The sequence below is a fragment of the Epinephelus moara genome, chromosome 11, assembly GCF_006386435.1.
Source record: "Epinephelus moara isolate mb chromosome 11, YSFRI_EMoa_1.0, whole genome shotgun sequence".
Classification (NCBI taxonomy): Eukaryota; Metazoa; Chordata; class Actinopteri; order Perciformes; family Serranidae; genus Epinephelus; species Epinephelus moara.
Window position 1 is genome coordinate 14,140,580 of NC_065516.1, and position 72,089 is coordinate 14,212,668.

The 72,089-nt window shown below is 39.7% G+C and overlaps 1 protein-coding gene across 1 annotated transcript; it reads right to left on the bottom strand.

Annotated features, from left to right (window-relative positions):
• Positions 1-6,729: 6,729 nt before the first annotated feature.
• cdh19 (cadherin 19, type 2) lies at positions 6,730-45,542 on the bottom strand. The gene is made up of 12 exons (XM_050057266.1): positions 45,415-45,542; positions 36,595-36,971; positions 36,153-36,447; positions 33,690-33,809; positions 27,767-27,934; positions 26,527-26,717; positions 21,611-21,864; positions 20,142-20,278; positions 18,671-18,792; positions 18,211-18,328; positions 13,902-14,153; positions 6,730-11,047 (listed from the first exon to the last, which is right to left on the bottom strand). The coding sequence occupies exons 2-12, from the start codon at positions 36,838-36,840 to the stop codon at positions 10,539-10,541; spliced, it is 2,412 nt and encodes an 803-aa protein (XP_049913223.1). The 5' UTR covers positions 36,841-36,971; positions 45,415-45,542; the 3' UTR covers positions 6,730-10,538.
• Positions 45,543-72,089: the final 26,547 nt, after the last annotated feature.

Below are 72,089 nucleotides of genomic sequence, written 5' to 3' on the forward strand. Positions count from 1 at the left end.
ATAGAACAGGTAAAAAACTTTGCATGTTTTTTTCTCTTGTTTGCCTCTGTCAAGAGCATTAGCATTTGTTTATCACACCAATTTACACTTTCTGATGATGAACAATTAACAGATAACAAATGATTAGACTGGTGGCTATGAACGCTTAATCCCTCCAAGATGGCGGGCCTTTTCCAGAACAGCCCACGATTCCGGCCCAATTCCAATCCGATCCCTTACAGACTCACTGACTTAGAGGCGTGTTCATGTGAAGTGCGTGAGTGTGTGAGGGCTGTCCCATTGTCAAATCGTCAAGTCAGTAAGTCAGTGAGTGAGCCCTTTATGCCCCCTTACCGAAGGTCAGCATCGATGCGGACTTACGGTAAGGAAATTACCCACAGTTCATAGCGTTGTGATGTCAAATACAGGGGTTGCCCTTGGAACACCGGAAGTGTTGTAAAAAAAAACACGAAAACACGGTCGGCAAATATGCAAACGGTAACATTATGGAAGGAGAGCAAAAAAAACCCAGATAGATAAACAATAAAACATTACATTAACAAGGATTTAAGATGGTACATAAACACACATGAAGTCAGAGGAATACCAGTGGTTATATTCCACACACAAAGAATATATATCTATATCTATCTATCTATCTATCTATCTATAGATATATATAGGTATATATTCTTTGTGTGTGGAATATATGCTGACAATAACTGATAAATGATCACGCCCAGAGCCGCCAGTGTCAACAACATTTTGTAGAGAGGGGGATAAGTGCTGTCCCATTCCTATTTGTAGCATCCGGAGCCCTTTCAGACTCTCACACTCAGTCACTTACAGCTGACGTCAGTTAAGTCAGTGAGGGTTCAGGGCTTGAGTCTTTAGGGGCCGGATTGGAATTGGGCCTCCCATTCCCTTTAAAGCAGACAACGTTAGCTAGCTAGCGCACTAGCAAGCTGAAAAGTTGTCTAATGTTACTTCCACATTAAATTGCATTATACAGGGACGTGTCCACAAGTATTCAACCATGAAAATTTTGCCAAACTCATGCTTGACAAATGTGAGTTTTCACAATTCCTCATAACAATTAATCATTTTCCACCGGGTAAATAAGTCAATTCATTTAAGCCTAACACACAGTCCTCTACTGAACGTCCAGCAGTGATTATAGCCTTAATATCCTATGTCTAGGCTTGGAAGTTACTACTTTAGGTACTAAGATAGTTAGCCTGACATGCTAACAATTACAGTTTAGATTAAACAACGTAAATACACTGTTTTAATCTAATCCTTACAGTTTTGCTCCTGTATTTTTGTTGTTGAAACAGGTAAAAAAAAAAAAAAGTCACTGTACTCAAAACTATGCAGAGTACTGCTCTCACTACAGCCCCACCCCACCACCTTGGCATGTGGAGAACAGACCTGCTGTACCCAGTTGCTATGCTACGACTGAGTTGCTGTTTGGAGGAGGGGGGTGTTAGCAAATGGTCAATTTGCAATGTAAAACAGTTTCTTCAGCCAGATCCATCAACCCATAACAAAATTCAGCTTGAGCACAAACAGTCTTGATAATAATCGAGTTGCCTCAGGCATGATATGAAACTATCAACTGTCTTGTAAACGAGGCCGCATATTACCCCCCAGAACAGCCACCAATTAGCCTCAGATGAGCAACAAAACAACTTTCCAAAGTTTCTGCACTGAATTATTACTCATCAATTTCTTTTCAAGCTTTGACAATCCCCAAGTCTCATCACAATGAGGGAAAGCTCATTAATCGAAGGCTCACATGAAATAACTTGCAGGAAATGTATTCTGTAAATCCCAAAAATATTAAAGTTTGCATAATCTTTTAACACATTTGCTGACAGATTTGACACCAGCACACATGCTGCGGTGATAACAGCCTGGTTATATCAGCTATACGGGCTCGCACATGGAAGTCATCTCTGCTGGTGTCACTTTGCTTAAATATTACAGTGTGGTGAGTGTGGTTTAATATTGATTATTGTGATGTTAAGGTTGAAGTCTCTGTCCTGATCCTGCTCAATTGCTTGCAATCTGACATTACTGGGATCAGTGATTAATCAATAAAGGACTTTAATGTATAAGCACACCAATTATTCACATATCCACCATATTCAACCAGTCATCGAGTTTTCATCTTCCCAAGCACTTTACTGCCGTAGCACAGATTAGATATAATATGTAGGGACCTGACTTATGGTGCTCTCTCATTTGGTTAAACGTACATCTTCCTTAAACTCCTTTGTATTGCACGCTTTTGTTTTGTTTTTTCTCTGCTCACTTATTTTCTTCTCCTTGTTCACTTTTGGTGTCATATCAATAATTAAAACTGCAAGCAATGTGTGAGATATGTCACATTCTATAACACTACATATAGAGTGCTGCTGGAATGAATCCTAAAACCTGGAAATTAATTTGCATCTTAGCACTTCCTGTTCCCTTGTCTCAAAGTCAGAAGTTTTTTTTTGAATGGGTTTTTGCTTAGATGCTATGGTTAACACAAGCTTAAAGGGGAACTAATGTTTTTTTCAACCTGGGCCCTATTTTCCGATCTACTTTTGTCTAAATGAGTGATAGGGTGTTCAATATTTGACATTTCTCCAGTACGAAGCTAGGGCTGACCTGCCTGCAGCCTTGAGTGCGCTCTATATTAAATAATAGGGCACTGAGACAGCGTCAAACAACGTCAAAATATGTCCACTAAAAGTGCATCCAGATCCAGTTGGTCAAAATCGGGTAAAAATTCAGCCATGACTACTCCAAACAGACTAACACCTCGCGTTTGTAAGGTCACTCCAGTGGGAACTTCCTGCAACAACTCAAATCTCGCAAGACCAACTGCCGTAAAACACCAAAGAAGAAGAAGAAGAATCTCGCGAGATGTGAGATTTCAGAGCCAGACTTTCCCTCTCTGAGTGAGTGTTTTGACTTGCCACAACAAACATGTCCAAATTTTCACCCGATTTTGAACAACTGGATCTGGATGAGCCATTTGAATTTGATGACCGCCCGTATTTATTTGAACACGGAGTCCAGCTAAAGGTAAACACAGACGTTCATTTCTCCTTTCCGTTATGTTGTCGGATAATTATACTAACAATCCGAGCCTATCTGTGTGGAAAAATACACTTTTAGTGGATGTATTTTGACGTTGTTTGACGCTGTCTGATTGCCCTATTACTTAATATAGCGCGCACTCACGGGCTGCAGGCAGGTCAGCCCTAGCTTCATACTGGAGAAATGTCAAATATTGAACACCCTATCACTCATTTAGACAAAAGTAGATCGGAAAATAGGACCCAGGTTGGAAAAAAACCATTAGTTTCCCTTTAAGACATCTTCCCGTTTTGTTCTACAACATTAAATACATCAGTCAACACCCCACTTGAGAATTTTGAAAGTTTTTTTGTGTCTTAAAAAAGGTGGTTGCTAACAAGTGGCTAAATGTGACTACAGAATGTCATCACGCCAAACACGGCTTAACAGCCTCGTTGTGGTGGCTACGTTGAAGTTATCTGACCATGGTGTAGTTTGACAACATATCCTAATACAACGGTTTGTATCATATTTTATGAAAATGCAGATATATGACGGCTTATATAATGAATAAACGCCCCACAAATGGTCTCGTAATGCTACATACTTAAAGGATAACTTCGGTATTTTTCAACCTGGGCTCTATTTCCCCATGTGTATGTGTGCGTATGATTCATAGGTACAACTCTTTTTAAAATTGGTTCAGTATTGAGAGAGGCGGATGCAGCTGGCAGCCGCGAAACGAGCTAAAACGGTAACAGGGGCAAATGCATCCCGTATAAGTTTGCGCATTAAAAGTGTTTTTTTTCGCCACTGACCGGTTCAGATCGCCAGTGCTATCTCTGTAAATAACATACTAAGCGTTTCCCTTACCTCTGGGCTGTGTGACGTCATCTTTGTGTACTTAACATAAAGTTAGGTAAGTTACAGTAGGTTTAGGCAAGTCAAGTTACTTAGGTTAGGTTTATGATAGTAAAGTTACTTGTCGTGGCAATTTTTAGCCGAACTGCTTGGGAGTCAGTAAACAAGACTGAATAGCTTCATGCAGGACAGTTTATTCTCTTTCGAGATGACGCAACCTCAGAGCTCAGAGTTTGTGCCCAGAACAGTGAATACAGGGTATCGCTATGCCTACACTCAGATGACAAGATGGTGAGAAATCAATTGTAGCTTTCTTGGGCTTTCTTCATTTAATTATGTTCTCTTGATTCCATCAGAGGAGCATACCTGTTGCAATCTCAGCCAAACAGTCAATGGACTGTCTTTGAAGGAGAGATTATAGTGAATGTAAATCTCTTGATGATGTCAAGTAGCGACAGATGTCTACAAAAGGGGAATGCAAAGTTCACACACTTCAAACAATATAAAATATAAACAATTTCCACCACATTACGTAGGTTAGGTTTAGGAAAGTAAGGTTAGTTAGGTTAGGTTTAGGAAAGTCAAGTTACGTAGGTTAGATTTAGGAAAGTAAAGTTACCTAGGTTAGGTTTAGGAAAGTGAAGACACGTAGGTTAGATTAAGGAAGGTAAATATACGTAGGTTAGCCTTAGGAAAGTAAAATAAAGTAGATTAGGTTTAGGAAAGTAAAGTCAAAGAAGGTTAGGTTTAGGAAAGTAAAGTTTAGTAGAGTAGGTATATGAAAGTAAAGATACGTAGGTTAGGTTTAGGAAAGTAAAGTCAAAGTTGGGTAGGTTTAGAAAAGTTAGTTTACATAGGTTAGGTTAAGGAAAAGTAAAGTTAGGTAGGTTATGTTTAGGAAAGTAAAGTTAAGTAGATTAGGTTTAGGTGAGTAAAGTTACGTAGGTTAGGTTTAGGAAAAGAAACATTGTGATGACATACCTTAAAGTTCATTTAATTTCCCACGGGACACAAACACCAGTCTCCTGGGGGAAAGACCTGTGTTTCCATCCACCACCCAAACCTTCCTCCTGATGCTGACTTTCTATCTTTACACTCTTTCCTTACTCTTGTAAGCACACTTGTCACATGATTGCAGGCTTCCAGATAATGTGGGTTATATACAGATTACTGGCTCATGATTATGTGGGTTATGACGAACAATGCGAGAGAACAGCCTGAGTTTGTTTATAGCCTAGCATTTGCTTTTCACTTCTGGTGATTCAATTTAAGCTTCAAATATAATAATTCTGGAATTGCTGATTTTCTGTAATAATCCAAAATCAAATGGAAAAATCCCATTCTTGTCGAGGGACTCAGAGCGATGTTAACTTCAAGGTTGGCCTACAAATATACATTGTCCCTGCACCACTCCACTGTCGACATGCACAGCATTCATTCCCCTGTCTATCAGTGAGTTTTGTTGGATAAAAACAATTAGGAACATACACTAACACTATTGTGACGCTCAGAATCACGTCCAAATCTTAATCTTCATGCTCTATAATTACGTTCACATTACCAGATTGCACATGAATGATTTGATCAGCCAAACCTTGAGGCATACATGTTGCTAATGATTTTTTTTTTTTTTTTTTTTTCAAATGGATCTCAAAATCCTTTCAGGCATCTTTTCAATCAACTCACTCTCTGCCAAATGAGAGCCCTCTCTCAAAGACCCTCCAGTGAGCATTGTGGTGCTTTGTGATGAGTTTGGCACTGGGTTTGAAAAGAAGAGCTGAATCTATAACCTGTGCAGAGGACAGAGACAGTTGACGGAGCGAAATCCTTCACATTGCTGTAATGGGTATAATTACACAAAGAAAAGGGCTGTTAGGTTAAATTACCCGTGATATTCACCATGGGTAATGACAGAAATTCAGAAGGTTAAATGACACCAGGAGCTGAATGACTTTTGACATTATGTTACTTTTTGAAAAGGGAATTATAACAGAGCCTTTATCGGACAAATCCAATAGCCTACATGTTGGACTGTGGAGATTGGTTTGAAAGGACTTTAAAAAGACCTTTTTTTTTATGAGCACCTGTGTCTTTAGAAACCATTGTGAGACAATGATATAGTCTAAAAAGCACTGGCTGGATAGATTGTTTCCAACAGTGGGAGCTATTTGAAGCTCACTTTGAGTTGCAGTGATTTTCCTGCTGAGTGGTGCACCTACTCATACAGTACAAGTAACCACGGCAGGAAAGGAAAAGCTGAAAAGATTCAAGCAATTAGTTGTTTCCCACATACTGTCTCTCACCTCGAGGCTTTTTCAACTACTTTTCAAATAGGTTTGTTTATGAAATTCTTCAGTTTTTCCTTTAGTGAGAACTATACTCTCTCTGGTCCAAACGCTGACCTTCGCAGACAGCAAACAGCCCAATTAGTGTACGAGGAGGTGAAGGGGGCTGGACCTGAGCCCCATGTAATTACCTCGAGTCACCCCGCCAGCAGCCACCCACACAACTAACACCATCACGTAGTGTTTGCCAATGATACTGTAAATGACCATGAAGAAAGGAGAGACTCTGTATATTATGTACTTTTTCACTGTGCTCCAGCTGTTATGTTTCTCAAGAGTTTCACTCTCTTTATACATTTCAAATCAAGCCTCTTTTCTCGTCTCTCAATCTTACTTTGCTGGAGTTTTGCTGCCAGTCACCCATGCCGCTCTGCTCTTCGCTGCCGGTTGCTTTTTGTCGAGTCACGAGAGAGCAGATCACACTACTCATGTAAGCCAGAGAGTCATATCATACAGCATAATACATGTTAAACAGTTCATATTTAATGGATACTCTTCTGTAAGTGAAATTCACTTCTGTGAGAAACAGGCTAACCAGGAAACAAAATCTCTATTTAGAAAATAATGTTGCCATACATAAACCCAAGGGAAGTATACATTAATTTATATGATTTCATAATGTAAAATACAAATACTGTACAGTGAAAACTGTTACATAAAACATGATAAGAAGTGAATAATATTACAAATACGGTAGTATCAGAAATGTAAATTTAACAGGTCAGTAATACTGTGGGTATTAAAGAATGAGGGTAATAATGTCACGCTGTAATAAAAAAAGCATGAATCACATTGGTGCCCTCTTTAAGAGACTCCCCTTGCATACTCTCACCCTGCACATTACATCAGTGCATTTATCTTTTAATGGTGTGCTTTACCTTTCTGATGTACCCATTCCCCCCCTCTCCCAAGATGCTTTTCTGCTTAAGATTGTGAGTTACAAACATCTGCCAAAGTGCACTGCTGTAAATAAAAGAAAGCAAGAGATCATACAGTCAAGAGACAGTCAAGGTTTGCATACAGTAACCTGTCTTATGGCTGGATCACATTATAGGCCACGCTTTACATTGTTGCACAGTACCTTAACAACAAAACAGGTTGTTTGTCAATGCCCATAAAAATCCACCCATGTGACAGATTCATAAATTAATCGTATAATTTCTGATCTGCCACCTTTTTGAATTAAAGTTTGGTTAAATTGAGGCACTTAACAGTAACAATGGATCAAATGACCATGTGCAATGTTGGATTGGGTCGCTTGTACTGATGAACCAACAGAGCTGTCACCAGATTTCCATTTCCCCTCATCTTTAAAGTCATTGTTTTGGTTTTCCAGCCAACAGACTGCCCTCAACAGCCTATTTTCCAGCTGCAGCAGGAAGCTGTTTTCAGCAAAAATTCTACTGGACCCAGTAGGCGATTTGAGAGGGAACGAGGAAGGCCAACACTCCCTCTTATTAGCAAAATGACCAAAATGCACCCGCCTTGTCAAATTGCCATCTCTCTCCATCCCTTGGGGTTCAGACCCAGCTGCCTGTTCTCATTCCCAGGTCCAATACCAACCCTTTGTCACACCCCTTAATGTGTGATATTGATGCTAAAGGCAGCCTTTAGCGTCTTAATGAGACACACCAGGCTATCAACTGACTCCAGTGTAAACCCATTTGCTACAATACTTGACGCTGAGAGCGACTAGAATAGTATTAGGAGCAAGAAAGTCCACATAGGGCAGTAGGAGGGTTACATGGAAGAGTCAAATAAAGCCAGACTTTCATCCAGGAGACAGCAGTTTGTGTCCCTCATGAAACCAAAAGTCACTGCTGTTCAAATGTAACATCATGTAATTTACTTAGGGTCGTGAAGCACTGAGGTCAGTCACACGATTTATTTTTATCTCATTACATTATTTAACAAATGTACTTATTTTAACCCAAAACATGATCTTTTCACCAAGCCTAACCAAGTAGTTCCATTGTCTAAACCTAGCCGTGACCGTTTCACAACATTAATCACATGTTACAATGTGTTTCAGCTGTGCATCACATAGATATGCTAAAGGGTGTCCTGTGCCTCGCAATGAGACGCCCAAGGGTGTGACAAAGCATTTGTATTTGACAATCTGGGAAAGGAAACAGATTGATGTGCAATGTTGAGGGGTTGCTTGTAGTGATGAACCAACAAAGACTTGTCATCAAATTTGCATTTCCCCTCATCTTAAAGCATTTGTTTTGGTTTTCCAGCCAGCAAAGACAACAGCTTATTTTCCAGCTGCAGCAGGCAGCTGTTTTCAGCAACAAAAAAACCCCCAGTAGAACGAGGGGAACGCTATCCCTTTGTTAGAGAAATGACCAAAATGCTTCCCCCTTATTAAACTGCCATCTTGCTCCATACTCCAGGTACGGACCCATATAACCAATAATTTATTGAGAATTATTGACGGAGTGTTCCCATTCTAAGGGCGTATTAAATCATCTCATGTGATGCTACCCAGCCAATCAAATGAACAAAACGAACCGGGTCAGTCCTCCCCTCTTAAAAATGAACAAATTACCTACTGAGTAAACCCATTGTGTGCTACCTGCCCAGCACAACACAACAGACAAAGCCTACAGCTAAATATAGCGCCACAGCTACCAGCTACGAAGCCATATAACTTTTTTCAGGGGTTGGTGGAAACAAGAATGGAGATAGAAGATGAGCGAATATTGGACTATGACTACATTCAATTCTTATGTCCACTGGATGTGTAAAAATGTTCACCAATGCGTTCGCCATAACAACTTTATTTTTCAGATAACAGTGTGTCTTCAGCTTGCTCCAATAAATGAATGCAGCTTCAAGGTTAGGGAGGGGCCACGGGTGAAGTTGAACCAAACAAACTTTGACTTTAAGTAGAAGAAAGGATTCAAACTGCAGTTTCTGGAGTTTGAGTCACATTCTTTGTACACGCAACATGTTTAAATGTTAATCTCACCTTTACTTCTCAAAAAGGAGCATCGTTATTTGCACAACCACAAGAGGCTGCTTGTCAGGAAAAACAGAAGTTTGTTTTTTAGCATTCATACAAATGGCCAATGGTTTAGATTTTTCTGGTCAGAGCAGCCTTATAAATATCTAACAGAAACCCTCTGCCCTTTGAGTTTAAGCCACTGAGACAAGGTCTAACATTTCCATTCGTGTTAGACACACACAGAGTCGTAACTGCTCTCAATGTCTTTGACGCTATAACATGAAGGTGATCCATGTTTGAAGAGTTATACACCAGCCCAGTCGCCAGAGGAAAATGTTGGCATTGTATGTTTCTGGAAGCCACGGGTGCATTATATTTCTATATTTCACACCAATAATATCAACATTTCTCAAGTAATGTAGTTTATGAGCTGACTTTGTCATCAGAGGTTAGAGGGAACTGTGGATGGCATGTCATCTAAGCAAGACACCTGCCCAGCTGCAGTGTAGATCACTGTTTGGGACCACCAAACAACAAAACAAGTTCTTTTTTAGGTGACCCACTGTTGTGTTTCAACTTGGATAGTGCCACACAGAGCGGATGTTTTTTACAGAGACGTCACTGCATTTGCAGGCGGTACTGTGCCCCTAAATTGGGTATTTTCTTTTTATTGAAACATAAAATTGCAATGTATCCGCTACATTGTTGTGTCAAAATGTGACGTATCCATGGTTTGCAGAAACATACCATGCCAACATTTTTTCTGGCGATTGGGTCACATACACAGAGAAAAAAAGAAAATACAGCAAACACAAATGAGCCCAGATATACCCAAGATGTGAAATTATAAAAGGGTTGATTTTAGTTTGACATGTTGTGAAATGATTTTTGCTTTCTCACGGATAGTAACATGAGAAAACTCACACCACTCTCATGTCTGTATGCTAAATATGAACCACGCGAGCTAGTTAGGGGAAACAGCTAGAAAGAAGGAAATAAGAAAATCGGCCTACTGGCACCTCTAAAGTGTCTAAAAAAAGAGTCAGGCTTGCTGTTGTACCCTGTTCCCAGTCTTTATGTCAAGCTCAACTAAGCTAACAGGCTGCTGTAGCTTTATGTTTTCTGTACAAGCATGAGAGTGCTATCAATCATCTCATCTAACTCTGGGCAGAAGGGGGATTAAGTGTATTTTCTAAATGTTGAACCTTTCCATAAACATTTGTTTTCCATCTTGATGTCATTGAGAAGTATCCACTGGAAATACACTGAACTGGTTCATCATGCAAACATTGGAAAAACAGCCATTTAAAAAGGAGAAGAAGAAGAGCCCCTCAGAAGGTGGTGTCTTCCTCTCCTCCCCCATACCAAGGGGTGAGTCTAACCACGTAAGGTCTGGGATTACAAACAGGTTGCTCCAAAGTGATTGACTCCAGTGAGCTCAGGGACCCTGTAGGAGACCCCGACCCCTCATATGCATAGGTTCTTAGGCAGTCAAATGGGGGAACGTAAGGATCCTCATCTGCCTCTGCCAGCCTGTCCAGAATAAACTGCCTAAAGACCTCATCATCCGGCCCGATGAGGTGGGACTCTCTGAGGGACATCCTTATACTGGCCCTGACGTCCTCCCTCCGCAGCTTCCTCTCCCTCCTCCTGGGGTGGTGGCGCAGTGGGACGGCAGGCTGGCAGAAGTCTAGGTCTGCTCTCCCACCCCCAGATTCTCCGTAATACAGCACCTTCTGCGACACCGTCTCAGGCAGCTCCAGCTCTTTTACCTCCACCTCCAGTCCCTCCTGCTGCTTCCGCCTGTGCCTCCTCAGCATCAGCATTAGAACTGACAGCACTGCAGACACAACACAACAGGAGATCATTAACGTTAAACACCAGAGCATGAGCTTAGTGGGAAAAAAAGCATCTAGGGTGCCTGATGGAGCATACACTGTACTTGTGCACCAAAAATAATAGCAGCCAGATTTGTTTTTCTGTAACTTACTGTGGATGCAAACGTTTAAAACGGGGGCAAATTAGGTGATAACTTATCTTTTTTAATTTCAGCTCACACATAAAGGAAGACGTTTTTTTATTTGCTCCATGCGGCACAGAATGCCAAAAGAGTGTTTATTTTATTCTGTCGTGTTTTCAGCGGGTATTGTGCTCATCCGACAGAATGTTAGCATAGCAGGTATTGTCATTAATCTTTCATGTGATGGGCACAGGGAGGACACAAAGCAGCCGAGGTCATAATAAAGCTCTTCACTATGCAAACCCATCAATGTCCCAGGGTGGCATTGCTACTGATGTATTGCAACCAATATGCTCATTACCTGACATCATTGCTCTGCAAGCTTTCAGCATTTTAAAAGTGTGTGTTAAAGGCACGCTGGTGAGTTTTAAAAAAGGGATTCAAATGAAAGTGCAAATTTGTTAATGAAAAATCCTGCTGTTTAACACACGTTTATATACTTGCCAAAATGATGTGAGTTGGAGCTGCTCTAGCTCAACAGATCCGCTGGAAAAAAAACAACTTTTAACAGCAAAATATCAGGGGGAATGTCGTTGTTTCACATGATGAGTAATTAAGGACTATACTGACTTTTTGGGAGTTCAAACCTTGGTCACCTTAATATCTAATGACTGCATTAAATAATCATAGATGTCATTATATAAATTGGCAATGTTTTCTGTCAGTCAACATCGTTACAGAAACCTTTTGTCAGGCAACAGTGCAAAACTAATCAGCTCTCTACTACACTCCACTCTTCCTGTGTAAACAAAACACACTACATTTGCACCATGCCACTCAAAGAGTAAATCTCGTTTGACATCTGTCTTGTCAATCTCACTGAGGTCTGGAGAATCTCTTGCCAAAAAAATTGGCAGAACAAGATCTTTTGCAATCCTGCAGTAGCCTTTTTATTGGCTGTTTGAAATATGTGTGAAGATGCCAAACTCCAAAACAGCACCTCTGGATGATTTCCTGTTAATACTTTGTAATTCTTTCTCCCCAGTGTAATTTTACTGGCTTGTATGTCATCAGCCTGCTGTGTTTCTTTTATGAATTGCTCCTGACATCACAGAGGTCTGAAGTATCTGGAGGATGGAGCTCTAGCTATGCAAAATTACACACAGAAGGATCCTCTCTTTTGAAAGCACATTAGTACTTATACATTTTGAGCCTATTTCAACATTCTGTATTTTAACAAACCTGTCAGGTTCAGGTTTGAAGAAGAAGAAGAAGAAAAATCAACTGATTGGAAGTCAAAGGAACAGTTCACCCTGAAAAAAAAAAGAAAAAAAAAGAAAAAGATTTTTCCTCTTACCTGCACTGCTATTCATCAATCTACACTGTTTTGGTGTTGGAGATATCAGCTGTAGAGATGTCTGCTTTCTCTCCAATATAATGGAACCAGATGGCACTCAGCTTGTGCTGCTAAAAGCGCCAAAAAATACATTTGAAAAACTCAACAGCAGTGTCTCTTTCCAGAAATGATGACTTAGTTACTCAAGATAATCCACAGACCTTGTTGTGAGCAGTTAAATGTGGGAACTATTTTCTTTCTACCAAACTACACCAACCAACGGTATTATTGCGCAGAAGGAAGTGTGCAGCTACTGCTAGCTCACCTAGCACCATTGAGCTAGCTAACGTTAAAGCTCAGCCGAGGGGGACGCCATGATATTTCAAGAGGTCCTCCAAACAATACGAACACTTAAGTCATATGTTCATACCTCTGAATACAACTCACAGGAGCATATCATGACCATTAACAGTCGCAGTTTTAAACACGTGGGTTAATGTTATGAAACTGTTGCAGTTGCACCAAAGCTATGTGGTTAGGTTTGCATAAAAATATAATGTTTTGGCTTAAAATAGGTACATTTGTGACTAGGGTTGCATAAAATATCTCTTTTGACACGTCACATAAACATACATCATCATACCATAGTTTGTCATTAAAATAACTAACACTGAATGTTGGTTCCACATGAGACACAAACACAGATCTCCTGGATGAAAGTCTGGTGCTTGTTTGAACCATCCACCTTCCCTCCCTCCGACCCTTAGAGGACTTTCTCTTTACAACAGCCAACAGGGGTCACAGCCTAACCAAGAAACCTAATTATGGGTCATAATTTCTGCTTGTAAAAACGCCCCTTGTGGTCATGTTTTGAAGGAGGATAGTCTTGCATGTTTACATCTCATGCTGTGTGCGATTTAGTTCCATTTTACTCGAAAGAAGGCAGACATCTCTACAGCAGATATCTCCAACATTTGGCAGCTCACAACAAAGCAGTGTAGTCTGATAAACAGCAGTGCAGGTAAACGGATAAATATGTGTTTTTGATTTTGGGGTGATTTAAGGGAAAACTGGAAAGCTTTTTATTTCTTTTACACCGTGTTTTTACATATTTAACAACACTACAACATTACAGCACTCTTTACTGATGTATTCAATTATATTTTTACTTCATATTTAGACAGTTTTCATTTAAAAGAACTAATCTTTCAGCCTTCATTTTTTTGTTATTTTCTTATGTTGAAAACAGACAGAGATGATTTTGATGCCAGATGGCTAAGCCACCCAACCAAAGGAAGTCAGTCCAAACTCCAAAAAAGTATGTCTTTATATCCATCATAGTTGAATAATCTGGACTGAGACGAGGTTTGAATACAAGGTAGGACTTTGCTTTCTTACCTGTGAGCGTTACAAGGCAGACCAGAAACCCTAACAAGGTTTGCAGGCTGACCCCTATAGACAGGGCGAGGGCCTCCACCCCTCCTGTGGGACAATGTCCGGCAGGCTTGCAGCTGCACACACTGATGGTCAGAGTGCTGGTGCTGGAGAGAGCTGGAGAGCCGCTGTCTGTCACCACAACAGGCAGGAAGTACTGGGTTCGATCCTTGCGGGTAAACGTACTCCTACGTGCCACTATGCCGGCTGTATTGTCTAAAAAATGAAGCAAGGAGAGGTGCACTTTTCAATATTCTTTACAAAAACATGACTGCTGCTTCCACTGTGAGTGCTGATATTTTTGGGGTAATTCAACTGACACACGTAATGTGATTTAAAATACAATCCAAGTTCTCTGAAAGGCCCGAGCACCCTGTCAAATCTAATTTACAGTGTGTACAAAAGCAAATTTGGAAAATCTGTTTCAGATTCACCTGCGAGGCTTCATCGAGGCACCTAACAATAACTTTTTTGGGGAGTCAAATATGCCTTGTGGCATTTGGAAATGTGTTTTATTAAATGGGTAATTCATTATTCATTTCCTGGTTGCTGACTGGATGGCTGTGCCTGCGTGGCTGACCACCCATACACTACACCTGCATACATTTCATCCTAACTTAATCGACACACTCACACATCCCTGTGCTGCGTACTTTAACAAAGCTGTTTGTTTGAGTTGGGCTGCTCATTTTCATTACAAACTCTGAGAAAAGGTTGACCGCCCACTGACTACAAGGCAAACACTCTTTCAATTTACTTACTTGAGAGGCTGTCAGCCACAAAAATAACAACCTACTGAAGAATTTCATTCCAAAATGTGGCAAAAACACTTAGGGGTACATAGTGTTCATTTAAATTCAAATTCTTGTAATCATAAAAATATGCCTTCTTCCTGCGTTTGTCACGCAGTTACACCACTGCTCATACAGGTTGTGGTTTAGCCACAGCTCACCATCATTATTCCAGCCACCAAATGGGACTTTAAGTACGGCCTCATCTCGTTTCATGTATTCACTTTTGCCCCACAGCTTAAAAGCCACCAAACAGAAAATGTCAGTAATTTGCAGGATGAAATTTCCTGGTGCAAAAAGTGTTATAATACAAATTTAGTTCATGCTGAGGGTCTCACAGCAATGTTACCAAGTCATTCAGCAACTGGTTCACTGCACTTAAAGGGAAAGTCTACAAAAGTAAAATTTAATTTCTGCTATTTCATTGAATTTAGACAATAAAGCAGCTGCTACCTTTTAGAGCTGGTCCACTAACAAATCTGTGAGTCTGTTCTTGTATCAATATTGCGCCTTTCTGGCAGTTGTTTTATCATTTACTGTCAATGAGGCATCTGCAAGATTTGTTACCGCCATAACCAACTCGGAGTGAGTTCTACAATATCATATAAAGAAGGCATGAATTTTATTTCAAGATGCATTGTCCCTTTGAAGAAATAGTTTGACAAGTGTAATGGTGTTATAAAACAATCTTAAAGCAATAATTCAACATTTTGGGAAATACGCTACATGCTGTCTTGCCGAGAGCTAGATGAGAAGATTAATATCACTCTCATGACTGTATGCTAAATATGAAGTTTGCAGCTTAACTTAACACAAAGACTAGACTGAACAGTGGGAAAAAGCATAGCCCCATCTTATCAGCTCAGGCTCCTCTAATGCACTGTTTTTAAGTGAGAGGTCCACATAAGGCGGTACAATGGGGTGATTGATGGGTCAAACAAACACAGGACTTTCCCCCAGGAGACTGGTGTTCCAAACCAAGTGAACTTTGAGTTATCTTAAGGTATGTTGTCACTTTGTGATGCCCAACCATGTTTCTTTTGCTAAACCTAACATACGTAACTTTTAGGTTAAGTACGTAAGGCGACGACACCCAACCGTGAATGTTTTTCTAAACCTAACCTACATAATTTTACTTGCCTAAACCTTACATATGTGTGTTGGGGAGTAACTAGTCACATGTAACAGAGTTACGTGATTAAGTTAAAAAATAAATATAATTGTAATCAGTTACAGTTACTGAGAAAAAAATATGTAGTTATATTAGAGTTACGCAACAAAATAATGGTGATTACAAAGGGGTTACATCCAAATATTTTTTCAGTAGTGTAGAATAAAACATTAATTCTGTTGCACTGCATCTTTTTGTTGTGAAGGAATGCCTTCTTTTGGCATGTTTCCAGACAATGTGAGTCAGCAGAGCTGTTGGGAAAAATTTGTGTGCAACATTTATGCACCTATGTTTTCTGGACTTTAAGGCTTCATTGCCCAGTTTCAAACATTTGTCAGAAAAGTAAAAAAGTAATCAAATTGAATAAGTTGCAGTATTTTGATGAAGTAATTAAAGTACTTATTACAATTTCAAAAGGGTAACTAGTAATCTGTAACCTATAACATTTCAAAAGTAACCTTCGAAACACTATATGTAACTTAATTTGCCTAAACCTAATATTTGGAACTTTATATTAAGTATGTGACATGATGATGCACGATTGTCTAGACCCAACCTACGTAACTTTATAGACACTACATCAAGTGGGCCACTTCAAAAAATGACTGAACCCAAATGAAAGGAGGCTGGAGCACTCGATAAAATTGACAGACTGACGTTTCGACGCTACTACGTCTTCTTTAGGTTTTTGACTCTGAAGAAGACGCAGTAGTGTCGAAACGTCAGTCTGTTTGCACCTTATTAAAAGCTCTGCAATTTTATCAAGTGCTCCAGCCTCCTTTCATTTGGGTTCAGTCATTTTTTGAAGTGGCGCACTTGATGTAGTGTCTACTATTTTGTCCTGTGCTGTGAGCACCGATCCAGTTTTTTTGGCTGAAGCGCAAGAGTGCCTTTTTTTTTCTACGTAACTTTATGTTAAGCACATAACATGATGAGGCTCAACGACTGTTTGTCTAAACCCAACCTACGTAACTTTACTTACCTAACCTATTATTAGCAACTTTACGTTAAGTACGTAACATGATGACACCCAAAGATTGTTTGTCTAAACCGAACTGAAACTCCATAACTTTACTTGCCTGAACCCAACCAAAGCAACTATACATTAAGTACATAGCATGATGACGCTCAACGATTGTTTGTCTAAGCCCAACTGAACCTATGTAACTTAACTTGCCTAAACCTAATCTATGCAACTTTACTTACTTTACTACGTAACACGATGACGCCCAATGATTGTTTGTCTAAACCCAACCTACATAACTTTACTTGCCTACACCTAAAATTCATAACTTTACATAAAGTACATAACATGATGATGCCCAATGATTGTTTGTATGAAGCCAACCTACGTAACTTTACGTTTAGTACATAACATGATGACGCCCAATGATTGTTTGTCTTAACTCAACCTAGATAACTTTACTTGCCTACACCTAAAATTCGTAACTTTACATTAAGTACGTAACATGATGATGCCCAATGATTGTTTGTCTAAATCCAACCCAACCTACATGACTTTACCTGCCTAAACCTAACCTATATAACTTTATGTTAAGTACATAACGCGATGACGTCCAATGATTGTTTGTCTTAACCCAATCTACATAACTTTACCTGCCGCACCTAATATTTGTAACTTTACATTAAGTACGTAACATGATGATACCCAAAGATTGTTTGTCTAAACCCAACCTAACTTACGTAACTTTACGTTAAGTACATAACATGACGACGCCATTCTTGGGGTGCTAATTAGAGATTTCATACGAACCATTGTACAAGGATAAGTTGACTAGCTGCCACATAATGATGCTTACAAAAGAATGCATCAACAATTGCAATCCAATAAAACTCTGAATATACTCTGAACTGTAAAGCTTCTCACTCTAAAACAGCTATATTGTACATATTTGTTATGTTGTAATACTTTTTATAGTATCTTTTTCATATCATTATTGATTTTTTCATTTTCTTTATGTATATTCTTGATGATTTATTTCATTTCCTCTTAAAATGCTTATTGTATGTTTATTGTATGCACCAAAAACCATGACAAGTTATTGGTAAGTGAAGACCTATATGGTATTTAACCTTGTTCTGACTTTGCAATGGGCCATTTTGCATAATGAGTATGTTTGCTTTTAGTAATTTAAGTATAATTTGATACTAATATTTCTGTATATTTACGTAAGAAAAATAAATAGTAGTATTTTGCAGTATTTCTTCAGTATCTCTACACTGTGGTTATTGCAGCTTTTGCTCTATTATATGTTCTGAATGCTTATTCCACCATTGTTTTAAATATAACCTTGATTGTCTCTGATAGTGAAGTTTGGATTGATGTGCTTCTCGGAGACCATAGAGAAATAGAAGTGGTGTCCCTCCATGGGGTCGTCTGGATCAACAGCACTGAGCAGCTGAATGAGCTGAGAGACACAAAGGACACACTTCTGAGAAAATATAAGCAACACAAGCATCACATTCACTCAACAGATTTCCTTGGAAGCCTAAATATTCATGTAGCTTTTGTATTTCCTTTTTCAGAAAGACAGAAAGTCCGAATCTAATTCAGCAGCTGACAATGTAATGGATGTAATATGGTATAGTGTACTGCACAATATTCTAATGGGTCCTTGTGAGTCATTTAATGAATAAAAATAGTACATTGATGTAATACAATATGCTGCAATAACAGAACTTTTACTGTCCACTTTTCATTGCCACACTGCTGATAAATCATGAACATCAGTGCATCATAATATACATACTTCTCCCGCCTGTGTTCCCTCACAGATATATGGCTGGTAATCTCTTGCAAGCCTTGGCACATTGTCGTTTATGTCCAGCACTTTGATGAACACCACCACAGAGGAGGATAAATGGGTCTGTGCTGCAGTAGTGAAGATAGACATTTTCTGGAGTCCACTGGGTGCATGTATCATAAATGCTTTGTAAAAGCTCTGTCAAAATAATACTTAAGACTGATAAATGTTTCTTCTTCTTGAAACACGACTGTGGAGCAAAAAAAAAACATGGGCATCGACATTTCACTGCTTTCTCCAAACCAAGAAACACTAAACAGTAAAAAAGCATTGAAAAACTAAACCTTATATGAAAATTTTAGCTTTTTGCATGACCCTAGGCCAGCGGTTCCCAACCGTTTGAAGTACCTCTTCATCCACATCACCTGCCATGTTGCATTATTTTTAAATGGATATTATGGAGCACTTTTACTTACACAATGTGGTTGTCTCACAATGATGATATCATACAATCGAACTGTCATTGTTAAGCAGATTTTTCAAGTTTGCATTTGCACAATGGCGCTGCGTCGGTGCGGCAAGTTACGTGATGTGTGTGAAGTGTGGCCCCTAGCACACACTGGATGCGTCGAGCTGCAACTCGTCAACACATGACCATGCATATACTACTATATATTACTACTTTTACTAAAACATCTGTACTTCTTCCACCTATGCACTAGTTTAAAATCATATCTGAATCAGCCCCTAATTAAACTTGATTTCTCATCTGACTTGCCAGGCAGTATCTTTTTGGCCATTGTTTTTATAATGACGGGATGTGGGTGGTTAAGCTTGGGATATTTCTCAACCTCAACAACGAGTCTCTCCTCGTCCATTCTTTGTCACACACGAGACACAGCAACAGCTACAGAGTTCTCTTTATGCATCAATTGTAAGGAGAGGAGTCGAGCTGCCATAGGAGCAGAGAAAAAGAGCTGCTACAGGAGCTGCTATGTACAAGCAGAGAGAAAGTCGGGGAAAATGCATTTAATTCTGGGAGCGGTGAGGCTGGAAATAGGCAGTGGCGTGAAGTGTCCTGGGGCGTTGCGTCCAGGAGTGTTGACGTGGGTCTAGCAGCCACTGGTGTAGGGTTGAACACTGAAAATCATAGGGGGGGTATTTTTTTGACGCACAGCATTCACCACCTGTGTGTTCTGGCCGTAAGGCTGTAAGCATATTTGTAAGTATTATTACCATTTATCCATTACTTTAAGCTATTTCAATCATTTACCTTTGTTTTAACCAACTTGTTAGTAGTTTTCATAAACTCTCAATTGCAACAGGTGTTGTTCAGGTACAGCTAACTCAAATCACCCCTGTGATATCTCTGGTTGGGAATCACTGCTCTAGACAAATATTTGTAATCAACACATTGCTGTGAATATATTCTAGTTTGAAATAAGTTTAAATGCGTCATGGTTGGCTTCATCCTTACTTGTTTCCCTGGCTTCAACAGTCACATTGTGCCAGTTTGCAGTCTCTCGATCCAAAGCTCTAGCGACAGTCATAGTTCCATTGTTTGGGTCTATTTTGAAAGCTTTTGAGTTATCACTCCTTTTGTCAATTGAATATCTGGAAGAAAAATCACGGAGACACACATTTAGCAGGCAAGGTTGTTTCCTGGGCAAACAAAACATTGTGATACCACAGGGAGATTAATTAGGCAAACTGCTCATTTTTTTTTTTTTTTAAATCTATTGACAGATATCCAACAAGCTGGTGTGACACAGAGACAGCAACACTGAAAACAAAGCATCTCACACAGACAGCATAAAAACAATTTTGTGTATTTTCCTGTTATTTTAATTGAATATTATTTCAAACCTGACCGCGAACCTGTTTTTTATTTGTCTTCAGTGAGGAAATATCATTTAAAAACAGCGAGACAGGGAATCTTGTAAACATAGAGAAACTTTGTTCAGTCTTTTTTGGAACTGAATTACAGTCTGTATCCACAAAGTTGAAGGTGGTGCAGCTGCGGTGACAAAATACACATCCTTGTGTCTTGTTTTCTGATAGAGGGTGACAAGTTAAGGCCTGCAATTTTTTAATGTACAAATAAACTATAAAAAACATAAATTTATCATCCACAGACAAAGCAAGCAGAAGTGTTTATTAAGGAGATATTGTTGTTACTACACAGGTCTTTCACACTACTATACCTTTAACACTAATTAATATAAGTGATTATAACACCATGGTGAATTAGGGTAACAGGGAGAGAGAACACACTGAGTAATGACTCATTTCTGTGAGCCACTTTGCTGATAATAACATGGAAAATAAGCCAATTTGACCAAAGCAAACTTAATCATGTTTAGTAGAACTGTGGAAACCCCTAAAATGCCTGCCTGAATTTATTAATCAATGAGGCACTGTCTCTAAAGGGACAGTAATAGACGCTTGGCTGAGGATGATATGCAGCACCTGCCACTCTTAAGCTCTGCTGAGATGGACTACAGGCACCAGTACTGCTGCTGTCTCCTCTGCAACGTGCCCCACTTGCAAATGACTGCAAATCTCAATTCCATATGCCACCTCGTATGGTGCTTTATTACATTCCCACGTCCTAGCCACGTTGCTTTGTGATAATACCACGGCAATAGATAGAAAAGCCTGTGAGGTATAAAAAAAATCGTCATGATTTATTCAGCAGGGCTCATTTCCTACTAAAGTAATATGAGATAAATATGACCATGTACAGGGTATCCAGAGATCAAGGGTAAAAATGGATGCGCCGAGCCAGTAACACTATTTGAAATGGAATGATTTTTCACCCTGTGGAGGAAGCTGTCTAGGGACGTTCCGCCCCCACCAGCTTGGGTATCTACCTTGTCATTATCATACTTGCAGTTGGGTGGCAGATGCCATTCTTCCTAGTTTAGACTGTTCGCATTACTGTACCTGATGGGACTGTTGACTGTGTCAGTGTCTCTGGCACTAACGCTGCCAACCACGGTTCCCACAGCTGCATTTTCAGGAACTTTCCACTCGTAGAGCGCTGAGAGGAAGACAGGTGGCTCATCCACGTCCTTCACAACAATCTTGAGTGTCGTCCTGTCCCTGAACTCATCCAGAGTCAGAAAACGAAGGTCCACCTGATCGTTGACTGCCTCTGCGGCCATGACAAAACGTCTTTTAGTTTCAAAGTCCAAAGGCTGTGAAGGAAAGAAATACCTCTTAACAATTCATATCAATACAGATAACACCTTGTTCATCACTAAAACATCAAAGAGTAACAACTTTTCAAATCTGCTTTGCCAACTTGTACTTAAGACAGATGATTATTCCCGTGGGAGCAGGACACAACTCAGACTAGATGTTAAAATTGTTTAGTCAATGTCAATAAGCTACCAGCTGTGAGCACGCACTTAAATAATGCTGCGTTTTTGAGAAACATTATGATGCCAGTAATAAGAAAACAGCATGCAAACCATTACTGCATTCCCAAAATGATTCAGAGACAAAATCAATAATGTGTTTTTTATTTCATTATCACGGCATCTAAATTGAAATCTCCTGTGCTACAGAGGCATACTGTGTGTGGGAATACATACAGTATGAAGCACAAGTTCAAGAGGAAAACAACAGTAATCTATCATCCAGCATCAATCTATATTTGATGACCTAATATACTGAGGACTTTCCAGCAGTGGCGCCCCCAAGGGGTGGCCAGGGGAGGCCATGGCCACCCTGATAAAACGCTGGCCTCCTCTTGTGAAAATAATTGGATGCTGGCTTTATTGTCTTTAAGAAGCTGTGGCACACTCATTTTTTAAGCTACTGTGAAGGTAGTGGTAAGGCAGACACGTCCAAATTGCCCCGCTCAGGGGCCAATTGTGGCCCACGGACAGATTTTAAATGGCCCGTCGCTTGTCTCCTAAAATATACTTGTTTTGGCCTGCTACACAATATTGGTTAATCGGGCAAGATCACTTCGCTCTTTTACCATTCACCTCAGAATGGTAGGACTATCATACAGTTTGTGGACATGCATCAAGTAGGAACTACACAGGCAGAACATGTGTATTTCCATAAACAGATGGTGACAAGCAAACTAACTAAGCGAGAAGGGTAAAGTTGACAGAGAGAGCCGCTGCTTTCAGGAGCAGTAGAAGGTTGATTACTTATTAAATTAAAGCTAGAGCAGTTGCGCTTGTTGAATATGTATGTGATTTTTTTAATAACCCATATGGCAGTGGTTCCCAACTGGTGAGTCGCGCTCCCAAAGTGGGTCACGTGTCCATTCTGAATGGACTAAAAGCGACTTGCAAACGCATCAAGTTTGTAAAAACACACTTTATTTTTAAGTGCAGTACATTTTTAAAGTGCCGTTTCCTGCTGTAGGGTAAGTTACTAATGGACAGCTATTTGACAGAGACAGCAAACTAGCTCGATGACATGGCCAAACACAAGTATGACACTAAATGTAATATACTTTGTGGACCTCGAACTAATGACTAAGGAGAAATCTGGACCCTGTGCTGGACCAGTTGGTTGGTTTCTAACCCCAGACCGTCCACATGGAAGACGAGTACTCTAACCACTACACCATACTACCACTACATCACAAAATATGTAAAAGTCTGAAATGGGCCATTCAGCATAATGATTGACTTTTGGCACTGTAGGTATATTTTGATGTTGATACTTTTGTACTTTTACTTGCTTATGCGTATTTCCACACTGTAGTATTGCTTCTTTTACTCAAAGGTAACAATACTACAGGTATTTACCGTAAAACTTCAATTAGTAGCCCAGGCTATTTTTGCTTAAATCACTGAAATCAACCAGGCCTACATTTGGGACAGGCGTCTATATGGGACAGGCCTTTAATTCCTTTCACACTAAACTGTTGCTCAGCAAAGATCAGGAAATACAATCAAATTGTTTGTTTAAAACAGTATGAATATTACTTGTATAAAAAGACAATATATCAATTATGAATCATTCATTTGATCTGGCTCTGACAGACAGCGCATCAGAGATAGAGAGAGTTATGGCACTCGAGGATTATAGCACCTGGCATACTGACACAACACTACTTTATCCTGTTAAAACAATATTCACAACTTGGATTAATGTTTATGAAAAACCCTTTTGATTATTTTGATCTGAGGACCTGAAGACTGAAGAAATAGTAACGGAAGAACTTCAATAACAAAAAAGAAAAGAAAAAAGAACTGCTTGGCAACCAGACTAAGCGTCTCATTGAGACAGGCCTTTATATGTCAAAATGTGTAGCTACACCAGGCTACTAAAAGGGACTGGGTGTTGTGTAGCTACACCAGGCTACTAAAAGGGACTGGGTGTTTAATTGAGACAGGCCTTTATATGTCAAAATGTGTAGCTACACCAGGCTACTAAAAGGGACTGGGTGTTTAACTGGGACTAGGCTTTTTATTTAAGTGTTACAATATACAAGGTAATACCTCTTCCACCATCTTCTGTAGTCCTGTCTTTCCAGGCAACTTGCAGAAACCTTAGAAAGTAACCGCCCACAGTAAGAATCAGTAGGGAACATAATGGCCCATAAAATCACAACTTGTCATTTGTCACTTTCTTTTTCTGTCTTTTTTTTTTTAAGCAGGGTGTTAGCGTGTATTTGAATATTTCTGCATACTGGGTCCCTAAGTAGTCTTTGAAAAGCATAAATTAACACATTTTAAACTGTGGATTTGGAAGCAGTGATAGATAGATTTAGGTGTATTTGTTCACGCATGATTTGATCTTATGATTCGATGCTTTGTAGTGATTTCTTCAGTTTATTAAGTTTGGTTTTAATTTTCTTTGATTATTAACTGGAGGGCATTGTTTTCTCCTTTTGTCTTGTTTAGAGGTAAAAAGAGGAATATAACTGCCACAGACTTTTTTGAACCACATTTTTTTCTGTGTTTTGTAATAACCAACTTACATAACACTGGATTTTAGAAATATTTTTAGAGGCCAAGAGCTTATTTGAAACTGCCCATGTTGGTATTAAAGTTAAGGATCGGTGGGTGGTGGTAGTATTAGAGTGGGTGTGGATGAGGGGCTCACTTTGGAAAGTTCTGCCCCAGCCTTCATAATTCCTAATGGCTACCGTGAGCATGTTAATGAGTGAGCTTTAGAGGTGCTGGTATGTGGATTTTTTTTCGTCACATAGAATTGTTTCCTTCTGTTTTCCAGTTTCCCAGCTGCAACCCTCGTCCCCAAACCCAACAAACTGTACACTGATAACTCCTCCAATGTGCCAACTGGATGTGCTGATGTGCAATCATCAAAGTAACATATTTACATTCTCTGTTTCTATGTTGTGGCTGAAAGTTTCTTGTGCATATGGGTCCAGACTGTTGCTATATGTTCATGACCTGTAAAGGACTCGTGCTGCTGCTGCCAGGTGTGAGACTGTGTGATTGTTGGGTCCCTGTGCCAGGCTGTTACACTGTTGCGTCTGGTCGGCTTTGATGCTGCTGCTGCTGTTGTCTCTGCCAGCTGTCTGTGTCTGCGCACAGTGCCAGGATATGTTGCCTTGCCCTCTATCAGGTGTAATGATCTTTTAAATTTTGATTGCGTTGGTGTCTGTAATGTTAATTAAATCCTCAACGCCGGAGATTAAAAAAGGAGTTTTTGTAAAAATAATGTTTCAGAGCCTAATGGCCTCTGTGCCCACCCACACTATGATTTCTGGTTACACTTCTGCTTTTTAAACATCAGACTAAAATGAACATATACTGAACAAAAAATTAAATGCAACAGTTTTGTTTTTGCCCCCATTTTTCTCAGGTATAACATAAAGATCTTAAATTTTTTAAGGCACTCAATAGACATATTTCCCTTAAATTTTGGTTGCAAATTTGTTAAAATCAGTGTTAGTGAGCACTTTTCTTTCCCAAGAAAATCCCTCAACCTGACAGATGTGGCATATCAAGATGCCAGTAAACAGCATAATTACTACACAGATGTGCCTTGGGATGGTCACAGTAAAAGGCCATTCTAAAATGTGCAGTTTGATCACACAGCACAATGCCACAGATGTCGCGAGTTTTGAGGGAGCGTGCAATTGGCTCCAATGTCATTTCCCTGAATTTGGCAGTACATCCAACCAGCCTCACAAGTCACAATAAAAGGCCACTAAAATGTGTCTTTTGCTGGAATGTCAACCAGAGCTGTTGGTGTTGCCCATGAGCAACCATAAGCTGTTGTTATGTGACTTTGGCAGTACATCCAACCATCCTCAGAACTGCAGACCACTGTAACCACACCAGCTCAGAACCTCCACATCCAGTGTCTTTGCCTGCAAAATCGTCTGAGATCAGCCGCCTGAACAGCTGATGTCTTGACCTGACAGCAATTTGTTATTGTAACTGACCTGTGAGGTTGTGAGGCCGGTTGGATGTACTGCCAAATTCAGGGAAATGACATTGGAGACATCTTATGATAGTGAAAAAAAGATCTGTTGGACATTCCTGCAGTCAGCATGCTGATGGCTCACCTCCTTTAAAACTTGTGGCATCGGTGGCATTGTGCTATGTGATCAAACTGCACATTTTAGAGTGGCCTTTTACTGTGACCATCCCAAGGCACATCATTTAGTAATGATATGCCATACCTGTCAGGTGGATGGATTTTCTTGGGAAAGGAGAAGTGCTGACAGACACTAATTTTAACAAATTTGCAGCCAAAAGATGAGAAGAGAGAAGAGAAATATATCTTTGGAGCGCATAAAAAAGTCTTAGCTCTAAAACCTGTTAAAAATGAAAGCAAAAACCAAAGTGCTACATTTAAATTTTTGTTCAGTATATTCTACACAAAGAGATATGTCTGGTACATGTATTCACCTTGGCGAGCACAACCACTCCCTCCTGCGTCACTGGGTCTGTTTTGATGAGAAACGTGGCGCTTTCCTCCAGGTCATCCTCCAGATTGTAGCTCATCCTGGCATTGACACCAATGTCTCCATCCTGTGCCATAATTCTGCCCACTGTGGTGCCTACAGCTGCATTTTCAGGCACGGCAAAGGTGTACAGGTCTGAGGAAACAAAAGGAAAAAAATCCTTCATGTTGACACCATTAGCTGCAGAACGTTGGAATAGGATATCAAAAGGAATACAAAATCTGGATGATACCACATTGGTACTTTTGCTGCGCGTTATGATAACTCACGTTTGGAGAAAAACAACAAATAAAAAAGTTTCTCCGCTAAAATGCAGCCCACAGGAGTGTTGTTAATAGCTAGTCAAGAGAGTCTGCTAAGGTGATAAGGAGGGAGAACATTGTGGTGGAGGGTCAATTTGTGTGAGTCACAGATAAGTTGTGGCAACTGCACATAATCCCAGCCTAACTCTAATAAGAAGATGAGAAAATGTGATTGTGTCTTTGAGTGACTCCATTTGGATGGCTGCCACAACTGGGAGGAACTCAACAGCAACCAGCTGCTCCTGGAAAAAAAAATCCCTGCTGATAATAATTACCAATTATGTTACAAAACAGAGGGCACAGTTCAAAGTGAAGTGTGGTCATACAATATTTATAAGGCCTTTTGACTCAACATGGAATCCGTGGGATACAGTAGCTCTGGCAATGAATGTGAATGTGACATTAATAGTTAAAGGTATCATCCTTGCTCTCTCATTTCTACAGAATTGATTTCTTCCCAGGGCATTCATTTAGCGAGGTTTATCGCTGAGAAGGGCTAGGTTTGTTTCTAAAGGTCATGACAAATGTCCTTTCACGTGTGAATGATTAAATCCGTCCAGTGGGCGACGCATGTACACGTGCACGCGCAGATGAACATCCCCATCTCCTTCCCTGTCTCGTTCACTCTCTCCATCTCATTCTTCGACTGTCTCCTTTTAATTTTGGCTGCCGGCTGAATAACAGGATGCGCACAGCTGAATGCAGCGCCAGCGGCAGCACGAACCACCCACCCGAACAGGAGAAGTGTGATCAAATAAATGCCTCTTAGGTATAATATTAAACATGTCCTCGCAGTCTGCCCCGCTTTGTGCTTCTTTCATTGATTCCCACAGTGTGTATGGCCTGGTGTTTGCATCACTGTGACTCATATAAGTGACTCACGGTGTTGGAATGTGGGCCCATTGTCGTTCACATCAGTCAGGCTGACGGTGACGGTGGTGGAGGAGGAGTAACCGCCGCTGAGGCCCAGCATATCCTTCACCTGCACCACCACCAGGTACTGCTCTCTGGCCTCTCGGTCCATGTTTGGCCAAGATGTTACAATGATCCCTGCAGGTGGGGGAGAAAGACAGAGAGGAGGTATACAAGAGGCTCAATAAGACGGCATCAAGTGCATCTGTGGGTGGCTTCTGTTTGTTTACAAGCACTTCAAGTAGTCTACCAGAGCGCTTGCAGTCAAACGGCACCACAATTAATGTGAAGTCTGCATATTTTATCAATACACAGAAATATCAAGAGGGCTTTAAGATGACTAATGCTTCCTCTTTCTGGCCAAAGTGAAGGCTGTGGGCGACGCTAAACAGAAAAACAATTTCAATCAAGAGGACTAGATTGACCTGGCATATTTCAATGCTATTTTCAAATCAGAAGTCATCTTTTCAACAATTAATCTAATCTTGTGTTTACTTGACATTAGCTTTTCAGCAGCCATTCAACATCTGCAATATCGAGTCAGTCAAGTGTTGTATTGTGAACGCATCTGACTTAGCCACCTGGCCAGGTAGTAGTGTCAAAAAAAAAAAGAAGCTTTTTTTATTTTTCAAGGATGCAGCAGATGTTTTTCTTTATTCTTTACCTCGTAAAGACCAAAATTAACAATTTGTCAGTCTGTCAGTCTCAAGTCCATAAAGAGGCCAAAGGTATACACTGGCGGAATGAATCTAAGAACATTTACTCAAGTACTGTACTTAAGTACAAATTTGAGGTACTTGTACTTTACTTGAATCTTTTCTTTTATACTCTTACTCCACTACATGTCAGAGGGAAATATTAGACTTTTTAATTCACTACATTTATCTGACAACTTTAACCACTAGTTACTTTATAAATTAAGAATTGAGTTTATAAAAAATGATGTTTTACTATCCAACAGTTTATACAAGTACAGCTAAAATGACTGGTTGATTAATAATCTATTTGATGACAGAACATTTTGGCAGCTTTTTTGATGAAATTCTCTACTTTGGGTACTTTTACTTTTAATAATTTTAGTACATTTTCCTGATTATTCTTATTTAAATATATATATATATATATATATATATATATATATAAGTAACATTTTCAATGCAGGAGTTTTACTTGTTGTATTAGAACTTTTACTTATATAAAGGAACTGAATACATCCTCCAACACTGCAAATATATAGATACAGTTGTCACAGTTTTAAGGGGGGGATGGGTCAAAGAAGGGGAACGCAGTCCTTTCCTCCAGCCTGTAAATGATGGCAGAGCCCGGCTTTTAAACTCACATAATAGACACTATTACATTAACTATAGATATGATTAATTAACCTTACCATAATATCAGTACCCTACAGCCATTACACTATGATGTAATCGACCAGCATGTTATGAGACAGTTAAGCAGCACTGACGTTACTCAACACCATTAGCCATTAGCCTGTGTTTTGACCATGTGCTATATCATCATGGGCGGATTATGAGACACTGGGCCCCTGAGCACAGATATCCAAAAGGCCCCAACTCCTCTCCTACAAAGGAGCAAGACGGACAGACTTTGTGGGGGTTTGCCTCCTTTTTCGTGGTTGTTTTGTGTCTTTTTGTTGCTATTTAGCCCCTGTTTGTAGTTATTTTGTGTCTCTTTGCAGTTCTTTTGCATTTCATTTTGGTCTTTTTATGTCTCTTCGTGGTTGGTACATGTTAATTTGACACTTTGGGCCCTTGGGTCTGTGCCCAATGGCCCGCTGTATAATCCATCAATGCTTAATGTCACCACATGGGGATTTGCAGCCTCGAAAATTACAGGTCATCGGATACTCACAACCTTTTTACCAGTGGCTAACCAATCTAACACTGTTTGGATAAAACGTTAGATCCTTTTAGTCTCCATCGCCAAACCCACCAGAATATATTTGAATAGACAGTAATTTTAGCATGTATAGAGCCAGCATATTTTCAGATCTAACTTGTTGAATTAATGCTTTATTTCAACCAAACCAGAGCTGGTAATTGTTGGAACAGTGGAAAGTTGAACCAACATGTTTTTTGTGAGTTTTATTTTGTTTCTGTCCATTTTGAATGAAGTTTGTTTTACAATGAAAAAACTGCTGTTCATTTAAAAGGAGTCTGGTGGTTTAATGATAGCGATTTTGAGGCCGTTTCTGGTTATTTCCAACTTTAACAAAAGGTCTGTCTCTGTAGGAAACCTTTCCATAATGTTGTCAGACACTTAGAAGAACAATCTCAGCCTGTCAGTGGACTTCAGTTCCACCTTCAACACGATCCAGAAACACCTGTTGATCCGGAAACTGCACCATCTCAACATTCCATTGCAAGCAGTGAAGTTGGGCTCAGTAACATCCCCTGTACTCACAATCAACAACGGAGCTCCACAGGGATGTGTGCTGAGCTCTTTCCTGTATACTCTCTACACCAATGACTGCATAAGCCCATCTCCTACCGCAACCTATCTGAAATATTCAGACACGGCCATTCTTGCACTGACAATGCAGCTGACAATCTCTCTGCTCTGGATTATCACAACACAGTCACACACTTCACTCAGTGGTATATGGACAACTATCTTCACATCAACGTCAGTAAAACCAAAGAAATAATGATCATCCCCCCCTCACCTCAGCACCCCATTGACAATCAAACAGTTGAAACAGTGGACAGTTTTAAATACTTGGGCATAACTCTGGACAATAAACTCAATTTCGATCAGCACACCAGAGACATACAAAAAAGGAGCCAACAAAGACTATCAGCTATCCGAAAACTCAAAGGACTCTATGTCGCCCCATCTACTGCTACTTCTGTACCAAAGCATCATTCAACCAATCCTTCTGTACTGTTCCACATGTTTCATCACCATGCTTTCCGTCACCAATCGGGCCAAACTCACATGCATTACACACACCGCTTCCAAAATCATTGGTCTTCCCACACCCAACCTCACAGAGTTAAATAACAGGTCCATTACACGCTTTGCAAAATCAATAGAACGGGACACCACACATACACTCAACCAATACCTCATCCCATTACTCTCAGGGCGCAGGTACCGAACACTTAAATTTAGGAAAGCTTGACTCGGGAAGAGCCTGATCCCAGCAGCCATAGCTGCGCTGAACAAGAGATCCCGTTGACTTAAAGTGTCCACCTCTGTAAATGATGTTTTGTGATGTTTTGTGATGTCTGTAATATTTGTGATCGATCTCTGTAAATGTACAGTTAGTGGAAACGAATTTCCCTCTGGGACGAATAAAGTAAGTCTAAGTCTAAAAACAAACACTTTGAGTGGATGTGCACTGACAGTGCAAACTTGCCCTGTGTGTTTACACTGCAGCAGTTGCTCTCACTTAAAACTGGACCAGTTTCAAAAAATGTTGTTCCCATTAGACCCTTATACATTAAAACATGGGAATATAGAGTCCAGTTTGGAAAATTACCCTTTAACTTAGGATTTTTAAGTTTATTTGACATGCAGAAGCCCACACAGCAACCCTTCAGCATGGTAGTAAATGTTGAGAGCTACATCAGAACATTTTTTGATGAACAACCCCTATTGTGATGGTTTTTGAATGCTCTCTGGCATCTAATATAGTGTGTGTTTTTTTGGTTGTTGTTAAAAATATTGGTAGTTGTTAGTTATTAGTAATGAGTTGAAAAATAATTCTTTGCAACTGCTATCATTAAAATTTAGACAATTTCAAGGTGCTTGTGCTTCAGAGTTTCCATTTTATGCTAGTTACTTTGAAAACTTAATAATAATACAAAATATAATCTACTGAAAAATGGTGATGTATTGTGATATATTAAACTAGCTAGCAGTACATAGGCTCCACCTATACCGGCAGCAACATTAAAGTGATTACCGGTGCACTCTCTCTCTCTTGCAGTACAGGCGATTATACAAAATGAAAAAAATGAAAGAGAAAACCCAAAATTCGCATTTTTGGTCAACAATATCCTATTATCTTTGAGGACTTGAAAGCATGAATGGAATGAAACATTATTATATCCAGAGCTTTTTTAATTATAAAGCCTATTCTTATTTTTGAAATACATACATACAGCCTCTATACTTAGATCTAAGGCTATTCATAAAACATTCAGGGCTGAGGCCTCAGATGCCCAGGCCTAATTACGCCACTGGTAGCGAATGCTTTGTTTCCACCCTTGATGTAAAAGGACTGTGACGTTTTGTAGGTGCTCCCCTAAGTACCAACTGTATCTTCTTTCTTTAGGCTGCTGGACTGTCTGTCAGTTAGTGGTTATGTTAGCCTTGGGCAATTTGCATTTCTTTAGATATTTACATCCTATTTGCATTTTAATTTATTTATTTAGATAATCACCTTATGTTAGCATTTCATGTTTAATCTTCTGTGCATTTTACATTTCATATTTCCAGCATTCCTTATGTAATACAGTTTTTACTTAGAAGCACCTTCTAAAAAATCTGTATTTGCATTGGTATCTGTACATATATTTATCTTCAACTTTATATTTATCATCCATAGCAAAGTATTCATTACTCCTGCGCTGCTCTTACACTTAAATTTAATCACCATACATTTCAGTACCTGCACTGTCAGTTTGCACGACCATAATAAGCGTGTCTGTAGTAACAGCTCTCTGTAGAAGTCCTAGGACTAGACTATCATTTCATTGCTTTGTGTTTCTATTCTTATTATTTTATTCTCACACTTATATTCTTTATCCCTATGTGTATCTGTGTTTTTGTATGCTATCTATCTATCTATCTATCTATCTATCTATCTATCTATCTATCTATCTAAATAATTTCTTTGAACATCTAGTTTTTAGCAAATGTTACACAAACAGGAGTAGTATCAAACATTTATTGGGGACTATTTTCAGTGGTAGATTATTTATATTATATTTGGTTTAATGTGTGTGTTTATCAGGACTGTTAAGTGCCCATGTTCTTTGCAATGAAGGAACATGTGACTGCAGTGCAACAGTGTGGCTCATTGATGATTTTTAAATAGGTTTTGGACACAATGGGGCTCTATGACACAGTGGAATAAGATATTTCAGACTCTGGCAACAGAGACAATACTTGTGTGTGAGATCAATTTGCTGCTGCTTTTGGTCTTTTCATGGGATTTGTTGACAATAAGGAAAATGTAAATTATCTTGGCTTATCCTTACAGGTTAACTGAAGCCATAAGCAAAGCTTCAACTTTTATCAACTGCTGCCCACTCCTCAATAAAAACTAACAATTGGTTCCCAAAAAAGAGTCAGATTTGCCCTTTTAAACACTGCATTCATTTGCATTTAAACACATTTTTCTTACGTCAATATTGCCCTCCCCCAACTCTTTACAGTTCAGGTCAACAATGTGTGTGGGAAGCGCTACAGATGACCTCTGTTTCACACCAATAAAAAGTGTAAAAGTACATGCATTGGCATCGGTTGAACCAATTTCTTGTCAGGGGTGTAAACACTCACATTTTTCCCAATGGTCTTAAAAAGTCACTATATCTGTTAACAGTTGTTTTGAGATAGAAAGTTGCCAGGGGAATTTATACAATTTTCAAAGTGATAAGTAGTGTATGACTTGTCAAAAGTGACTTGGACCAGAGGGAGCGAGCCAAAGACAAAACAGTTTTCAGTCTCAGCAGTGAGATTGGAAACATCTCTGCCCTTCTGTATTTTTTTAAACCCACTTATAAAAGTTAAACATTATTTCTGCAAAGCCAAATCTCTAGTGCGCCTCCCTAATAGCCAAAACTGTAGGTGTTGAGAGATTTGTGCAGCCTCCACTGATTATGACGGTAGAGTTCCGACTTCAAAGCCTCTGTATCTGTACCCGTCTTTGGCTCCACAGAGAAGTAGGGCTCCCCCTGCAGGATGGAGTAGATGAGCTTGGCGTTGTTTCCGAACATGGGATCGTCAGCATCTGTGGCTGTCACCTGGGCCACTGTGGTCCCTGTGGGGGGGAAGTGGATCACACAGTCAGAGTTAGCTCAGGCAGCAGTTCCAGTCGACAGGGAAATAAAGTGATTATGCCACAGTCCCGCAGGGTCTGTCTGTCTGGCTCAGGGGGGGAGCAGTGGAAATGGAAGAAGGGAGGGGGGGGAGGTTGAGGTAGGGTTAGAGGAGGGATGTTGACAAAGGGACGAGGGTTGGGGAGGAGGCGGTGGGGCAGCAGTGTTGGCCTTTCACAACTCGGTAAGGCTGTGCAGGTGTGTGTGACAACCTCTCCAGCCCTATAGCGACATCTCTCTCACCATCCACCTGCTGCTTGTTTTCTCTCCAACGCACTCACACTTACTACCCTTTTCTCCAGTGACCATATCCTCTCCCTCATTCCTCTTGTGTGTCTCATTCTTTTTCCCCCCAGAAAGCCCTCGGTTTTTTCCTTACAGGCAGCATTTCTTATTTTCAGTCACCCGCACTCCAACTTTCCCCTCTCTCGCCCTCTCTTTCCGAGTCAAATGCATTATGATTTATTACGAGTGAGATATTACGCTGCAAAAGCAGATTACATATAAATTGAAATGGTAATGTTTGTGGTATAAAAGGGCAGTGGTTATAATAACATTATTTAAGACATTTATCCATAAAGGCATCCAAGCTACGATTTGGAATCCAATACTTTTAACTTCCTGAATGGGGACAGATGACAGACATTCATATAACCTTTTGTTCATCGTCTTCAGTCAAGATTTAACTCAAGAGAATTCATTTTAAAAGTATATCCTCAGAAATAATAAAGCCATTTCCAACTTTTTATTAGCTCAAAAGAAAATGGTAAGTTTATTACTAAGCAATCACTTGTTTGTTTGAATAATATAGCGACACATTTGAATCTTGAATAATTCCATGAGCAAAACTTACCAGAACCAGGCATTAAATGGTCTACTGGTTTCAGCCATATATTTACCATGAAGACCTGAGAGTGGTATCTTCTTGTCTAACTCTTGGCAAGAAAACTAACAAGTGTATCTCCCGAAATGTTGAAAGATCCCTCCAACAAAAATGTTTACAAGGTAAACAGCAAGGGTTTTGATCCCTCCCAAAAATTGTCTGAAGCCACATAACACATTGAGCCTCATAATGAAGGTACACACACAGCCCATTAAGTCTAAATGAGCCTACCAGCATTACAAAATAAGCATTCATTAATCTGTTCTAGCACAAGGTGGCTACTCTGCAGTGGGCTATTTATGATTATTTGGTGTTTCAGCTTTGCAGTGTGGGTGGTGAAAACAAACAAATAGGTCCATGCTCTATTGAATTTTCTAATGCCCTCCTAGATGCCCTCCTTCCTTTTTTGGATTTGAAATCAATAGGAAGCCTAGCTAGAGAAACTCAAGACTATCAACTTCTGTTGAGGTTTGGCAAAATTTAACGGAAAAGACACTAGGTCAAGAAGTACAACGCACACAGTTTGAAAAGTGTTAAAACATTTTTTTAGTCAATGTATAAGCTACACATTTTGACAATCCCGATTCCTATAAAGTTGGGACGCTGTATAAAACATATGTAGAAACACATGCAAATGGAATGGGAAATAAGTATTCTAAACGTCAAATTTTTGTCATTATATGTATTTCCAAAGCAGCTATTCGCACGAAATTTAGACCAGATGTCAATAAAATTACATTGATTAAGAAACTAACATTTGACTCCATAGAAATTAACTGCAATAAAGTGGAATGGCGCAGGGGAAAAAGGATTGAACACGCTAACTTAAATTTTTGTAATATTTGGGAAAGCCTTTGTTTACAATGCTACCTCCAAGATGCTTCCTGTATTTAAATCTCGAAAATTTTGGAGGGCTCGCTCATAAATCTAAGAAAAAGATTTTAACTAAATCTAACTTATCAAGAAAATTATATTTCAGTCTGAGCATAAGTTGCTCTCTTAAAAAATCATCAGCAACATTTTCTGAGCAATCCACAGACCTGAACTGTTTATACAAGGACTATTTATTTGGTACAGTGTACTTCCAAAAACTGTTTACAGTGAGTGAGGACTGAGTAACAGGGGCACAGATTTTGGAGACAGATGATGCTGATAAATTTTTAAATGTTAGGTTTCCAGGTTTTGAGCATCAGAAATGACATTCCTTTTACAGTCACTGTACTGAGTTAATCTCAGAGACATACTGTATCTCACAACCTGTGCACATAGAACCAAACTACCTGCATGGCTAAATACTGTACTGTATTTTGGAATTCTGGTGAAAGGACTCTTTAAATTTCATCCTGCCTGCTGGCACTTTAAACTCTTTCGTTATAACTTCCTCCCTGTCTTTCATACATACCGATTGGACACATCTCAGGGATGCTGGACACATATGGTTCGTTCTGGAACTGCGGGACATTGTCATTGATGTCCTGCACCTTGATGATGAACTCGGACTGGGGTTCCTCTGGTTCATTGGTCCTCCTGTTGATAGCCTGAGCTTGAAGGACGTAGAAGGCCTTTTCCTCTCGATCAAGCTTCTTCAGTGTCCGGATCTCACCTGAATACTCATCTATCTCAAACAAATCTCCAGCTCCTTCTCCTGATAATATGTACTTGATGGAAAACTCACCTCGGTCATAGTCGGATTTGAGCTAAAAAAAACAAAAAAAAAAAGAGGAGGGGGTATATAAAGGCTTGATGTTTTTTAAACAGTTCTTTTCGAGGTAACCAAAAAACATGTATTTTCAAAGGGAAGTAGTGTATCAAGGACATGGAGGACATTCAATCTGAAGTGGTACCTGGCCAATAACGCGAGGAGTGGGATCTTCCTCCGGGACAAACAGCTGTTTCCAGATCCAGCCTCTCTTCAGGCGACGGTGCAGATGAGTGGACCCTTGGGCCAATTGTTGGGCTTCCAAACCCTGAGTACCTCTCATATCGCTCAGCACCCCGCCAGGAAACATAGAAAAGACCGTAACCATGGCCAAAACACTCGGCATGCTCATTTTTACTGTCCATCCGTGCATTTCCTCTGCACTTCTCATGGTTAGTGGATGGAGGATGGAGGTTTCACTAGCCCAGTGTTACCAATTCTTCATTCAGCAGCACAGCTCATGATCCCGGTAATGCTGTATCCCATCTCGTTATGATGTGGTTTATATGCATGTTCATGTCTCTGAAATAAAAATTAACAATTTAATTAATGGCTGCGGTGAAAATAAATTTCCAGCAGTGCATGGGGACTGAAATCTATAGCAGTGTTGTGTAAAATCCAAGATCAAGTGTTCAGTATTTAAAGGCTCTGTATATCTTTGGGGGCGGCAGTAGCTCAGTCCATAGGGACTTGGGTTGGGAACCGGAGGGTCGCCTGTTCAAGTCCCCGTCCGGACCAAAATATGGAGCGTGGACTGGTAGCTGGAGAGGTGCCAGTTCACCTCCTGGGCACTGCCGAGGTGCCCCTGAGCAAGGCACCGAACCCCCCAACCGCTCAGAGCGCCTGTCATGGGCAGCCCACTCTGACATCTCTCCACTTAGTGCATGTATAGGTCCAGTTTGTGCATGTGTGTGTTCGGACCTGTGTGTAATTGACAAACAGAGTGAAAAATTGAATTTCCCCTCGGGGATTAATAAAGTATATATATATATAAAAAAAAAAAAAATCTATCTTAGAAGTGGACTCTTTATGTTTGAAAAGCAAATCTAACTTAAATGTATTTTGCTGTAAATATAAAAGATGACTTTTATATAAGTGATCCCCAACCAGGTGCCCTCAGGGACCATTTCTGCAGTTGCTTAACTGGTAGGTATAAAGATTATAAAGCACTTTAACTCATTGGAATAAAAATAGACATCATGATTTGATAATAACAAAAAACAGAGTTAGCTGTAATGGCAAACGCTGTGTGCTGTAATTCGGAGTGTGTAAACTGGTCAGCAAGTGTGAAGTAAATGAGTTTGGGATAAATAATTACAATTGTTAGCTAAGTCGGCTAAGGGATCAGGTGTTGATAAAGTAGCCTATTAGAAAAATGGTTGAAGGTAGCTAAAAGTAATAAATTAATAGCTAAAGTAGTGGGTTAATTGGATCAATGGTTGAAATAGTTAACCCCATCACATTACAAAATGCCCACGTTGCACTTTAGTAGGAAAGTCGCAATATTACCAACAGATGAAGTTTTGACAACGTAATGGATGCAAAATAACCAGTCCTCACAGAAACTTTTCTGCAACACTGCAGTAAAGTTATAGAATGACAAAAATACAATGTACCACTGTATCACAGTCCTCATCCTTACGTAATGTTAAGTGCTTAATGGTTGTAAAAAGGTGATGAAAATACTCAAAAATCAACTGTGGAATTTAAATAAAATCTGTATGGTGAATTCCGAAAATGTGTTGGCTACATACAAATGTGATGTTTTTAGAACTTAATTGTAACAGATCCACCATGTTGTTGTGTGACTTGTGGTGACAGGGCCCTAGTCTTACATCTTTAAGTTGATACTATGTAGTTTGATAAATAAAGTTGACATTATGAGACCATTAAAGAACATTAATTGTAGGCTACATTGCCTCAACCAAATTTGATTTGTAGGGACATTAGCTAAAAGTAATGGATAAATGGTTTAATGTTGGCGAGATAAACTAATGGATAAATTATTGAAATATTTAATATTATCGTAATGTAATGCGTAAATTGTTTAACGTTAGCTAGATAAATAAATGGATAAGTGGTTGAAATAGTTTATATTAGCTAAATGTAATGGATAAAGTGCCAAATAGTCTATGTTAGCTAAATCTAATGGATACATGGTTGAAAGAGTTTATGTAAGCTAAAATTTAATGGATAAATGATTGAAATGGTTAATGTTAGCTGAATTGAGTGGATAAATGGCTGAGTGTTAGCTAGATAAACTAATGAATAAATGGTTGACATACTTAAAATTAGCTTAATGTAATGGGTAAATGTTTTAACATTAGCTAGATAACCTAATAGATAAATGGTTGAAAGAGTTTTTGTAAAGTTAAATTAAATGGATAAATGTTTGAAGTACTTGATATTAGCTTGGGTAAATGGTTTAACGTTAGCTAGATAACTTAATGGATTAATGGTTGAAAGATTTTTTGTAGAATTAAATTTAATGGATAAATGGTTTGACATTAGCTATATAAACTAATGAACAAATGTTTGAAATAGTTAACGTTAGCTAAACTTAATGGCAAAAAGGTTTAATGATAGCTGGATAAACGAATGGATAAATGTTTGAAGTACTCAATATTAGCTTGGGTAAATGCTTTAATGTTAGCTGGATAAACTAATTAATAAGTGGTTGAAACAGTTAATGCTAGCTAAACTTAATGGTTGAAAGAGTTAATATTAGCTAAATGTAATACATAAATGGTTGCAGCTTCAGCCACTACTAGTGGCATTAATGGAAATACAAACTTTGCCAAGCCTCCTAAATATTGAGAGTTGAATCGTTAAAAAATATTATTGTAAGCAAACAACATCCCCTATTATATAATTAATAGTGTTAAATAAAACCCAGCTTAAAATCAATTCAACATTATTGGTGGGGTCGATAGAGGGGTAGGCTACTTGAGGTCATCTGGCAGAGCTGTGGGGGATTGATGGGAACCACGTTGTATATGAGCTCTATGAGTTATGTCAAATCCAATGCACAGCAACAACTCAGATTTATAACAAATTCAAGCAAGAAAGCCAGAGCCATAATTGCATTTTACAAGAGAAAGACAAACCCTTTGTCCAAGCCCTCCTCTTTTTTTTCTCCTTTTTGTCTTGCATCCTGCACAGGCGTCTGAAAACAGCCTCTGTTTTGAATGCAGACAAGGCCCTGTATTGTGTTTCACGGGGGGAGCAGGGCCTGAACATCATTCCTTAAGCATGACACTGCACTCTGCAGCTGACTAATGAAGACTTCTAATTAGATCAATGTCTCCCCAGACATAGAAAACAGAGACACACATGCCTCTGACAAACTATGAGTCGAATCGATGCGCCAATTATAATGTGCATCAGGGTCAAGAGTGTAAGGACAATGAAAGTCAAACAAGACAGCAAATTAGTCAGGGCCACACAAATACAATATCTTGCTCTGACAACCCTGCCAAAGTTATAAGAGTTTAACTTTGACGATTTCATCAGTTCCCTTCATATACACGGATTAACTGTGGTGTATTTTTTTTCATTTTCTCTCCATTAGTAACAATAACCACCCACTGTCAACATGTCATTGTCAAAGGGATAAAAATACCTCATCTTTGTCGTCTTATGTTACAGAGGCTGACCTTTGCTGTTAATGCCCTCTCTTCTTAGTAAATTAGCAGTTCTCCCTGTGAATTTTTTTTTGTGTGTGTGTGTGTGTGTGTGTGTGTGTGTGTGTGTGTGTCTGCAGCGTAGGTGTGTTTACCATGAAACTATGGATGTTCTTTCACTTTCCTTCCTATCATATTAGACTTTTGTCTTGTAGTTGTTTGCTTTGAGAAGCAACACAAATTATTGTCTAGACATGAACCCCTGAACCCAACTTTACTGCTCTCCAGTCAAGCAGCAAACCATACATCAGCACTCAGCGGGATCAGATGTTATTAAGGGCTAGAAGCCACAACAGCCATAATTCTAAACCATTTTAATAGAGTTTTTTGACACTGTAATATCAGCACATAACGTATAGAGTCCCACTATGTGGACACTTTAATCCAAAGTGCTGCACAGGAACACAAGTGCATACATTTTTAGCATGGGTGGCCCCGGTGGAAATTTAGAATATAGAGTATACAGCAGGACGTTGTTTCAGCAGTTAGAGTAGTTGCGGTATTAATGCTTTAACAGCTCATAATGTTCATGTTTAATCTTGTAAAAGTAAATTAGCTGTCAAGATCCATTTGTAATGAGCTGGTAAAATCAATTACTGATGCAGGCTTTCATATCTGAAATTCAATTTCGATACAGAATGCGAATGAGAGTGTGTGTTTGTGCTTATGTATGTCTTTACGGGCACGTATTCATATCTCCGAGCATTGTGGAGTGACAGTCCAATTAGTAGCCAGTGAATCGTGAGCTGTTATGGCCTTTCATAGGGCTGCCAAGCACGCGCCCAAACTGAACGCCTTGAGCCAAAAAACTAGACAACAGCCCCTCAATGATGTTACTCAGAGCAACTGCCAACATGCCAAGGAGTCTGCTTAAAAATCCTTCCCGAGGGTATCAGGCTTTACTGATGTGGCTGGAATAGTGCACAGGTCAACAGATGTTTAGGTGCCAATTTAACAAGATGGGCTTTTCTAGAAATAAGTGATGAAATTCTGGGAAAATAATGGGTATGCCAAAAAAAAAAAAAAAACTCCCAGCTCCAGGTCTGTAAATAGCAAAGGTATTAGGGAGCAAGTAAAACACATGTCCATGTGTGACAGCTATCTTGATAGTGCTTGATAATAATTGTGACCTTGCCACTGATTTTGAAAATATCAAATAAATCCACATTTTGCTTTTAATAATACAAATCTCTCAGCTATCATTCACAGGTGCACATGTTCTGGGAAAAGTCAAGAGAAACTAAAAATATCTAAAAACACCATTGAACTCACGGGTCAATTTTCTCCTTTCAAAAGAAATTCTCATTTCTACATGACATGCAGTACATGCAGAGTGCCCTGTGGTTGACAGCCATTCATTACCTCTAATAGGCCTTCCTCCCATTTCCAGCAGACCTCCTGTAGCCTGTATGTACAGTACGCTACTCTACCACATGACAGAATGACAATGAGCTGCAGTCTCACAATGTTAAGCACCAGATGCGCTGAGACCGTCACATTATTTTCCTATATGGTGATGTGTTCTCGCTAATAAAACGTTGCTCTGTTGTAGAAATGGTTCCAGGATGCCGTTAAAGATGTTTAAACGCAGCAATAAAGAAAAAGAAGCTCCTACTTGACATTGTGGATGACACATCAATATCAATATGCACCACAGACGCTAACTAAGTAATGCTAGCTTCATATGAGCATGTAGTTTTTCATGCATTATGGAAAAATATGAAAATGTTTAAGCCAAAAACGTGACAGCGGATCTAAATATAGACTCCATTTACAATCTTGGAGACAAATCCATCTGTTAAGCCTTGCCTCTTTAAGATCACCCTTCCAAGACAATATGTCCCTAATTGGTCATTTGGGAGCCTATCATGGGACCTGTTGTTTACTGTTCAGCTCCGTAAAACAATAACACTGACATGAGTTTATGTTTCCTAAATCAGGGCCTCAAATGAGTCCAGAGACCGAGCTGCAGCAACAGGGAATGTCAAGCCATCATGTACTCGCTAGTAAGTAATTTGTTTGATTTTATTACGTGCACAAGTGAAAATCATTACTGCTTAGCAAAGTGTCACGAATTTCCTCTGACATTTATCAGTGATAGGACTTCACCCTATTATTTCTCTCTTTTTCATCAAAAACAATTAACTGATGCTAAGAAAAAAGAGGGCGGTGAATTTAAACTACAGGTAATTGCAAGGAATATGAGACATGGGCAACATTCAGACAGCAGATAAACATCTTCACTCATTTTAAAGGAACAGTGTGGATTTAGGTGGATTTAAGTGCATCTAGTGGTGAGGATTGCAGCTAAAACCTCTTTTGGTTAGTGTTCCTTCAGTGTTGATTGTTCAGGAGGTTTTTAACAGGAGCTGAATTATCCACAGGGATTTCAGCTATCGGATTGGATCTTGAAAATGGGTTGTTCAGAATAAAAAGAACAATTCTGAAATCAGATTAGATTGTGTAATCCAGTTCTAGCTGTGATCTGGCTCAAACCCTCAGTATGTGTTGTTCAAAACCTTTATACTTAAAATTTTTTTTTAACATTTTGCACTTGATTTGTTAAACAGTTGCTGTGATGAAGTAGATAAAGTAGGCATTAAGCTACCTATTAAACCTTGCATTACACTAATGTAAAAAAAGGGGGTGTTGTTCCCATAAAATAATCCCCCAATATCAAACAAGAATTATTTCAGGTGATCAGATCAGGGTGATCCAATCCAGTGTTGCCTCAAAAAAACCCAGCACAACAGTGAGATTGATTAACTGATTCTGGGTAACAAAACAAAACAATTTCCAAATTCGGATCATTCTGATCCAGATTAAATTTCTTGAACAACTCTGCTCAGATGATTTAAACCGGTGAAGAAGCTGATTTAAGCAGTTTCATGTTGCAAATCCGTATTTCTCCACCACTGGTTGGCACGTCACAGACAGGCCGCTAGCCCTTAATTTCATATTTCATTAGTTTTCATGACAGTCATTACAGGGGGGCTGCGAAATATAGTGGCTGAAGAGAAAACACTGGCCCTGTCCAGAGCCAGTGTTAAGTTTGTTTATTCTGGGCTACTGTACAAGCATGGTGGTGTAACATGGTGATCTCTGTAGACGAGGACCCGCTCCGAGTGTAGATAAAAACGGCTCATTCTAAGGTAACAAATACATAATGATTCTCATTTTCAGGTGATTACAGACCCTTTCACTGTTAGTCAACATTATGATGTTTTTTGGTGGGCGGGGCTTAACTGGATGCAAAACTATTCTCCACAGACATTAGCTAGCGCTAGCTATCAAGTTCTGTGGACTTATTTTAGACAATGGGGGAAGATGATTTGAGTGGTGTGTTCAGAAATACTCATTCCTAGTGCCGGAGCACACTCTGACACAAACTAAACTGTTCATAAATTTGGAGCACTGTCATCCAGAGCACCGATTAACTTAACCATTTGTTAATTCATCGCTACAAGGAAATCCAATATTTGTGTTAATACCTCCCCAGTTTCTGATGAGGTGGACATGATAATCCACATAATACATATACATTATTCATCCCTACAACAGTAAATACTTTTCCTTAACCTGATATGAAGTGTGTGCTGCACATGTGAGCATTTTTGATGATCGCCTCCATCCAGTCCTTTCATCTTATCATATTTAACCATAGTTGTCTTTGTTTTTGTTGACAAGCAGTGGTGGCTAGTATGTGATAAAATTTAAGTTTTGACTCCTTCTTTTCTGGCACCCAATAACACAACAAGACAACATATAAAGACTCCTATGTAGCCTACAGTCCTGTGGTGATGAGTCCTGTTTTGCCTTCAGCTAATAAAATGACGTCATTGTGACGTCGGCCCTAAAAGGGTCTATATACTAAAGAAAACATACTTATTATATTATATTCCATTTCTGCCAATATATTCAAATATTATATATAATATAATAAATGCTACACTTCATTATCAAGAGTACTGTATTCAGTGTAAAGTAGCTTTCAGACCAATGACTTGCAACTACGTGCACCCATTTGCACTGTAAACCGCTGTCATTTCTACAGCAAAGGGTACGTTACAGCGTAACATAAAGCTGAACAGCACAACAAACCCCAGAAAGCACATGGATGCATCAGCAGAGCACTCAACTCTTCTTGTACGTGACTGTCTGTGGTTAGATACCCTAACGTTACCTTTTATTTGCATTGTATAGCATTGTCTTTGAAATGTCTGACTGTGACAGCTACTACTACTACTACTATTACTGCGTGTGTGCAACAGCTCATGCATACGTGGGCACCCAGCTGTACAAAAAAAAAAGCATGAGCTTGCTGCTGATTGGTTACAAGGTTGGAGATGATCTGCGACGCATTGCCTGCGATTGAACAGGTTGAATCCCTTGCAACTGCAGGAGCCGACCTGAGCCGATATGCAACTGAGTCATTCAGACCACTGCAACTTTTCTCTGCAATGTCCTAAAACAGTTTTGTTGCATCTGGAATCTTTGGTCTGAACTGGCCTTAAGGGCCTATGGCTGGAAACATGCTGCAATGTCACATCATGTTAAGTTCCCACACATTTCATTGTTTGGCCAAGGTTCTCCCCTTCAAACGGGATGTTTTGCAGTTACAAACATAGTATTTGTGCATCTGCGTTTACTGTCCTTGAAAAAATGTATCAAAAATACTGACAAGTTATTTCACAGGATACAAGTTTGAAATTCCCACTTTAAAGAAAGGTCATGGAAACTGTTTAATAATTATTTAATTTAACCTCAGGTTGAATAATCTCTGAATTAAATGTTTTCACTCGATTTCCAAAGGTGGAATGCAGTGAAGCCTCGTGTTTTGTTGCTACATACTATAAGCCAGAACACAGAGGTCGTTTACTCAACGTGGGATGAAAAGATTAGATAGTTAGATTAGCAGTACAGAGGCCTCACATTGTCAACTCCAAAAAAATCATGTTGGTACACTTAATTAAATCCTCTTTAAAGTAATTTCTTAAACAATTTTGAACATTATTGTCAGTTATTTCAGAAGGCGCAGCCATCTCAAAAAAGATGCAAGGAATTTACTGATTTCTCGCTGTGACAAACACAAAGAATCGCCTGGACTTCTTCAGTTATCATAGATTTCAGCTTCCCTGCCGCTGCTTTTATGTTGAAAGCCTCTTTACTCTTTAAATTCCTCTATACATACTTTCCTAGATAATGTAAAAAATGTGCACCTAACTATCTTCTGACAAAACATGATCTCTTACAGGATGTAAAGCGTCCACCACCACACCCACCTGTTTGTGTGATGCTGCCGTCCCCAAGCCACTTGTCACCAAACGCCGTCAAGAGAGATCATCGCAGGGGTGTAAAGAAACACAATCTGCTTAACTAAATGCCCTGGTACTGGAAAGCAATTCAGTCACCACAATAGCAGAAGCGAACGCGCGTGGTTCTCACAATGCGTAATCCCTGCTCTGACGACCTCCCCTTTTCTTCTCCTTCTCTCCCCGTTTCTGCCCTTCTCAAACTTCCCGGGGAAGAACAAACACAGGCGCTATTGTCTGAGACACTGCAGAACACTCAGGGCCTTCATCGCCATGCAAATAGTCACAGCACCAGACTTACAAATGGATTTCTATCTTTTCACCCTCTCTGTTTTTTCCTCCCCATTTTTGTGAACAATCCAGCGCTTATTAAAGTGGAGCTGGAGCACGGAGGGGATGGTAATTCATCCACTGTATGACCACTATTCCTGCTAGTGATAGGAAGGCAACAGTCTGTTTTTTGACATTCAGGCCGAGAGGAGCACGCTGTTCCTGCATGCCTCGTCCTGATACGGTCACATTTAAAAATTGACCTGTCGTGACACAGAGTATGCAAAATCACTCGAGATGTTGTTTGTCCTCCACAGGCTCTCGGTTGTTTACATGTACTTGTAATCAGGGCCATAGTTGTAAATAAAAGATGGGTCAACTCTACCTCACCTCAGCTGCTGTGGTTGGAAAGATCCGTCTTAATGTCTCATAAAAAAAAAATCCATGAGGCCTTTATTATAAATCAATGTTTGGACTATAACAGAATAACACAACTGATGGATGTGGATCTGTTGAAGCCAAATCATATGTCAAATGAACGGCTTGTTGCTTGAGTCCAGGTCTTTGAATATGCCCATTCCACTGAGTTCAAGTTGACTGATATGTCTGGCATCGTGACATTGAACAGCGGTTTCTCAGCTGCAATAAAAAAGCAACGACCAGTGAGTTTCATGGAGGGACTCGATTAGTCAATCAGCACAAAGGGCGGGACTAATGCCACTGTCAAGTGTTGTCAAGCGGTTCACCAGAACCAATGAGGAGTGGGCTTGTAACACTAACATTGGGTGCTATGGACAAGATAGACACTGCTACAGAGGCTGTTTTAAATCAACATGTCTTCTCAATATCGCCTGACATTGTTGTTTGTATTTCTTCCCTGTGTTCCACTCTTAGAAACCCGTCAAATCAGGTATGTTGGCATGGCTATACATCAGTGTGGACTTGAATGACGTTAGATTTAGGCAGATACGATGGTCTCTGGTGATTGGCTAGGGAAAATCAAATCCCGGTCTCCCAAGGACATCACATTAAGTGGACTCAATGTCAGATTGAAGATGGAAACAGAGTTGATAAGTCTGTCTGATATTAAGCTAAACAGTTTAAGTTATTGGTGAAAAGTCTGAGTTTTGTGTTTCTCAACTGATCATGACTGAAACTACATGAAGCTTTGTGTTAGTTCATGCAGAACACGGAAGTCATACACCCCAGCTGTAATCAGCTGACAGCCAGTTGATTGGATCATTGTTTCTTTTCAGTCACACACCAATCACAGCCCATTCCCACATAAGGCGATCCATTTAAATATGGCTTCCTACTCACTGATCTCTGCTACAACAACGCTGCCACACACCGCTGCTGCTGGCAAAGCTTTACCTCCACCACCCTAGCCTCTACCATCCTAATTCAGAGTCCTAGCATGGCTCTAAGGTTAAATGGTATTTAATGTTTTGCTTGAGCCCACTCATGTATACCCAGGGGGTTTTCTGCATTGCGCTCCCTGTTTTGGCATAGCATGCTGCTTGTCTAATCCAGGCAGCACGTCAAGAGGGGAGCCCTTGGCGCCAAACATAACTGTATTTCCATTTGTTGCAATAAATGGTTAAATCTATGATGAGAGTGTTGCTGATAGAACTGACACTTATACAGCTGTCTTTGCATTACTGGCATAGACAAAGCTCTGACAGCATAACAAAACAATAATTTAAGGAACAAATCACCCCCCAAATGACCATTTTTATATTCAGTAACTCACCTTGATTTATGTTGAATACAAGGAGAAAAGGTTGTTTTTCTCACATGCCTCCATAGTGAATGCAGACTCCAGAAAGGGCGAACACTCTTGATAAATTTAAGTCATAGGGATCCAAGTTTAACAACAGCAAAACTGTCGCAAAACATCTGTTTACAAACTCTCACATAACTCGTGCAGTATAATCCACGTCTCATAAGCTCAGTACTTTCCAAACATATCCATTTTGGCTAAAACCTTACTATTTAAAACACTTTTGCAAAAACAGCAAACATAAAGGAACAAGTACCGTGCCTGGGCAATTCAATAATGCATGAGCAGAGTTGAAATGCAGGCACTTGCCCAGATGTACGACTTGTATGTGGAAGTGTTTTATATATTACTGTTTTGACAAAAAATGTGTTTGGGAAGCACTGAGTATACGACTGGATAAATGAGACTTGGGTTATACTGCGTGAGCTGTGTGAGAGTTTGTAAACAGTTGTTTTGATGCGGTCCTCCAATTCATCAAGAAAGTTCATTGTTTTTGGATTCTTCGGTCAACATCAAAGCATGGAAGAAAAAAGTTTTCTTGTATATATTTTACACAATACAGGGTGAGTAATTGATATACAAATGATGATTTTGGGGGTGAAGTATTCCTTTAAATGTTGCTTGTGTTCTTCATTATGTTGAATTTATGTCACACTGTAAAAATTAAAACTATCAACAGTTTTCTTTCTATTTTGCTTGACTCTTGACACAGCTACACTTTCTTTACTTTCTCCAAGTTTCTCTGTCTCCTCTATGCCCTGCATTTCAATCCTACATCTGTCTCTTCTCTTTAACCCTAATTATAAAACGCTGTCATGTGACAAGTGTTAATTGCTACAATAATGGACTAATTTAATGTCGTTGGAGTTAACAAGCTATGGATTTACAGTTATGCTAATTTAAACTATGATGTAAAGCAGCAACAAGTTAGATAAACTTGGAGGATAAAACAGCACTAATGTAAGTGACTTCAGGCAAAACAGATTTTCAGGTTCTTGTGTCAATTGTGTTAATTGTTCGGTTTCCTGTTATTGTCATTGATGTATACCTATTGAAATTTTTTTTTTACATTAGTATCTGTCTGTCTGTATATTAGATTGTTCTTGATCACTCATCTTTACTGTGGAGGCATACACACAAATTTACCCAATTAAGTGTGATCCGGTGTGAGCGAACCAAACCCTGTCAATCACATAAAACCACACTTTCCTGTTGGCTTGCAGGGTTGTTGGTTGTTTCACATTTCTGGAAAAGAATAATGATGAGTTAAAGAGGCAACAGATATGATTAGTTTTTTTTTAGCTTGGCGCCACCTAGCGTCAGCAGTGTTGCTCGCACTGTCGCAAAGACCAAATTGACCGTGGGGATCTGAGATAATCAATAAAATGTAGGCTGTAAAGCCACCAGTATACCTCTATGTATATGTAGAATGAGAAGGTGTGTGGACACTATACTAAATAAATGAGTTAAGAGACTAAGCAACAATTATCAGATTTATCTTAAGAAAAAACAAATGTAATGCAAATAATTATACGAGAATGCACAGTACCAGTACAAACAACTCACAGTAAATGATACCAATATGTACAGTATCAGTACAAACAACAGTAGACACGTAAGGGATAATGTATAGTGAGCTGGTGACTGTTGAAAAATAACTCCCGACAGGGGAATGGAACCCTGACGCACAGTGGAGTTGGTTGTCAGCCAACCAACCAACACTCGCTACCCGGTCCCTGGTTACGGCGATTTGCGATGCTGGCCAGCTAGGAATGAACTAGCAGCCAGTACAGTTCAGTCCTCTCTTGGCTAGCTAACATTTAGCCGTGTTACTTACTGATCCATTAGAAAGAAAGCTAGCTGGACACCGGTGTTGAAGCCTCTTTGGTCACGGAGCTCCCTCCATCTCTTGAACGCCTGACTGAGGTTTACTTTTGTTTTTCCTCTTCTTTTATCACTCTCCTTTTTGTGCATCCTCGCCTCCTCAGACAGATTAGCTCGTTTTCTTTTGGGAGGCCGTTTTTCACTTGTCTCCAGACTTTGTCCGTCTGCTATTGTGCTCGTGACTCAACTATCTCATGCCCCGGCCAGTTCCTCATAAGGACCAGCTCCAGTCCCTGATTGGCTGACCGACCAGTTTGGCAATACATGACGCATTTCCTGCCGTAAAGCAGATTTTTTTCCGCGAAAATTCATCCCTGGTGGTAGAAGCTTATTACAAAGATTGCAAAGTCATTAAGTAACCTATGGAAACGCTGATAGTCTGATTTTACTGTGTATACTACCCTGTGCAACCCACATTATTTTCATAATGATATATATAGGCAAAAATGCTGTCTGTTGCGTCTTTAATTTATTGATTCCACTTTTATCATCTTTCTTCTGATCTTAGGGAGGTGGGTAAACAGCTACACTTGCGATCCAATCAAATTAAAAAAAATTCTCTAACTACCTCTTGTAACTAAACGCCATCCACGTATTCACTTGGATACATGCAGATCAGCCACAACATCAAAACCACTCACTTAATGAAGTGAATAACATTGATCATCTTGTTACAATGCAATGTTCTGCTGCGAAAGCTTGGGCCTGGCATTCATGTAGATGCCACTTGACATGCATCACCCACCCAAACACTGTAGCAGACCAAATACGCCGCTTCATGGCGACAGCAGCCCCCAATGGCGCCATGCACCCAGCAGGAAATTGCACCATGCCACACTACAAACACTGCTCAGGAATGGCTCGAGAAACAATACAAAGAGCTCAAGGCATCAACCTGGCCCCCATATTCCCCAGATCCCAAACTGATCGAGCATTCGTGGGATGTGCTGGTACCCCAGAAGTCCTGTGTCCATGCCTCGACAGGTCAGAGCCACGTTTGATCCAAGATAAGGCCTTTAACCTGATGAGGCATGGATACAGGACCTTGGGAGTATTCTGGGGTGTCTGGCACCAGGGTGATGGCAGCGGATCCTGTGAGTACTGTGGGTTGTGAAGCGGCCTTCATGGATCGGATTTGGCTCTGGGGTAATGGCACATCCCACAGATGCTTGACAAGATTGGGATGTGGGGAATTTGGAGAAAAGGTCAACGCCTTGAGCACTATGTCACGTTCCTTGGCCCACTCCTGAGCAGTTTTTGTACTAGGGGGGCCACTGCCTTTGGGGAGTGCTGTTGCTATTAGGTAAGGTACTTGAGGCCCAATCCCATTTCATAGTTTTACCCCTACCCCTAGTTTTCGCGTGCCACCTTGCTCCTCGAAACAGAGTTACAAGGGGTAATGGTTGAAAAACTTTTATGAAATTTGGACAACCCTTCAAGACACTGATTCATCATTGGAATTCTGGTGTTTCTGTAACAGACAGGATGAGTGTTGCCACATGTTTGAACATGCCGTCTTCTGCAGTGGTGATTTCTCAGACGTGGGCTACAGTCAGCTTTTTGCTGTTTTCAGGATGTCCTTGATTCGTTCACAACTCAGGTTCCAGGCCATCAATTGATCAGACAAGTCATCAAATAAAAAAGAAGCATCATTACCAGGCCACTAGTGGTGCTTTGTAGGCTAACGTTAGGACCCTGTGCTCCTACCTCGCCAGTCTGCACTGACATTGGAGGAGTGGTAAGAAGTGCAGCAACTACGCTCAACTTCCAAGACAAAATATGGCACTGTCTTGCACGAATCAGAAAAAACAATGTAACGTTAGCTAGCTAGCAATGTAGCTACCAAAACAAAGGCATTTACAATTTCTTTTGTTGTACTTGTTATAAAGACAAGTACCATAACACTTTGCAATGATACTGAACTAAGATAATATGATAGTTATTGTAATTTATAAATCTTAATTGACAAAAAGACAGCTGTGGGTTTCTTTTGTTGCTCATACAGCCATCTTGTAGACAATTTCTCAAAACGGTTTGAAGCATGCCTCTGAAAAACCTCTGTTTGGAGGGCCACATAGCCCTAACACTTCCCCTTACACTTCTATCTCAACAGGGACACCCTATCCCTAGACATTAACGTGGAAAACGGAGGGATAAAGGCTGTGTGGTAGGGGCAAGGGGTGTACTGGGATTGGGCCTTGGTCTGCAACAGTATTTGGATGGGTGCATGTCAAATGGCAACACATGAATGCTAGAACTCAAGGTTTCCTAGCAGAAGAATGCATTGTAAGAAGATGTTCATTGTTATTCACTACACTGGTTGATTGGTGTTTGTGGCATTACTAACGCTCTAACTTCCCTTTCACTGTGATTTTAAGCTATAGTAACAGCTAGGACCCTACAATACCAGAGTAGCGACACACATTTGGTCAAGCGGAAAGTTGGTCACGTGCCCTCTAGTGGTGGGATAGCGTGCTGCATATCCGACCAAGAACTGACTGAACTTCAGTATTGCTGCACTGCTGCCGACCAGGAATTCTTGTGCGTTTCCAAAGTCAATCAAACCTAAAACCATAATCTACCATGATAGGAGCATCGGTGACCCATTTACAGGTTAAAAAAAAAATAAATAAAAAAAAGTTGTCTACCATAATGTTACTCTCTACATTTTGAAATAAACAAATTATAAGCATGACTTAATATGACCAAGACACCTAAAAGTAAAAACAAGGCCATTTTCATCAACTTACAAGCAAGTGCGCATCAGACATACTGTAAGTGAATGGGTTTTCTGGTCGGAAAGGTAATGCCCTCATGCCCCACTAGAGGGCGGGTGATGCTTAACTTCAGCATACCACAGGAGTCAATGGAAGTGTTGTCACTCTGGTATTGTAGGGTCCTAGTAACAGCTAGCTACTTACTTCCTGATCCTTCATATGACAAATATTAATTGATGCAGCAGGTTTCAGATAATATCCATCCTCTGTTGACATGAGGGTACAATGTTTCTACTCTACAACGCTAGAACAGCGTTTACATGCATTTTACCACGAGTTAAAAGTTTGTCATTTTTTTTTAGTCATTTTTTATTTGACGACCAAATAACCTTTTGGATAGAATACCCAAAGTGCCTTCATTACATGCCTTTCGTACACATGCTAACCTCGGAGGGCTAATTACATACCTAAACAATGCAAATAGATTCAATCATTAGAAGGCTCTGACAGGGGCAAGCTAGCATTGTTGGGGTTTAAATGTCTCCAAAGTGGCCACACCAGCCTTCCCTCAGCGCTCTGTGACAGGATGGAATTTGTTATTTCGGAAGTTGAGATTAGTTCTCCCTGTGAACTCCTCCGCTCCCATTCTGATTCCATATCAAACAGAGAAATGTCAGGACCTGCACTGTGACATTTAAAACCCCCATTGTAGACCTTGTCTAATTGAACCTCCCTCATTATAATGATGGAGTGTGGACCAACCACTGCAAAAGAACATCAGAGATGAAAGCTATGGTTTGGTGCCAGGAAGGATTATTTACATTCCCGCTGTCTTCTTCTCAGCGGTGAATCCGACTATCTCTCAGTCTCTACGGTGACATTTCAGGGCTGTCAAATCATGGGCACAGAGTAATGGTCAGCATATTTGCAACAAGATGAAGGTGAGTCTGGTCAAATCAGCATTCACAGGGATGTCATGTTGTATAAATAATGTAAGCTGTAATGGTGATATACTGCGTGCTTATATCCTGTATTATTCACTATCAGTGAAGACATCATTTTCCTCACAGGAGGCACAAAGAGAAGATAATGTGGCTCTGACATTAAACTGATGATTTTACACAGGCGTACATTATTGTTTTTCACATTTTTTCCCCCACTATTGTGCTCCTCTGATTAATGTTTTTTGAATATCTCTTTGAAAAACAAGTTATTGCCTAATCTAACACTACACCGACGTCAACATAAAGTTCACAAGTTCAGGCTCACAAGAGATGAAGTACTGAACTGTTCAGGCTTTGTCATGTTGTGCCCTTCACGGCTTACATTCATATTGTTGCATCGTCTTGCTGTAATTGGAAGAAGAATAAAGCGTCATTGGCATTCTGCTCAGTCCACTGTGGTGAATTTGATGAGAATGTCACATTAAAAATGCATGTTCCTCATACGTTCTTTGGCCTTTGTCTTTAGCCATGGGAAACAGCGGACACTTATGACAAATAAGGACGGAGCTGACGCCGCCTGAGGTGGATCTCTCTATTCGACAGGAAACATCAGCGTCTCCTCCCAGTGTCTGCCTCCTCCACACGAGACCGTGCATTTGTCAACCGTCTAGGCCGACGGAGGGGGAAAGAAATTGGGTCACAATAGAAAAGTTGGATATACTGCTAAAACATTTCTATGAGAAAAAGACAAACTCTTAGACCTGCTAAACAATATATAAATCCTGGTCACTAAAGCAAGCTGCACACATCCCTGTTTATATATATATATTGCAGTAGTTTGTTGTAATGTTTAAACCAACAGCTCAGACAGCCGACTAATGGCCAGCAGCCAACTCTCGACCAGCTGCTGGCCGACTACTTGTGAGACATCTCAGGTCTCCTAAATCCTCCAGGAATCTGCCACAAATGAGCACTAACTCTGTGCTCCTGGGCAGCGAGGGAAATCTCCTGGAACCAGACAGCAATGTTTTGTTTACATAAAGTGGTTCTGTCTATAAAATATATAGCTCAAGGCGGGATGTAGCTAAGTGCATTTGATCAAGTACTTAAAAAACAGTTAGGAGGTATTTATATCTAACTTATGCAACTTTATGCCTACACTATATTTATCTCACAGTTGTTACTTTACAGATAAATGTTTTATATGCAGCAGTAAGATCAAATATAAAGCACTGTTTGTGGTTAAGACACCCAGCAGGTTTTAGAAGTGCTAAAATGACTTAAGCAAATCACATTAAAATACCATTTTGACCATGTAAAATACTTCTTTCTGATTGCCTGGCAAACATGACCTCAACAGATTAGGCAACATTTGAAATCAAATGATAAGTTGCAAAACTGAGAAAAGCTATTTCCACCTCCCCTGGTTTGGAAATATTTTTGGAGCATTCCTGCAGCTTGGACGGACATAAAAACTCCTCTGACTGAATTATTTGAACAAAAGATCGACACTTGCGTTAGAAAATAACAAGCTGTCCAAGAACTTCAACGACAAACGGACCAAGGTACCTTGCACATTGTATGTAGACGTGGGAAGTCCATGACTAAGCGTCCATATGTGACGAGGTGAGAGTGAAAATGTGTTGACCTAAAGGACTGTGTAATTATTCAAGAGACTTCTCATTATGAATGTAGTGTAATATTGAGAATATTGTTAAAAAAAGAAAATTGAGAAAATGAAAGTGAAATCAAAATTTAACGTGCAGAAAATACTCTTAGAACTGAAAGCTCCTCCCATTTTGCAACTTAATGAGCAATAACATTAATGCTATACACTGCATGCAGTTAAAGCTGCACTGCAAACCAGACTGAAGGTAGCTAAGAGCGCGATGCGTCTCTTAAAAAGTCATTTGGAGTTTGCATTTGGAATCAATGTCAGACGCTGAGGGGCATGAGAAAGTTTCTCTATTAGATGACCTGAGGATGAAAAAGGGCTGTGTCTGACCATGGGCTGTAAATGAAGATGGACAACATGACAGCATCTCAAAGGTGAAGCCAACACTGCGAATTGATGTTTTTTTCCTTCAACAATAAATCCACATGGTTACATTTAGCCAACACACCTACGTGGAGAGGTTAGGCAACAAAAGCACATGAATAGGTTCAGAAAAATATAACGAGATTTGGCTTTACATTCATACGGGAAGCAAACACAGGCCAGTTGACAGGAAGTAAAACACCTCCATTAGCTGCTGTGGTAAGAAAGTCATATCACTGTTTTTTTTATTTCATGTCAGCAAAGTTTCATCTTCTGAGAGTGAGAACTGACAGCATCTCTCAAAGGAGTCACACAAGGAAGGAGCAGACTCCTCTCTGTTCTCGGGGGAAATATAGTTTTGAGTTGAACGTGCGGTATCCATCATGCTGATGAAATGCATAATTAATTCTCATCATTCCTATAATCCCTCTCTTGACTTGACCGCAGAGATGAAAATTACAAGCCTGGGCCCGTGTCAGCAGGCCGGCTTGATATCTATTGTAGTTTTCTCCCACAGTGGCAAAGAAATGCAGATGATAAATCGGCAAGGTTACAAAGTATTTACACAAATAAGTTGAAAACAATCGATCCAGTGCAGCACACTGTCATACCCTTAGGGATGTGGTTCCCCTGGAAGAATGCACAATCCCCCTGGCCTGGGTTCATTTGAGACGCAGATTGTGTCTGATTGATCAATGAGAACCGCTGCTGAGCCATCAATCTAACAGGAGTGGAATAGGAAAAAGGGAACATTAACATGTATAAGCTGCCGTGTCCCGACAATGTCCTCTACCTTGAGTTGGTGGGAAAGCAGCCACCTCTGGGGACATGAACAAAAGTGGTAAGTCTAAGACCTGCGACAGGAACGCGTTATATAAGGACAACAGGGATGATGTCAACATCTCAGCTCCTTTGTGATCTCATCTCTGTCGCAGCAGCGGCTCCTTATCTCTATCTTACCAAAAAAATACATCTATCACGAAGCTGCTGCCACTCCTGCACAGCTTTTTCTGCACAGGTTAGGGAGTTAATAATCTCTGAATTGTACAAAACTTGAATTTCACCTTCAACTGCCCTCCAGGTAATCATCGCTGTGAGCCGCTAATGAAAGCATAAAATTGCTGGCACCTTTTTGGCCACCTCTCTGCTGCAGTATTTAAGACAAACAGGTGATTAATGAGTGATTTGTGCTGGTATTGCTGGTAGACAGCTGTTCCATACTGCAGCAATGATTGGGCGGAGCAGTTAAGACTCTGTTCATTAAGGTCTTTCTACAAGAGTGCATCGCTTCTCAGATCCATTACCAGGAAAAGGGCATCATGTTGTGCTAGAGGTTTGGACAGATTGTGTATTTTTAAACAAGTAGTAGCAACTGTAGCGACAAAAATACACAGAGTGCAACATGGGTCCTTATGGTTAATCAGAAATTTTAGTGCTCACTTTGTTTGAGGAAATATGAACCATTTAGTTTTCCATTTTCAATACAGGATAAAATTGTTTTTTACATATTTGTGGAAACAGCGTCTTTAACCCTCCATTTGGGTGTTTCCATGGCAGCTGACTGATATTTGAGACCTGCCGTTGCTAAGAGATGCTACTAAGACCTGCTAAAGTCAACCCATTGTTACTCCAACATCGTCACATATCGACGTTTGTTTATGGACTTTCCACGTCCACATACGACGTGCAAGGTACCCTGGGTGTGTTGGTTGTTGATGTTCTGGGACACCGTGTCAACTTCAGCCTGTTACATGCATTGTCTTCTTTCAAAATACACTTCTGTTTTCACAGGAAATTTACTGTTTACATACTGTCTCTTTCAAAACAGACACACTACGTTGTTTTTTTTCCTTCAACAACAAACACATGTGGTTAGGTTTAGATAAAAAGAACAGGGTTTGGCGTTATAATTTTACGGGACGCGAACTCCACTCTCCTGTTTGTAAGTCGGTGTTTGTTGGACCCATCAACCATCCCTACTGGCTGCCCCAGCTGCGTTTCCCCCCAAAACCGCCAGGTGCCGTTAAAGTATAACGGCAACTGGTCATGTATCATGCCGACGGCTTTACTTATCTGTGTCTGACACCACAAGTTATTGCCCAAGTGCCAGATTTCGATGACTTCACAATGAGACCGGGTTGCTAAAGTTGGTACAAGACTCTTACCCTGTTTTTTGCCAGGTGCACATTCAAAGCACCGACATTTGACATTTGGGAGGATGCATTAGGCTCTGAAGTTTACATTTCACTTGGAAAGCAGAAACTATTAGCCCAAAATTTAGCACAGACCCCCACTGCCTGTTATTTTTTGCTGTCAGGTTTGGACACATTAGATAAAGCGTATGCCATGATTTCAAATTTCCCAACATGATGAATGTAGACTAAAACTTCCATGCATAGCAGAGAAGAAGATTAGTATATTACCGTCATAAATGTCATGATATTAATTGAACTGAAGGAGTTGAAACTAAGGTGTGATTTCTCAGTATCTTCCACCATCTCTTTAGTTACAGGGCAGCTCCCACCCATTGAATGCTGTGTGTTCATCATATTAAACAAAGGAAGGGGTCAGAAACTATCAATTCCGCTAACAACGTCAATCTCCATGCTTTCATTAGGGTCATCCCTATGTTCGCATGGTCTAAATAAACTAACATTGTAAAGGCGTGGCAAAGCTAATTTGTCGTGTGGTACGATTGTATACAAAGTCAATACAAAGATGAAGCAAATAACGCAAATTTGTGCCGGGCGCCATGAAATCCACTCAGGTTGAAATGTTTCAACTTGAGCAAAAAAATTCACTCGAGGCTGTGTCACAAACGCCTATCAGGTTCGAGAGTCTCCTGACTTAAACGAGAATCAGAACATCACAACACTTATAGTTTTGTCCGTGGGTAGCCAGAGCTCAACGAGTTAGCGCTGTGCAGTGACAAAATAAACAAGGAGAGGGCTTGGACAAATATGAGCAAAGCCATAGGACCACAAAAAATACATACAGGATGTGTTACTTGTGTAAGCTATTTTGTTGAGTTGTATAAGTTGAGCTTTTATTGTGGAAAGTAAAACAATGGGAGGAGTAAAGCAGTAATGCGCTGCCATGAGAAAAAGAGTAGTGTTGCCTCATTTTTCACAATGTTTCAGACTAGAGGTCAACCAATTTATTGGCCTGGCTGATAAATTGGCGGCAACAGGACATTTTACAAACTACTGTCATTGGTGGAAGTGGCCTCTGATAGTGGCCGATAGCGGCACAGCCTCCACCTGTCAGGTGAGGAGGAACATCCATGACGAGAGCTTAGGAGGGAAAAGTTGAGTCAGAATGAGCAAGTGGGTAAAGTTCCAGATCCTTAAAAGGATCTTGAATCTTGAAAGCAGGTCCTCTCTGCTGTATGACAGCAGCCAAGGGCACTGTTCTTCATTTTAACATGAATTTACATGAAGTTTTTGGCTCGACTGAGACAGCTGGTCCAGCGCTGTAGTGCTATTACCACTAGAGCAAAAGTCTGTCAATCCATGAGTAAGTGCATCCTGCCACTTCCTGTTTTTAAGCCAAGTAATCGGCTATCAGCTCATTTCTGTTTCAAACTATTGTTATCATATCAGCCTTAGAAAATCCACAATTGGTCGACCTCTAGTTCAGACCAAGGAGCCTCAGTGTTCTGCAAAAAAATAGCCTACATTTGATTCTAGCTGTCAGTTGTACCTACTTTACTATAAACCAAGTTAGTGCTAACACCACTGTAAGCTGACTTCCCCAGTTAATTACCACAACCATAAGCACAGCTTTTAAGGGTGAATATTTGCAGGCTGCGCGGGTAACGCGAGGCAAAATTTAGGCAGAGAATTTAATAGCACGTGGACAAATTTGTTTGCTTTCATTGGCAACACTGCGAAGTACCAAATAATCAAAAATAGCCCAGTGCTGAATAGCCACTTTTTGCTAAAACATATTAATAAATGCTCATTTAGATCTTTTAGTGATATTGATGGGCTGAATTCGACTTCAAATGCTGTTACCTTTATTATGAGCCTCAAATATGTTTTGCGGCACCGGACAGATTTTCTTTTTTTTTTGGCCAACAATGGCTCCTTTGATAGTGAAGGTTGGCGGCCCCTGACACAAGGAAACATACATTGAACATATGACCAAGATACTGTTAAGAAATATAAATAAAAATAAAATATAAATAAAAAAAATAAATAAAAAATACTGTTAAGAACATGACAACACCCTTTGAAATGTCTCCTAAATGTGTCATATTAATGAAATATTAAGCTGGGGAACATAGATAAGCTTCCTGATGATTAACTGATAATGTGACCATTGGACTTTAAGGTGACAAACTATTTTAGCACCCACATATTGCACCTATTAATTACCAGCCTGGAGAGTACTAATGCAGGTGGCACTAACACAGCAGAAAAATAAATAAAACTTCAAATTTCTTCTCTTTGGTAATTACAATCAAGACAAACACCAATGATGGTATTGTGTTTTCATAAAAACATTAAAATTTCAGATTGACTTTAAGAAATTGTTTTCATTTAACTACATAAGCAAAGAACATTACTGAGCCAAAGCCAGGTACAGAGGGAAGGACGCCTGCAAACTATAAACAGCCACAAGCAGCTCATCTGAGGATATTAAAGTGCTTGCCAAGGGGCATCTTGACACAAGCTGACAAGTGGCGCGAACAGCATGTCTTGTTAACTTTTGCCACCCTGATTTTTGCACCTAATCTTGGAGGTTGAGTAGGTGATATATTGGAGTTGCTTCTCCAACCAATCCTGCCATGAGAAGACAGCATTTCATCACACACTGTGCATTAAAAAACAATATTAGCCCCAAATGTGCTTGCAGTTAATGTGTTGATATGTTGGTGCACCAGGGAAGTTTGTCGCCCTGGCTGGTCTATGATAAATAATAGATGAGTTTACAAATTACTACAGACTGTGGCATTATTTTTATAAGCTGCAAAAATATCTGCAGGGTGAACAAATGTCAGTCGCGGGGATATACAGTATGAGCTTAAATATTGACATTCAGATTGCAGCAGAATCAGTCCTCACAGTAGCCAGTCACAGTAATACTCAGCTCGTGGCATTATTCATTCAGTCCTGCAGTCATGCGTTGGCGCAGTAGCTAATCTCTGCCCCCAAGGCACTTCAGCAGTAATGCACCTGTTAAAAAATCCCCATCCATGTCATTCTGAATTGTAAAAAGATTAGCTAATATTTTATAATAGTTTGGGGGGATTTATTGGACACTTGTGTGTTTCTCTCTGGCTGGAAGGCTGCACTGTCACTCCATCCTGTGTTTTTCAAGGAAAATGGTGAAGCTTGCAGAACTGTTGTCTGTGTTTTATGCTCTGAAACTAACAGGAGATTATGTAAAACTTCCCACGTTTTAATTTACAAATGACTGATGACAGAGTGCTGGGAACACTCATAGAGGTGCAGGAAAGTCTTATAAAAGCCACTGTGTGGCCTGGTGTCACAGGGCTGCATTTTGCTGTCTCATGTCCTATCTATTTTAGGCATGCACCTATTTTTGGTATGCTTCTTTTCTGTTCAAACAGCAGGATTGCTCCAGAGTATCATTTCCTCCTGATTTTGCAGATATAAAAAGCACCTGGTTTTAGTGGCCGACACATGACTATAGTGCAGCAGAAAAAAAAAAAAAAACCTACGTTGGCACTGAATATTTTGAAGATACTTCAAAGTGAACCTTAAAGCAGGAGATCGAAAGAGAAAACACAACATCAATCCACACGCCTAATCATTTGTTGTATATAAATGTAAATCATAGGAGATGTGACTTTATGTGAGCTGCTAATTTGCACGTTTAAATGTTATCATTAGTGAAACACTTGTATTTGTTTCTCTGTTTGAAGCCCCACTAATCTTTCCATCACAGACCTCTTTTCCCTCGGGCATTTGTTGCTTTTTACATTTTTAGAGCTGTTGTACTTCGTAAGCATCGGAATAAATCATTTCAAATTGAATCATGGGCTGCATGTCAGATTTTATGATGCACCGCATCTCTTCTGAGGGGAACAGGAAATTGAATCGAAACGCTGTTGTCAAATATTTACACCTCTAAACACCCACAGATCAGCTGTTGCTTCCATTTTGACAAATGCTGTAAATTGTTTACTAAATAAATTGTGAGGAAACACTGTGAAATCGATTGGCTTTTAAAATGGTGAAATCTGAAAAAAAAAAAAAAATAGAAAGTAGTACTTTTTTTTTTTTTTTTTTTACAATTTTACATATATATATTATTTTAAGAAGATTATTCAAATTCAGTCCACCACCTACTGTAGGGACATATTACTAATATCTTAATATATAGGTTATATTATTATTATCATTATTATTAATAATAATATTAATATTAAATACTAATAATTTAAGTTGCTGTAAAAATAATGTTACATCATCAAGAGAGGTTTTGGTCAATCAAGAACAAGTGAAAAATAAGCAAAACCTTGATCAAACTGTCAGGAAACATTTTACAAATTCAATTAACACTAGGAGCTATTTTTAAAACCAATTACTGCATGTGTTTCATGGAGATGTGTCTTTTACTTGAAAAACAAAAAACAAGCAGCACAGTTTCTGTCAAGAGTAATATGTCTCTACAGTAGGTGGTGGACTGAATGTGAATAATCGTCTTCGACACATAATAGAAAGTCATCTTTATGTCCTTAGAATAACGTCACTGATGTTCTTTAGCTCACAAGTTGACGAGAATAATAAACTTCTATACAATTACCTGCAGCTCTATGAACGCTGTTGGAAGAGAAGTCACTGACAAAAGACAGCTTGACACAAGGTAATAAGTGGAGGTAGAGGTGGGAGCAGGTTATGTTATTGTATTTCACTTCAATGTGCAGTTGGAACTGTGGATAAATGTGAATTGGAGCCCAGGTATAATTACAAGAGCAGAGGACTTAACTTAAAGGTAGAGTCATAAGAATTCTGCAGCAATCGACATCTTACAAAAGTCAACAAAACCAACATGAACTGTAGAAATTGCTGATGTTTAGCATGCTTTTTCATCATTGGCTGATTTGAAGTGCAACCTTGGTAACCTGCACCCACGCCAGCCGTTAGAAATTACAGGCAGGGGGACAGCATTTTAGAAAGTGGTCCCCTCGTCTACACTCAACAGGGGGGTGGGGGATTAAAGCCAATAAGCCAATTGTTCATATTTCCATGTGTATTTTGTATCTACTTGTTCTTCTATCTACTGTCAAGACCTTGTTTTCTTGTTTTGAAAAGCAGAGGTAGTCACGTGTGTATCCTGCCCTTCAATTAATGATCAGAGAAAAAAAACAAACACACACTGATTGAGGAATTAACTGCAAGGTATTAAATTATAAGATCAAATCAACCAAATTTTCTTTATTTATTTATTCAATCTGGAGGCTATTTTAATCACATATTGGTCAAACTGTGTGCAGAACTGAAATAGTGTAAAGAATACATGGTTGTCAACTCTCAGTTTTTCAGTCATGCCCAAGTCATGCAATTCCGAGTCTGCTCAGGGACCCCAGTATGCAGAAATATTTAAATACACTATTATGAAAAATGGCAATGTTCCTTTTTCACTTGCCAAAATGTAGCGTAACTTTGGAGCATTATTTAGCATTATTCGGTCCGACAAGATAGCATAACATGGTTAGTGCCAATGAATGCTGTAGGTCTTCTCGTTTAATATGATTCCTGTGTCTTCACTGTAGCTTTAAAACTGAACCCAATGCAGCAGGTTTTATTTGCTAAAAATGACTAAAAATTACCCCTTACTTCTCACCCTCAGCTCTGCCTGTCATACCTGGCGCTTCTTACCAATTTTTTGCCAGGCATTTTTCCATTGCCCAGCTGCTCCTTTCATTTTCTTGTTCTCTCTGTACCCTGACTTTTCCTTTAGGAATCCCTGATGTTTGGTGAGGCATGCTGACTCAGCTAATCAGGCAGCAGTCAGCCTCACATATTTACAGCGGCACTTGTGAGCTCTTCACTTCACGCACCTGATGTCAGATGGACCGCACTATTTCACGGTACCTGCAGGGAGTGGGAGCATCAGATGGCTTTGCTGGAATGTGTTTTAATTACAAAATTACATTTATTTATCATGTAAATACATATAACTTGTATTGTCAGTGACTGAAGTCAGTAAGTAAATTGCTGTACTTGATCCATTCAACAGTCAACCATTGACCTTTTCATGGCCATGGATCAGCGTCATCTATACTCTTTGACCCTCCCTGATGGCGGACCTGTCTGCACCCTCCTCTGTGACTCTACAGACGTCCTACCATAAAATGATATGACATAATTATCTAATTCCAAAAGGGGATCTTTTTGACTCATGGGATAAAACGGACGGATTAAACCTCCTTCAGATCTATCAGCACTGTTATTGCAGAAGCTAATTTGGGTGTGATAGCTCAAACAAATGTTCAGCACAGACTCAGTCTCCAGTGAATTATAGTTAATTGCTAAAGGAGGCAGCTCCAGGATTTGTCTCTGAAAGGCAATAAGATCTATAATCTTTAGAGCCTTTAGTCTGTTGGTCGGTCCACCACTTTGGTCCAAACTGAAATATCTCAACAACTATTGAATGGATTACGATAAAATCTGGTACAGATATCCATGATCCGCAGATCCCCAGTCATCTTGTGCTAGTAGCAGGTTGATATATTTAGCTTTTTGTTAAATATCTTGATAATTATTGGAATTGATGGCCATAAAAAATTGTAGACATTCATGGTTCCCAGAGGATGAATATTAATAACTTTACTGATAATGTTTTAACTTACCCAGCAAAACACCTCAACATCTACTGGATGGATTGGTACAAATTTTGGTACAGATATTCATGATCCCCAGAGGATGAATCCCACTGACTTTGGTGTTCATCATTTTCATCTTGTGCAAAAAGCAGGTTGAAATGTTCAGCTTTTAGTGAAATGTCTTAAAAACTATTGGATGGATTACCATAAAATTTAATACAAACAATCCTGGTCCCCTGAGGGTTCATTTTAATAACATTGGTGATATCTAGCTTTTTATCTTGAACCACCTGCAGGTCAAAGTCTTTACTTATCCTGTGAAATATATCAACATCAACAAGATGGATTGGCACAAGATTTGGAAGATATTTATTGTCCTCAGATGATGTATTCTCATCACTTTGGTGATCCCCTGACTTTTTGTAATGTGCCACCATGGTTGACATTTGCGATTTTTAGTAAAATATCTAGACAACCATTAATGAAATTGGCAAAGACATTCACTGGATAAATTTGAATAACTTTGGTGATCCTCTGACTTTTGCTGATGTGCCACAATAAAGTTGACATTTGTAATTTAGTAAATTATCTGAACAACTATTGGATGGATTGCCATAAAATTTGGTACACATATCCGTGATCCCTGGAGGATGAATCCTAGTGACTTTGGTGATCCCCTCATTTTTCAAGTTGTTCCCACAACAGGTTGACTTATTTGGCTTTTAATGAAATGTCTCAAGAACTATTGGATGGTTCGCCAGAAAATTTGGTACAGATATTCATTGTCCTTACAGATGGATTGGCCCAACATTAGGTACAGGCTTTTATGCTCCCTTCTGGATTCATTTTAATAACTTCGGTGATCCCCTTTCCTTTAATCTAGCGCCATCATCGGGTTAACATTTTGATTCATGACCAGATACCAAAACAAATGACATTTCCATTAGCTTTAACTGTACTTTGTTTTTAGTACTTATTAGGAAATGTCAGCAATCTTGTAAACTAAAATGGTGAACACGGTAAATCAGCTAAACATCAGCATGTTAACACTAACGTGCATGTTGGCATGCTCACATTATTATTTGGTTCAAAGCACCATTGTACTCTAGTACAGCCTCACAGAGCTGCCACCATAGCTATAGACTCTAACTCCTGCCATATGCACATGTGTAAAGCCACAGCCATTTATCTGAGAGTTTTGAAACCAGCATGTGTTCGTATTTTCATGGAAACAAATGAAACAATATGCAGTTTTCACTGGAACAACAAAATGAAGAGGTAAAAGACACAAAGGGATATAATGCCTTATGGGATAAAACAGTGGCTCAGTGTTTGCCTCACAGCAAGAAGGCCCTCTGTTCAACTCTGAGTTGTCTGTGTGTTCTCCCTTTGATAGACTGGCACCCTGTCCATGGTGTATCCTGTCTCCTGCACAATGCATGCTGGGAGAGACACCAGCCCCCCTGCAACCCTCAAGAGGATTAGCAGTAAGACGGACAGATGAATTGGCTAAATGGACTGACTTGTTAAGGTCCTACTCACTTAATTAGGCCTACTTGTAATAAGTACACTCTTCAAAGATAGATTCTGTAATATGAGATAATTAGATTATAATGAATAACTTCCCTCACATTATTGCGTTATAGACTGACATGTTATCTAACATCTATCTAACATCACGTCTAACACTTTGACATTGCATCTCCGTAAAGAGCTCCCTACAACTTTAGTTAGAGTGAAATTTTCCTTGACCATGACAACGCTGCCAGTCCTAACCCCTGAATGTCAGTCTGGACAATTGATACGATAAACCCAATTGAAACTTTCAATCTCCCTCCCGCTGATAAGAACAGAGGGAGTCCGTGAGGGGGAAGAAGGAGGGGGACTCTCTTTTCTTGACGGTGTCAGTAACAGCAGAATCTCCATTAGACTGCCGAGGAAAACAACATTTGGGAGCAAATCTCCTGCAGTTCAGCTCAATACATTTTCCGCAGCAATATGGTTTCAGTTTTTAGAGGAAGGTGAGGAGAGGAAACCTTTTTCATTTACTGTGATTTTGTAAAGACTGCATGATGTTATGTATGCAGTTCAAAAGGTGCTAACAAAAAACAGTAGATGGGTTCTTAGGATAAAAGAACTCTCCACTCATCAGTGTAATGTACTTTAAAATCTCTGTGGTGAAAAATGTATGCAAATTAAAGGGGCACTCCAACAATTTTGAATGTAAAGAAATAAATCTACAAATCATCCCAGTATCTTAGCTTGGGCTTGGAGACTTCAAATTTATATCAGGAGACAAACTAGGGGTGTGGATGCTGTCAAGATGCATTATGGGATGAGTAGGATAAAGGGTTTTCTGAAGCTTCACCCATACTACAGACAAAAAGTCAGTATATTTTGGCCTACTCTTTCAAGTAAAAGTAGAAACATCATGGCCTAAAAACAAGACAATGCATAAGTCCTGCATTCAAAATCTTACTTTAATTCAGATTATCAGTAAAATCTATTTAAGTATCAAAAGTTAAATAGCTAATTTTGCAGAATGTCCTCTTTCATAAATACTGCAAACACTGCATGGTCAAAAGTATGTAGACATTGTCCTTTACACCCTTTTGTGATACGCTGGCATAACACCCTGCACTCCTCCAGGAAGGCTTTCCACAAGATGTTGGAGGCTGGCTGCAGGGATTTACTCACATTCAGAGCATTAGTGAGGTCGGCCACTAATGTGAGTGATAAGGCCCGGCTTGCAATACGTTCCAGCACATCCCAAAGGTGTTGGACAGGGCTGAGTACAGGGCTCTGTTCAGGTCAGTAAAGTTCTTCTACGCCAAACTGGGAAAACAATTTCTTTATTAATCTGCATATTTACGTGGGGTTATTGTCATGTTGAAATAAAGGCCTTCCCAAACTGTTTGATAATATCATTGTATACTGGAAGGGGCCCCCGTGTTTTTAAAAGCAGCTGCTGTTGCTACAGTGGATGTGCGATGCCAGGCAGATGGTTTGTTGAACACTGGCAGAAGTGCAAGCTAGCTTGTAGCAAGATAATGGAAGTATCTGAAATTAGCAAAGATTTCTACATATTTGGACAATTTAACAGTCATCTAAATTTTGATGGAAATGTTATCCCAGGCCCAGTTTTTCTTTTCCAGCAAGGTTTGGTAGCAAAAGCAGGTACTTCTACTTCAAGACAAAACATGATCTTTTCCTAATAATAGCCAAGTGGTTTTTGTAGCAACGAAAGAGGGCAATTTTTAATGATATATCGGGACATTTCCAGCCGAGACTGTGGCAACAAAAGCTGGTACTTTAAGCCAAAACATGATCTTTTCATACCATGACCGAACGTTTTTGTGCCTAAAACTAACCACTCATTTATCATTATTGTCACTACATTACACTGAAAATTGAAATGTAAAGAAACAAAAAGTTTCAGCATAACCACCTCATATGAAATGTACAAATGTAACATGTCAGGGGTTTGCAGAAACATACAATGCCAACATTTATTCTGGCAGTTAGATTGGCACAAAATGGAAATTTGAAAATGCCTCAAAATTGTACCTCAGCTAATGTACCTACTTATCTTCCCCACTTTGAAATCCTGATTTTAAGAAGCGCGCACTACTTCCAGGAAACACTGTTCCCCTGAGATGCTCACGGGTCAGTCAAGGTCTAATGTGATGAGCCAATCCTGTCGCAACACAACACATGAAAAGATCCCGGTGGTTGGGAGCACATAACCACACTGCCTCTGTCACCGTGTCCATCAGCGTATCGATCCAAAGACCTTATCAAGCAGTGTATCTGAAGCTAACAGGGTGGTGGGGATTGGCTTTGCAAATCTCTACCTCTTCTAACTTTCCTTTTGATCTGTGCATGGCCTCTTTGGTCTGCGTTTCATAATCAGCTGAGTTGAACTTATCTATGTCTCAGTCTCTCTCCACAAGTTTAGACTAAAGCCAGTCTCTTTGGGGTTGCCAAGTGCCACCTTAAATCTATTTCACCTAATTCTGTCAGTCTGATGATGTGTCTGATTGCAGAAAGAGAGCGTCTTTAGTTAAGTTTCAAATCATTTAAAAAATTTAAATCAACCCATCAGCATATTCATATGTCACACAGCTTGTTGGCTTTTACGTTTGTGTAATGTTTTATTGATGCACCTTGTATAACTATTGCATCATAGATTACAAAGAATAAAAGTGCAGGGCACATCAGTATCATCAGAATAAATTGAATAATTGCAATAGTTGCACTGCCTCTGGTTATTTCATGATGACAAGAGACAGAAGCATATGCCATGTCTCACTTCCTCACAGCAATCTAAAGATGACACGGGGCGATAACAAATACAGGCAGTTCCTATTGAATACAGGACTACCATCCTTCAATGGAAAACTAACTGAAGCAATAAGCAATGTTGATGTGCTGACTGCATGTCCAGTAATGGGCAGCAATAAGCTTGAAGTTACCAACCATTTAGCTTTGCAAAACATCTTAAAGTGACACAGAATTGAATTTTAAAGTTGTCAGTATAAATACCAGTCATGTAAATGAATGCAAATATTCAATTTACCGACAATTCGCTTTTTAAGGTCTAACAAGGTCTGTCTCTAGATGCTGAAGCAGTGTGCATGGGCCTGTAAAAGAGCAGTAGTCAGTCTCTCGCAGGTGGTGTCTATTTTAGCTTCCACAAAACAAAAATCAAAACTGCTAATTTGTAAAGAATCAATTAAACTGTGTGCGTAGTTGCTCTTGCTAAGGTTGACTGCAAATAGCTGCTCTTTATTTGGTTTGAGGAAGATAAAATTACAGCAACTCCAGCCAAACTTGCATTCGATAGTGCTGCTTTTGCCAAACTCATCAGTTATCCTGCATTCTCGAATCCTTTTCTCCTGTAAAAGGCAATAAGCAACAATATGAGCAAAAGCATAAATTTAAACCAGTGTGCTGCTTTTACAAGCATATATAATAGTTTTGTTTGTACAAATCGCTTTTTAGTTACATTTGTATTTATAATAATTCTTTAAAATATTTGGGGCAAAACAAGAGCAAAACATTTCCATGTCACATGAATCATCAGCTGGACGCTGCTAACTTTTTTCGTGGGATATGCAGCTATAGACTTTTAGCACATTATCATGACTGCAGCAATCAAGTGCATATTGAAGAGCCTTTTATAGTGTTATTGTTCTTCACTTAAGTGAAACTTAGGTGTTTCCAGCACCTTGCCAAGACCAAGCCCGGTGGAGCAGTGTTTGTTCTGCATCATAGTGTTATTGTTTTAAAACTGATTAGCTGGGACCTTTAAAAAGAAACTTAAAACAGAGTTTTCGACCAACAACTTACTGCCTACATTAACTTACGCTAGCTAGCTGCAGCTTATTAAGTCTGGTAGCCACAGTGATCATATTAGCCAACTGAAAACGGTGGTCGTTAGCTAGTGCTGAGAGGGTCCATGTCATTGGTCTGACAGCCCATTGGTTCGACATCCCATTAGTCCGACGGTCCGCGGTGCTGAATGGCTCCCGGCGGGCGTATTTCTGCCTTGATGGTGCACCGCGACCGGCTCTGGGTCAGCTGGGAAAGGCTTGAGGTGAAGCAGGCTCACAGCTTATGTGTTTGCCACTTTCTTTTTCATTTTAACCCACACCATGATCTTTTCCTGACCCTAACCAAGTGGTTTTTGTGCCTAAACCTAACCAGACCTTAACCACAGGGCATCATGATGATTTCGGAACGGACTTCGGAACAATGGGTTTAATATGGTCAGAACAATGGGCTGTTGGACCAATGAGCAGTTTCCGTGCTGAGAGGCTTTTGTTTACTTCTGGGTGTAACTGCGAGCCATTGCTTAAAAAATAACAATTTTGAGTAGTATATCTTCCACTGTTAGCAATATAAACTTTGTTTGTATCATGCTAAAATAGACATAGCAACAATAACTAAGGGGTCAGGGCTTATTGACCAGTCTGTTGTCAAAATTGGCAGTAAAGTGAAATTTAAAACACAGTGTAAGATTGTCTTGGCAACGATCGTTTACAGTGGTAGAATATACATTAATATATTTTATTTTACAACATAAGTAACATTAAAGGGGATCACCACCTAAATTAGCAATGTCAATATATTATTTCCATGCCCTAGGAAAGTTCAATCAGTATTCATGAACCAGAGAATAAGTCTAAAACTTCGTCAACATCATCAAGTATAAAGTCTGGAGCTGTTCCATAGACAATCAATGATAGCCTAGTTTTGTAAACCTACAAAATGTGTATTTTCTTTTTTAAGGTCAAGACACACCAAACTGACCTCAAAGAACTAGTGGCGATAAAGACCGACTGTTGCATCGCCTCAAGTTGCCTGTATCTCGGCCAAAAAGTTGCACTTGAACACACCACAAAGACTACAGCCAATGGCCAGCTAGCACGTACATTCTGCGCCTGGGACACCAGAGGACTGACAAGACGGACTCAAGATGCTAGTTAGCCAGTAAGCGCGTTAACAACACTACTCGATATTAAAAGAACAAAGGATATTTTCTGTACCCTAGCAAATGTAACACAAACAGTTACAAAATGTTTCTGCTAAACAGCTCAATGGCTAGAAAATTTGTACCCAATACCGTATAACAAGTTTGTTTTGTTCTCAAGCACTCATGAATTTAGTCATTTGTTTGCTTTCCTCATTTCTGATTCTTTTCTCGTGCGTTGAGCTGAACTGCCAATCAAAATGATTTCACTCACAGACTGGCTTAGCTGCTGATTCAACATGCTGAATCAGCTAAATAACAGCCGACAAGGTCTGACTGCTGCAAACAGAGCAGAACACACCTCAAAAACTAGGACGACAGATGTTCATTGACAGCTTGACATTGACTGGCAGCCGACTGTTGGTGTGTCAAGGCCTTTATACCCAAATAAGCTTTATTCTATTGTAGTGTTATGAAACACTAAAAGTACTCTCGGTGCTTTCAGTGTCATCTGTAACATCTTCCCCAATTCATTGTCTATGGAGCACCTCAACACATCATACTTGATGACATCACAAATTTGAGTTTTAGCACTCTAGTATTGGGGTTTGGGGAGAGAGTCATTTATGTATGCTAGTATATTTGGACTGTCTTAAACCATAGCAATAACAAGAATTTTAAAAATTGGCGTAGTTCCCCTTTAACAGATTTGAAACCCTCCAAGTAAACCATGTAAGCGTTGCACAGCAATCTGTTGAACCTGAATTTGAATAATGTTTACATACACAGAGCTGTTCCTGCTAACACTCAAGGTATTAACCCTCTTAGCCTGAGTCATACTGTTGCTTTTAATACACCAGAAAGGAAATGATGATTCCAGTGTTAGCTGAGTAATCCTCTTGGCACCCAGACAAACATACAGGGGCAGAAAGAGTGAGAGTTTTTCTTCTAAAAACTAAAAGTACGTTGATGGCTGGCTTGTAAGATTTTTGTTCAGCTTTGCTTCTCTGTGTTTTAGCTCCAGGAAAAAGTGAATGTAATTCAGCATTCTGCCCAGGCTCTCCATACTGTTCGATGCTGGAGTTTTAGCTCCCAGAGAAGCAGGTTTTAAGCTGTGCATTGCTACAGTATGCATATTGCATTAGAGGGGTATTAAGAGCTTTGTAACCAGGAGAAAACACGGATTTAGATTAGATGTTCTCCGACTGCTATTTATTTGTCAGTTTGAGAATGAACAAATATTCAATTTGCATGGGATCAGATATCAGATCAAATGGATCTAATGAATTTTAATATATGGTGATATTAAAACCCAAACACTTCTCTGCTACCATTCGATGCTACAGTTTGACCTCTGAACAAATACCAGTCACAGGACACTGCCATGCATTTTGGTAGCTGTTTAGTCTCAGTTTTTAAGCTCTGTAATTATGCATGTTTATTGCGTGTATACAAACTGGAATTTAAGGCATATTTGTCTGAATAATACAAATATAATGAGGGAGGATGAGAGGAAATGCAAGCGTAATGTTTTGCATTTCTGCACAGAAAGATAATTAGTTGTATATTGTGGGTTGTTGTGTAACATACACAATCAATTAGGCTTTCTTACTTAACAATATGTGCATGCTGATTTATTAGACACAAACATTTTTGTTGTTACAGTGTAGGAAAGAAATTATTTAATATGATAATGCACATAATAGTGTCAAGGCCCTGGCTTTTATGTCTGTT

Excerpts from the sequence above, each read along its gene's own strand:
- cdh19 (XM_050057266.1), bottom strand. The coding sequence starts at position 36,840 with ATGAGAAGTGCAGAGGAAATGCACGGATGGACAGTAAAAATGAGCATG. Across the intron at positions 36,448-36,594 it reads CTCCTCGCGTTATTGGCCAG|CTCAAATCCGACTATGACCG; the intron begins GTACCACTTCAG and ends TGTTTTTTTTAG. Across the intron at positions 33,810-36,152 it reads CCCTGAGATGTGTCCAATCG|GGACCACAGTGGCCCAGGTG; the intron begins GTATGTATGAAA and ends TCCCCCCCACAG.